Source organism: Manis pentadactyla, chromosome 1 (assembly GCF_030020395.1).
Source record: "Manis pentadactyla isolate mManPen7 chromosome 1, mManPen7.hap1, whole genome shotgun sequence".
NCBI lineage: Eukaryota > Metazoa > Chordata > Mammalia > Pholidota > Manidae > Manis > Manis pentadactyla.
In genome coordinates this window covers 128,930,579-129,002,667 of record NC_080019.1, presented here as the reverse complement: position 1 = coordinate 129,002,667, position 72,089 = coordinate 128,930,579, and positions in this window count along the sequence as shown.

Here is a 72,089-nt window from a genome sequence, read left to right as displayed (position 1 = left end):
TTCTGGTTATTTAGTTACCTATATACTTGCAAAGAACAGTCTTAAAATTGTAAATGTCTTAATATTATATTTGAATAATTAAACACAAATATAAGCATAAATCCTGAAGATCATTTTATAAAAAGTAATCTCAAAATACTATTACATGAAAGAGTCTTACCTTGAATATTTAATTTAATGTATATTAGATAAGTACTTCATAATGAAGAAAGCTCACATTAAGTGGCTGATGAATGAATAACTAAAGGAATGAAGAAGGAGCAGTATGTCAAAGCTTAAGAGTACTCTGTTCCTCTCTTAATGAGCTCCTATCCTATGCTCTTTAAAGAATGCAGAGAACATGGGGACACTGTAAACAGTAGGAATCCTAAGGTCCACTGTCCAAATTTTAAAAATGTCTGAGTCATTCTTGTATTCTGAGGAAGAATGAGGCTTAACAGGCCCTTCTAGTATGAATAACTAAAATGATGGGATCTCTGGCCATTCTCACACTGGAATTAGATAAAATAAAAATTCAGACTTTCTGTCTGGAATTTAATTTATTTAGGAAACTTTGGAAACTATTATAGTCCATGGTTATTCATGGCTCAAAAACAGAGAGAAACATTTATCACCTACTTCCTAGTCTTAATCTTGGCCAGTTTGACAGACCCATAGGAACTATAGGCTTATAGATATACACACAGGTTACTAGAATCCATTTGTTGTTAAAAGTGGGAGAACCAATGTAGGATCACAGCTGACATGTGAGGATAAGTTGCTTATGATCATAGTTTCTGTACAATAATATATGATCATAGTATAACTCCTATAATCCAGCTGTAATGAACATATTTTAAGAATGTCTTCCAGAACCCCTAATGTAGGAACTGCCTCCCTGTTCCCACTACATCCTGCAGCCCCTCGATCGCTATGGGAGCTGACATGTTCTTATGTGACTGAACAGAATCAGTTCTTTTCACACCTGACTCCAATCAGACCACTACTCCATTCACACAGTTAGTTCATCTAGAGATGAGTATCCAGTCCATGGAGAGCTAATCTGTTCCTTCTCTGTAACTTTTAATTTGGTATCAGAGAAATGTTTATAATGGTCTTTCTTTCATGGTATAACTGTGATCCCAAAACATGAGCACTATGGTTGATTAGCTGTATTACCTTATTGCCTGCCATGTAGAGGAAGCCGCTGTGTGCTGGTACATGGGGAATAAAATGTTCTCAGGGAAATAATGGCCAGATACTGAGAGATTTCTGACTCATACTTAGACAAATTATCACATCTTCATTTATTTAGTTATCTGCTCACCAGCTACATGATGTGAGCTCTCATCACCAGCGTGCCCAGCTGCCATTTCCAGGACTCATTTGCATCCCTCCCCTTCCTGTTACTTCACTGATAAATCCTTCCATGAATTCTAGATGCTAACACATTTCCTTTTTTGCTTGTCAGTTTTAGTAGATTTTATTTGCAAATAAAAGAGCCTAAGTAATATAACTTCTAGGTTAGATTATTTTCAATGTTCAACTCTAAGAAATTTAATCTTTTTGAAAATAACAGAAAAATCTGTATTTCCTGTTTCGATAAAACAATATAACCAAATCTTCCATGTTTTCCAGTCAAATCTACTTCAACCATTCACTTGACCTGAATTAATTAAGCATGTATCTTGTCCTTTGAAACATTTATTAGTCAAGGGCTCATGTTTTTCAACTTTCCTGAAGCAGCCTAAAGTCAGGGTGAAAGTGTTAGAGTAGTGTCCTGTTGTTTGAAATGTGGATAAGGGGAAACTTAAGAATGTTTCCTATTTAGGCTTACCTCAAGAAGTGAGTAGAAATATAAAATATTAAAAACATGAACAGGAAGAGGATGTGATAGACAACAACATTAAAAACATTACCTTAACCTAAAGTGAAGATTCCACTAAAATCTGTAGAGAAATTTCATCAAAGGTCGGAGACAGAGCTACAGAAGATTCCCAAGGGCCCTCTTAAGTATAGGTAGCCTTTCCTGGAGTGTTGTGGTTGGGTCTCTTTGGTATAGAAGGTATTTTAAAGAGAACCAGAGAAATAAGACTGGGGCTTCACATCAATTTCTATTTTTGTAGAGTTATGCTAATGATTAGAGCCATGTTCTCATATCTAATTCGTTTGTAAAGGCTTATCTTTCTCTTTATCCAAATATCAAAGTTGCCTGATAAAGAAGGGGATTATTAGGGTTCTTCTCATCGAGTCAATTTGGTTCAGGAGACTTCTGTTCTCCCAGGTGAGAGAGTGTTAAGGGGGACAATGTCACATCTGTACCCACCTCCTTACTGGGTTTCCCCAAGGGAGGAGAAGAGGCTAATATGACCAGATGGATACTAGAGTATTTATAGGGGGCATCCAAAACAAGGCAGGCTTACAGAGGCCTAAACAAAGAGAGCTAATCTGCACTCATCCTTTCTTGCTTTCTGTTTCTAAAAACATTAAGACCTCTTAAACTAATGCTGTCCACAGAACAAACAATTTTGGAAAGGCCTACTTTATTTCCCTGACTCTCTCCATTCTGTTTTACATATTTCAAATATGTATTCTAGGATATCTCCCCTATGCCTCCCCAACCTAAACTTTTAACAGAATATAACCCATTAGTCATACTGGTAAGGTGTGACTAGCCCCAATAGAATTGAGGTAAATTTGAGCTGACAGTACAATGGCCCCTTCCAGTTGAACTAGGAATGAAAGCTTTGGAAAGAAAATAATAGAGAAGGTGTATCTCAACTCCATAATTCTTATAGAGATCATTACAAATATCTCAGAGAGTTCAAAGGTTCTGGTCAAACATCTTTTGAAAAGATGTTCTGAGATTTACAAAATCTGTGAATGCAAAACTAAGTCATATATTTATGATTTTATGGTTGAACTGCACAGCATAGCAGATTACCAAACCAAACTCATATTGGGGTCTATGGATCACTACTGTGGTTATTTTCTGCCAGATGAGAAGTGGACTGCTTGGCCTAATAAGGACCACCCACTGTCTTATTTCCACGTGCAGGAGTAAAACAGAAAGCTGGCATGCCTCACTTTTCACCAGAAATGTAAATGTGCTCGTATGTACTTATATTTCCTACAAAATTAAATATTGAGGTTGCACATTAATTCAACTAAAAGCAATGTAATTTAAAGTGGGAGGCTGCACTGTACAGCATTCCTGTTATGTGTGTAGACATGTATTTTTCACTAACTGGTGTGAAATCAACCTTAAAAACTCTTGAAAACAATGTCAATTTATATTCTAACCTTACACGCAACAAAAATATTAATAGCATATAAATTAAAGAGTTAATCCTTAAAGAAAAAAGTCAAAGCTAAAATTATGAAAATATAAACTACTTCTCTAATTCTGAGATATTAACAGATGTTTGAAATTTAAATGCCCTAGGAAAAAAAGAGGAAAACTGACAAGCTCAGTGGTAAACTGGTATTTTTTCCATGTTTTCATTTTAGTGAAGAGAATTGATCATGAGAAACATGGACAAAACTCATATGGCTACTTGAGACAGAATTAAGATGAACACTTTAAGCAGTTCATTAAAACTGTTCCAGAAGCAATTCAATTTATCAGCAGGATAAGACCCAGCCTTCCAGACCAAAACTTCCTCATCAAAGCTGATCACATGGTAGAACCAGAGACATGAGCAGTGACCTAGATCAAATTGCAAATGCCCTGAATAAAGCATATTGGCTGACACTGCACCTAGAACCTTTATGACAGCTTTGCTATCCAGTGTCAGCTTCCTTATAAAAGTAATTAATTTTCCCATAGAGCAGGCACAAGTGGTGACAAAATCAATGCTATTAATTATGCAATGAGTGGTGCAGAGGTGAACTGCATAAGACCAGCAGGCCAGATATGGTTATCATCAGGCAACACTCATACTTTAGTTAATAATTGAATTTAATTCTATGAATATCACAGAATATTAAGCAGAGTAAAACATGAAAATGTCCTAACTTGACAACAAAAAGAGAACACCTAAGAGTCCATTCAATAGTTTTTGGAGCAAGGAGGAAAGGGGCTCATTTTTATGTTTTCCAAATATCTGAGGTCCCAAGTCAAACTCTCTGTAGAGCAACAATTTCTATATCTTAGTTCTGATGTTCTATCTCTTTTATGATGAATTTATTGTAGAGAGTCTCTAGAAGTATAATAATACCCACAATATTGGAACAGTAATGAATTTTCTATTCCTTTTACCTCAGACAAAGCCTTGTATCCTGTAGTCCTATGTATGTATGTACATATATACATATATATATAAACATATTTGCCTATATGTTTTACATATGTTTTGACCCTGATATTGTCCCTCTCTGTGTAGGCTTCACAGATTAATATTTCCTAACAATTTTATGCAAAGGCCATTGGTGGATGTAGTTAGGGACTTCTTACCTGTTCCTAGCCCATATGTGAGCCTGAGGCAATGTGCAGTCATGTCTTAGTGACATGGTAACTCTGGCTTTTTGAGATGTCTCTTAAATAACACTAAAGGCTTAAAACCTCTATTTCAATGTGAACACACTCAAAATACTTTCTCAGGTAGAAAACCCATTTCTATTGGCTTTTTTTAAAAGCTGATTGTTTTTAAATCTTAGTTTTTGTGACTATAATCATTTTCTTAGAATAATCACAGGCAGAGTTTCTTCTTCATAATTACAACCCCACTGAGTTAAATGAGTGTTGGAAGACATGCAGTTCTACATGTTCTCCTGACTGAACACTGTTAGGAGGTCCTCACAATAGAAACACCAAGTCTGGGGTGGAGCAGGCACCTTGCCAGCTACCTAGTAATGGAGAGAGACAGAGCCTTTCCTACAAAAACACATCTTCACATTCACAGATCACAAAAAATGGTGTGATTTGTCTTTAAATTTTAAAAATATACAGTAATTATGTTATTTGTGTGTGCATATGTGCCTAAATACAAGCTTGAAATCAATTCATTCTGAGACCCAAGCATGCTATGTGTATATTTCATGTTTGCTCAAAAGGACTATGAGTGTATATATCTATATCTATAGATATTTACTTGCATATATATATAAATACAGACCTAAAAACAAGAAAATGAGAGGGAGAGAGAGAGAGGTCAAAACATTTGTTCTCAAAAGAAAAGCAGCTGAGTACTACAATATGCTTCAAAGATAGAGACACAGCTTGAACTTGGGGAGTAATACTTAACATGGTGCTCATTGCTCAAGTTTCCTTAGCATTTACCACTGACACTAGTGCCTCAGCATTAAAGAAGTGTGTTTGTTCATTTAATGAACAAGAAACTTGAAAAAACAGATTTTATTATTATCATCATGGGACTGAGTAGATACATGGTGAGATGCACATCTCAGTCACTGACCCTAGTAGGACTGAGAACCGGGGATGCTTTTAGGGCCTCCAGAGAGACTGCCCTCAGCACAGACATTAGAGCAATTTCAGCCACCAGTGACATTGGCACAGTGGCAACCTGAGCAGCATTACCGAGTAGCTGACACCTTTACCAGGTAACAGTACCTTGGCAGTTCCTTCAGGGATAGAATACCCCAAGTAGAATAGATGAGAAAATTGACAATTACCTCAAAATACCCATAGAAACTAATGTATGAAGAAAATTTGAAATACTTCCTGGAATTTGCTAGATTATTTGAGATGCATTTGGTAGAGGCTATAATCCTTACAAAGCAAGTGGAAGCAGAGCCAAAGAAAAATGTTTATGTGCCTGTGTGTATAGTTTCATGTTTTCCCAGTAGTCATACCTTATTTTCTCCCTGTCTAAGTAGCTAAGATGCTACAACTGATATGGGAATCATTCTGTGTGTGTGTGTGTGTGTGTGTGTGTGTGTGTGTGTGTCTGTGGCATGCACACGTGTGTGTGTGCATGTGATTAACTATGATATATATAACTCTTATCACATATTATATATCTGTAAAAATCTTAGCACATTTTTGTATATGCATTCTGTCAATTTATTTTACAAAGACAATCCATTGGATTTAAAAACAGAATAGTAGCCACTGAGTTTATCATTAAGAAATGTTTTGTTTTCATTTTGGACTGATTGAAAAACAACCATCTATTAAAAATGCCTTGACTTTAAGGATAACATGTGGTATATTTCATAAGTTCCCCAAATTTCTCTGTTTATGGCTTATTCTAGTATCTTAATATTTTCTTTCAAGACCTTAGGACAAAGGACATACATAACAGTTTCATTTTTTAGCAGTTAAGCCCGGCAACTTAAAAAGTGCTTATTTCTTAGTATTTTAACACTTACTGACAGAACACTTTCTCTAACTTCTAAATAAAAATGGACCCTATCATGTTCATTTTCTATTCTACATTGTTTTCCTCATAGTACTTGCTTTTTTTCTTAGTCTTGGCTGAAAATCCAGTTTCACAATGTAAGACATTACAAAAATAAATGTATTGATCTTGTTTAAAGTACAAACTACTATGAGATAGTAGTTTTTGCAGTTTCTGATAGATGCCATTATGTTTCCCTTGAAATCTTGAAATTTTTTAATAACTCACTTAATACACCCTTTAAAAATTTGAAACAACTCTGTGGGTTCTCTGTGCTATCCCCAGTGGGCTTCGGTGTGTGATTTGGAAAAAGCAGATATATTTGAAAGAAAATGATAGATATTAGAGTAAAGATACAGTAGTTCTAAATGTATGTGCTAAAATGTTTACAAAGAAGGAAACATTGTTAACAATAATACTTGTCACTTGCAAATAAAAATTGATGCCATCAAAGTAAAATCGATTTTCAGTGAACAAAAACTTTATTATCCTATGTATAGTTCTAGACTAACATTTGCAAACCAATCCTAAATTTCAAAATTTTTTCCTATTCTCTGGAGACATTAATACATAATTTATATGTGTTTATACAGTAAAAATGAATAAAAACCAGATAAAGAAGAGTAGTTTCACTTTGGTATAAGAGAAACTGTTTGCCTAAGAATTATTCCTCTAGAGATTAAAACTAAGCCATACTAATGATTTTCTGTTTGAATGTAGCAATAAAAAAATTAATCAAAAACCCTAACAGCACTGGCAAAAACTGTTGTGTTATATACTTTTAAGCAGGTGAAATATCAAAATATAAATGAAAAACAGTATTTATATGCTGCCTGAATTATAATTTGCATATGCATTATTTCCTCATACCCTACTTTCTGTTTCTAAGGCATTCCCAAATATCATTAGAAATTTTATCTTTTTATTATAGTGCTTCTTTTTATATATCATGCTAAAATTAAGCTTGTATAAAATCATAAATACATAGAATGCATTATTGTAGTGCTAAAAGTGAATAGTAGCAGTGTGTGATGTATTTACGGGTACATATGTCCTTCTTCCTCTAGAATCATCCATCTCTCTCTGAACTTCCAATGTCCGTATCTTGCAGTACCAAATCTTAACCTTGTGTCTTGGGGCCCTTAACACTGAGAATTCTGCAGCTCTGTTCCCATCTTGGTAGGTGGCCTGGCCAAGGCTCAGCTGTCCCAGGTCCCTGCTCCCTCTAAAGTCCTGGGAAGAGCTCAGTGGTTGCACCAGCCTCTCAGTGATCATGGGGCTCCAGTTTAACTTATTCTAGATCCAGGACTTATGTTACACTTTTAGGTCAGGCTGAGAGAGCGTCATGGAGCTTCAAAGCAATTGATTTGAAGTATTGATTGAGCCTTTTGGTTTCTTCCTGGAGCCCAGGAGTCCTTATGCTCCAGAGCCAAGCACAATCATGCATTTCTACTCCAATCTGGATCCATGGTGATGTAGATCTTATTTTTGAACATGATTGGCTACTTTCTTTCTATTTAACCTAAGTTGGGCAACTGAAGGATTGAAAGATGGTGGTCTACCTATCATGTTAAATAGCAGCACTGACTCAGCTGGACGTTTACAGAGCAGGATTAAAAAACAACGATTTTCAAGCATAAACAGAATATGAAATGTAGTGTATTAAAAGCAATAAGCCTGAACTAATTTATTCCACTTTTTGGAAAAGGATAAACGAAGGCAAAAAACTGAGTCTAAAATGTGGAAAGGAAATGAAGAAAATAGAGGAATGTGATAAACATAGCTTAAATATCGAGGCATAAAAAAAGGAAATTTCTTATTAATAAATGACTCTCTTAAGATAAGGGATTTCAACAAAAAGCAAGTGCATATAAATTGAAAGCAGCTCAGTGAAAACTCAGGAAAACATTCTAAATCCAATTAGGAACTGCCTGTCTTTAAGTTTTATGTCAGGCCTGGGCAGAGACATGTGGGTCCCTGCAGCAAGCTAATGATTTGGTTATTTTTTAAACAGAAATAAAAAAATAGAATTTGGCAGAAGAGGGAATTTTTATTTTATAAACATTCATATTATAAGTTTGAAATGAGAGATTACTAGCCAATAGAGAATGTAACATGATAGTCTACTTTAATGGGTACTGCCTTATTTTTGAGGTTTTTTTACAACCAGACAATTAAATTGAAAGCATATTAAATTTTAGACAATTAGTGAAATCACACTTTTCCAATTATATAGCTCTCACTATGTCACTTGCTAACTCAATGACCTTTGTCAAGTTACTTAATGATGTGCCCTAAGGTGCATCATCTATAAAATGGGGTTGGTTAATCATCATCTCACAGCATTGTTGCAGCAGTTATGAAGTTAATATGTGCAAATATTTACAACAATACATGGCACATGTTAGTGATGAATGAATTTTTAAATTAATATTTTATTGCAAACTTTCTAACCATTTGCATTTGATGGTCTGGACCAAAGAAGCCCATCATCACTTGTGTGTAAACACTGTAAAAGTACTTAGGAGAAATAGCAAACTAAGATGACAAGTGATTTTATTTCTATTCTAAGGTTTTGTAGTCTGTTAAAAGAATGTGACCAGTTATAGTTCATTAGTTATATAGGGAGCCACAAAATGAATCCTGAGATTCCAAGCACTATAATTGAAAAACTTTTAAAAGACTTTACTTCTTTAAAGCAGTTTTATTTATACAATAAAATCAAGAGGAATGCCCAGGGATTTCCCATATACTCCCTGCTCCCACATATGCATAGAATTCCCCATTGTCAACATCATTCATTAGAATGGTGTTATTTCTTACCAAGCATGAAACTAAGTTGAAACATACCATAATCACCCAAAGTCCATGGTTTACCTTAGGGTTCACTCTTAGTGTTGCTTATTCTGTGGCTTTAGACAAATGCATAATGACATGTGTCCAACATTATAATATACGGAGTATTTTCACTACTCTAAATATCTTCTATGCCCTGCTTTTATGTCTGCCCACTCAACAACACTGTTAAAAACCAAAGATAAAGGGAAAAACTTAAAAAGCCACAGGTCAGGGCATGTAGAGAATAGGAAGTCACACTATTGCAGTTGGTGAGACTCCATAGAGCAAGAGAATAACATGATCAGAGTCAGGTTTATACACTGGAACATTCTAGTCCCCAGCAATGGCAGTAAGGAGAAAAGTGTTGGAGTTTTGTGGTCATGTTGCTGAGAAAGAAGAAAAAGAACAAATCTATTTGCATAAATATGCTGTTTTACCCACATCCACAGAGCTATACAATAGTACCCTGCTTTAATATACCACTGGGAAAAACAGACAATTTTAGAAGACAAGCATGAAAGGAAATCTTGAAGCATGATTTTCAAAGGTGGATATCGTTTTCTCATTTCACAGTGGGGTATTCCATGGATATGCTTATATCCTTGACCCAGTGATTAAATGATGAATACAATTACGGCAGTAGGAAACCTGACAAGACAATCAGAAACAATACTATTACAGTTATTACTTTCCTAGAGTAACACATTATTACCTCTGTAGAATGAAAAGATACCTTTGCAAAAATGTACTATATAGTATTAGAAAACCTAAATGAATTATTTTAATTAGAGAATCTATCTGTTTATATCAAAGAAATAAGGCCATTCTATTGTATATGCATAGATCCATAACTAAGGTGACTGGATAGCCCACTTTGCCCAGACGTATCCTTAGTTATGCCTATCATTCTGGCATAATTACCAATATCATCCCCTTTCACTCTCAAAATTGTGCCAGTTTGACAAGTTATATGGCCATTGAACTGGCAACTGAATTTATGTATCAGAGGGAATTTTAAATTGCTGGTTTAGCTATTCAGTGTCAAAACATAATCATTATCACATTAATCCCAATCAAGGTATGAGGAGCAAGAACCTAAAATTATAATGTGATATCATAAATTCCCAAAATTTATTTTTAATTTAAAAAATGCATGCATATGCCAAATTTCTTATGTTTATTTGTCATGTTTTTTTTAAGTATATGGGATTCTTGGGCACTTTTCTAAATGTTTCTTCTCTATGCTGTACTTTCATCCCTGCAGTTTTAATGATTTTAATAGTTACAAAGAGCACAAGATACATAGAGTAAGTTAGCAGCATGGACTTTCCCAAGTCATTTGAGTTCCAACTGAGTTACCTTGGCAAGTCTCTCAAAGTCTTCGATGGTTGCTTTATAATCTTTAAATTAAGGATCACTACTGTGCTTACCCCAAAGGGTTGCTGTAAGAATGAATAATAAAGTTTCATATATAAATTATATATATAGTACCTGTCATTTTGTAAGCATTATATGTTTAGGTAATGACCTGTAAAGAGAAAGAGAAAGATAATAAGGAAGAGGAATTTGTGTTTATTACAGACTTTTAGAATTTTCCTAGGAGAAATGATTGGTGACTGATTGGATTCCCAGCCACAACACTCTGAGAGGATGCACTTAAAGAATATGAACAAAAACCTTGACTAAGGACGAGATAATGTACCTACAACTCTTTTCAGGACTCAGCACAGCACAGGTCTAAGATAATGTTTTAAAAATGTGACGTGGGTACAGTTTCCAAGAGCTTTGATTACATTTCTTAAAAGAAATCAAAATTAAAGTAGGAACAAGAAAATATCAACTTTCTTTTCTCTTCTCTTTATCTCTTACTCCACATCTCATATTTAAGAAAATCCCATTGACATTGCCTTTAACGTATTTTGAAAATGTGCCCATAAGTGATCACACCCACCTGTACCAACTTGTTCCATGCCACCAACACTTTTATCTCAATTGCCTCCTAATTGGTCTCTCTGTTGTGCCCTTGCCTTCCATTCTGTGCATTCTCTCCCAATGCAAGAATTACACAGTTGAGGCAAAAGCCATACCTTGTCTATCAAAAGCATTCAATGGTTTCCCAACCAATCATGGTAACAATCAAAGCCCTTACTGTTGTGCACGAGGCCCAAATGATCTGATCCCCGTTACCTCTTTTTGAATTATACTCCCTAATATTGTTTCCCTTCCTTACTTTTGTAGATGTCAAAATAATTTCATGCTTTTACCTGACGGGCATATGTCTGCCTCACAGCTTTAGGCTTATTTTTCCCTGTACATGAAAACTCTCCTCCCACATAGCCATATTTTCTTCCTTTAGGTCTTGGTGAAGCTTTGTTCTTTCAGTAAACATATTATTGACTCTTGTGAGAGAAGGAATTTCTGCTGGCTTTGGTTCCTGCTACATGGCTAATATCTGGGATGGTGTCTGATATGTAATAAGTCTTCAATAAATATGAGGTGAATAAATAAGCGTTGCTTTTTCTTTTGAGAGAGAGCATCTCTCATATTTATTGATCAAATCGTTGTTAACAACAATAAAATTCTGTATAGGGGACTCAATGCACAATCATTAATCCACCCCAAGCCTAATTCTCAACAGTCTCCAATCTTCTGAAGCATAACGAACAATTTCTTACATGGTGAACAAGCTCTTACATAATGAATAAGTTCTTACATGGTGAACAGTGCAAGGGCAGTCATATCACAGAAACTTTCGGTTTTGACCACGCATCATGAACTATAAACAATCAGGTCAAATATGATTACTCGTTTGATTTTGATACTTGATTTATATGTGAATCCCACATTTCCCCCTTATTATTATTATTATTTACTTATTTTTTTTAATAAAATGCTGAAGTGGTAGGTAGATGCAAGATAAAGGTAGAAAACATAATTTAGTGCTGTGAGAGGGCAAATGTAGATGATCAGGTGTGTGCCTATAGACTAATTATTAATCCAAGCTAGACAAGGGCAACAAAACATCCATGTATGCAGAAGATTTCTCAGAAAACACGGGGGGGGGTGAGGTTCTAAGCCTCACCTCTGTTGATCCCCAATTTCTCACCTGATGGCACCCCTGTGACTCTGCCTGTCTTAGGTTGTTCCTCCCTTGAGGAATCTTACCCGTCTCTGGCTAACCAGTCATCTCCCGGGGCCATACAGGGAAATGTAAAGTTGGTGAGAGAGAAGCAATATTGTTTGAAAAGCTTAGCTTTTTACTTCTTTGCAGATTTATGCCCTGTGGCTTCTATGCCCAGCATTTGTCTTGAGGTATCTTTACCACTTGGAAGAATTTTGATACTCAGTAATTTCGATATGAGGCAGGAATTCTACTTAAGGGTTGTAATTAGGAAGGAAGAAGAAAAGCTATAGAAGTAGCAGACAGAAGAAAACATGGGAAGACTGATTATTTCTTTGACATATCTTCTTGTAGAGTAACATAAGCATGTATAGGTTTTAAACTACTAATTAAATTGTGTGCATACATTAACATAATAGGAATACAGCTACATAACAAAAGCAGACCTACAATTACCAGCCATTTCCAGTGAAACCAAAAAAACCAGTTAGGCACCCTAGGCATTTGTGAAAACGTATCAATGATATGATGGATATTGTCTAACTGAATTTGAATAGTTTGAAGAAAAATCAGACAAATTAAAACAACACATTTCTGGGAACTGTTCACATACCATATGTTCTTTTAACAGTAGATAGTCTATAGTCACACGATTTTGGAATGCTGCAACTTGCACTTCTCCTAATTCTTGGTTGAGTTCCAACAGTATAGATGCAGTCAAATTTGTTGTTTTACTGTATGCACAGGCCAGCTTAGATATCTCCTTCTTCATTCCCATGGCAAGTCCAGGAACCGGTGGGATGAATGCAGCTACAACTGCAACGGAGCCAGGTTCTTTGTTGAAGTTTTTTGATCATCATCTTCTGGAATGACTCTTCCAGAGGATGTTGATGTTGGAAGTTCTTCTTCATATCGTATCTTAATTCGTTTTCTGGGTAGCCAAATTAGGCTTTGATCCTCTGTATAAACACAAACAAACCCTTTGACCACACTTTGATATGCCCTTTATACCATTGTGAAGAACTTACTGGAGATAACCACACAGGAACTGCTTTTTTTTTTTTTTAAGAGAAAGGAATATTATCAGAAAAATGTACTTCCATAGCTGATCATCTGACACCCTTTAAAAGATCAAAATTAAGGATATGTAAAGCATACACTAATCGTTGATTTGCAGTTAGTTTTATCCTATCAGGGAGTAATGCCCCTTTTCTTTATCTTTTTTTGTTGTTGTTATAATTAATCTACAATTACATGAAGAATATTATGTTTACTAGGCTCTCCCCTATACCAGGTCCCCCCCACAAACCCCATTACACTCACTGTCCATCAGCAGAGTAAAATGTTGTAGAATCACCACTTGTCTTCTCTGTGTTGCACAGCCCTCCCCTTTCTCCCACCCCCCACATTATGCATGCTAATCATAATAAACCCTTTCTTCTCTCCCCCCACCTTATCCCTTCCTACCCACCCATCTTCCCCAGTCCCTTTCCCTTTGGTACCTGTTAGTCCATTCTTGGGTTCTGTGATTCTGCTGCTGTTTTGTTCCTTCAGTTTTTCCTTTGTTCTTATACTCCACAGACGAGTGAAATTATTTGGTATTTCTCTTTCTCTGCTTGGCTTATTTCACTGAGCATAATACCCTCTAGCTCCATCCATGTTGTTGCAAATGGTAGGATTTGTTTTTTCTTATGGCGGAATAGTATTCCATTGTGTATATGTACCACATCTTCTTTATCCATTCATCTATCGATGGACATTTAGGTTGCTTCCAATTCTTGGCTATTGTAAATAGTGCTGCAATAAACATAGGGGTACATCTGTCTTTTTCAAACTGGAGTGCTGCATTCTTAGGTAAATTCCTAGGAGTGGAATTCCTGGGTCAAATGGTAAGTCTATTTTGAGCATTTTGAGGAAACTCCATACTGCTTTCCACAATGGTTGAACTAATTTACATTCCATCAACAGTGTAGGAGGGTGCCCCTTTCTCCACAACCTCGCCAACATTTCTGGTTGTTTGTCTTTTGGATGGCAGCCATCCTTACTGGTGTGAGGTGATATCTCATTGTGGTTTTAATTTGCATTTCTCTGATAATTAGCGATGTGGAGCATCTTTTCATGTGTCTGTTGGCCATCTGAATTTCTTCTTTGGAGAACTGTCTGTTCAGTTCCTCTGCCCATTTTTTAATTGGATTATTTGTTTTTTCTTTGTTGAGGTGGGTGAGCTCTTTATATATTTTGGATGTCAAGCCTTTATCGGATCTGTCATTTACAAATATATTCTCCCATAGTGTAGGATACCTTTAGGTTCTATTGATGGTGTCTTTTGCTGTACAGAAGCTTTTCAGCTAGATATAGTCCCACTTGTTGATTTTTGCTTTTGTTTTCCTTGCCCGGGGAGATATGTTCAAGAAGAGGTCACTCATGTTTACGTCTAAGAGATTTTTGCCTATGTTTTTTTCTAAGAGTGTTATGGTTTCATGACTTAAATTCAGGTCTTTGATCCATTTCGAATTTACTTTTGTGTATGGGGTTAGACAATGGTCCAGTTTCATTCTCTAACATGTAGCTGTTCAATTTTGCCAGCACCATCTGTTGAAGAGACTGTCATTTCCCCATTGTATGTCCATGGCTCCTTTATCAAATACTAATTGACCATAATATGTTTGGGTTAATGTCTGGAGTCTCTAATCTGTTACACTGGTCTGTGGCTCTGCTCTTGTGCCAGTACCAAATTGTCTTGATTAGTATCACTTTGTAGTAGAGCTTGAAGTTGGGGAGTGAGATCTCCCCCACTTTATTCTTCTTTCTCAGGATTGTTTTGGCTATTCAGGGTCTTTGGTATTTCCATATGAACTTTTGAACTATTTGGTCCAGTTCATTGAAGAATGTTGCTGGTAATTTGATAAGGATTGCATCAAGTCTGTATATTGCTTTGGGCCAGATGGCCATTTTGACGATATTAATTCTTCCTAGCCACGAGCATGGGATGAGTTTCCATTTGTTAGTGTTCCCTATAATTTCTCTTAATAGTGACTTATAGTTTTCAGGGTATAGGTCTTTCACTTCTTTGGTTAGTTTTATTCCTAGGTATTTTATTCTTTTTGATGCAATTGTGAATGGAGTTGTTTTCCTGATTTCTCTTTCTATTGGTTCATTGTTAGTGTATAGGAAAGCCACAGATTTCTGTGTGTTAATTTTGTATCCTTCAACTTTGCTGTATTCCGATATCAGTTCTAGTAGTTTTGGAGTGGAGTCTTTAGGATTTTTTTTTTACAATATCATGTCATCTGCAAGTAGTGACAGTTTGACTTTTTCTTTACCAATCTGGATTCCTTGTATTTCTTTGTTTTGTCTGATGGCCGTGGCTAGCACCTCCAGTACTATGTTAAATAACAGTGGGGAGAGTGGGCATCCCTGTCTTGTTCCCAATCTCAGAGGAAAAGCTTTCAGCTTCATGCTGTTCAGTATGATGTTGGCTGTGGGTTTATCATATATGGCCTTTATTATGTTGAGGTACTTGCCCTCTATACCCATTTTACTGAGAGTTTTTATCATGAATGTTTGTTGAATTTTGTCGAATGCTTTTTCAGCATCTATGGAGATGATCATATGGTTTTTGCCCTTCTTTTTGTTGAAGTGGTGGATGATGTTGATGGATTTTCGAATGTTATACCATCCTTGCATCCCTGGGATGAATGCCATTTGGTCATGGTATATGATCCTTTTGATATATTTTTGAATTTGGTTTGCTAATATTTAATTGAGTATTTTTGCATCTACATTCATCAGGGATATTGGTCTGAATTTTCTTTTTTGGTGGGGTCTTTGCCTGGTTTTGGTATTAGGGTGATGAGTTTGGGAGTATTCCCTCCTCTTCTATTTTTTGGAGAACTTTAAAGAGAATGGGTAATATGTCTTCTCTGTGTGTCTGATAAAATTCTGAGGTAAATCTGTCTGGCCTGGAGGTTTTGTTCTAGGATAGTTTTTTGATTACCGTTTTAATTTCATTGCTCGAAATTGGTTTGTTTAACTTCTGTGTTTATTCCTTGGTCAGTCTTGGAAGGCTGCATTTTTCTAGGTATTTGTCCATTTCTTCTAGGTTTTCCAGCTTCTTAGCATATAGGTTTTCATAGTAGCCTTTAATAATTCTTTGTATTTCTGTGGAGTCTTCGTGATTTTTCCATTCTCATTTCTGATTCTGTTGATGTGTGTTGATTCTCTTTTTCTCTTAATAAGTCTGGCTAGAATCTTATCTATTTTGCTTATTTTCTCAAAGAACCAGCTCTTGGTTTCATTGATTTTTGCTATTGTTTTATTCTTCTCAATTTTGTTTATTTCTTCTCTGATCTTTATTATGTCCCTCCTTCTGCTGACTTTAGGCCTCATTTTTTCTTCTTTTTCCAGTTTTGTTAATTGTGATGTTAGACTATTCATTTGGGATTGTTCTTCCTTCTTTAAGTGTGCCTGGATCGCTATACAGTTTCCTCTTAAGACTGCTTTCACTGCATCCCCCAGAAGTTGGGGCTTTGTGTTGTTGTTGTCATTTGTTTCCATATATTCCTTGATCTCTATTTTAATTTGTTCGTTGATCCATTGATTATTTAGGAGCATGTTGTTAAGTCTCCATGTGTTTGTGAGCCTTTTTGTTTTCTTTGTAGAATTTATTTCTAGTTTTATGCCTTTGTGGTCTGAAAAGTTGGTTGGTAGAATTGAAATCTTTTGGAATTTACTGAGGCTCTTTTTGTAAGCTAGTATGTGGTCTATTCTGGAGAATGTTCCATGTGCCCTTGAGAAGAATGTGTATCCTGTTGCTTTTGGATGTAGAGTTCTATAGATGTCTATTAGGTCCATCTGTTCTAGTGTGTTGTTTGATGCCTCCGTGTCCTTACTTATTTTCTGCCCGGTGGATCTATCCTTTGGGGTGAGTGGCGTGTTGAAGTCTCCTAAAATGAATGCATTGCATTCTATTTCCCCCTTTAGTTCTGTTTCTATTTGTTTCACATATCCTGGTGCTCCTGTGTTGGGTACATATATATTTAGAATGGTTATATCCTCTTATTGGACTGAGCCCTTTATCATTATGTAATATCCTTCTTTATCTCTTGTTACTTTCTTTGTTTTGAAGTCTATTTGTCTGATACTAGTGCTGCAACCCCTGCTTTCTTCTCTCTGTTGTTTGCCTGAAATACGTTTTTCCATCCCTTGACTTTTAGTCTGTGCATGTCTTTGGGTTTGAGGTGAGTTTCTTGTAAGCAGCATAGATGGGTCTTGCTTTTTTATCCATTCTATTACTCTGTGTCTTTTGATTGGTGCATTCAGTCCATTTACATTTAGGGTGACTATTGAAAGATATGTCCTTATTGTCATTGCAGGCTTTAGATTCGTGGTTACCAAAGGTTCAAGGTTGGCCTCTTTAGTATCTTACTGCCTAACTTAGCTCGCTTATTGAGCTGTTATATACACTGTCTGGAGATTCTTTTCTTCTCTCCCTTCTTATTCCTCCTCCTCCAATCTTTATATGTTGGTTGTTTTATTCTGTGCTTTTTCGTGTTTCCTTTAACTGCTTTAGTCAGTAGTTGATTTTATTTTTTGCCTTTAGTTAGTATTTGGTTGTTCTACTTTCTTTGCTGTGATTTTATTTTCTCTGGTGACATCTGTTTAGTCTTAGGAGTGCTCCCGTCTGGAACAGTCCCTCTAAAATACCCTGTAGAGGTGGTTTGTGGGAGGCAAATTCGCTCCACTTTTGCTTGTCTGGGAATTGTTTAATCCCTCCTTCATATTTAAATGATAATTGTGCTGGATACAGTATCTTTGGTTCAAGGCCCTTCTGTTTCATTGCATTTAATATGTCATGTCATTCTCTTCTGGCTGTAAGGTTTCTGTTGAGAAATCTGATGATAGCCTGATGGGTTTTCCTTTATAGGTGACCTTTTTCTCTCTAGCTGCCTTTAAAACTCTTTCCTTGTCCTTGATCTTTGCCATTTTAATTATTATGTGTCTTGGTGTTGTCCTCCTTGGGTCCTTTCTGTTGGGAGTTCTGTGTATTTCCGTGGTCTTTTTGATTATTTCCTCCCCCAGTTTGGGGAAGTTTTCAGCAATTATTTCTTCAAAGACACTTTCTATCCCCTTTTCTCTCTCTTCTTCTTCTGGTACCCCTATAATACGGATATTGTTCTTTTTGGATTGGTCACACAGTTCTCTTAATATTGTTTCATTCCTGGAGATCCTTTTGTCTCTCTCTGTGTCAGCTTCTATGCGTTCCTGTTCTCTGGTTTCTATTCCATCAATGGCCTCTTGCATCTTATCCATTCTGCTTATAAATCCTTCCAGAGTTTGTTTCCCTTCTTTAATCTCCTTCCTGGCATCTGTGATCTCCCTCCAGACTTCATCCCTTAGCTCTTATATATTTCTCTGCATCTCCGTCAGCATGTTTATGATTCTTATTTTGAATTCTTTGTCAGGAAGACTGGTTAGGTCTGTCTCCTTCTCAGGTGTTGTCTCTGTTATCTTGGTCTGCCTGAAATTTTGCCTTTTCATGGCGATAGAGATAGTTTGCAGAGCTGGGAAGAGTGACGGCTGGAAGAACTTTCCTTCTTATTGGTTTGTGGCTTTCCTCTCCTGGGACAACAGCGACCTCTAGTGGCTTGTGCTGGGCAGCTGTGTGCAGACAGGGCTTCTGATTCCTGCTCGTCTGCTATGGAGTTTATCTCCGCTGTTGTTGTGGGCGTGGCCTGTCTCGGGCTGCTGCTCTGATATGGTGGAGTCGCATTGGAGGGGGAATGGCAGGGAGGCTATTTATCTCCATGAGGGGCCTCCGTGCTCCCTTCTTCCCAGGGGATTAGAGTGCCCAGAGTTCCCCAGATTTCCTTCTGCTGGACTAAGTGTCCCAGGACGCTTCTGTCCGGCGGTGGGGTCCCTGTCCCTTTAAGACTTCCAAAAAGCATTCGCTTTACTTTGTCCCCAGGGTGCCAGCCGCAGGGACCCACTCACAGGTCTTACTGTCGTGTTTCCCTAGTTTCCAGCACCCCACGCATGCACTGTACCTGCACTCTGTTACGGATGGCTAGGGGTGGGTGATTAGCAGTCCTGGGCTCCCTCTCCCTCCCTGCTCCAGCTCCTCTCCTCCTGCCCGGAGCTGGGGTGTGGTGCGCTCAGGTCCTGCCGGGCCGGGGCTTGTATCTTACCCCCTTTGCGACGCGCTGGGTTCTCGCAGGTGTGGATGTGGTCTGGATGTTGTCCTGTTTCTTCTGGTCTCTATTTTAGGAAGAGTTGCCTTTGTTGTATTTTCAAAAATATATGTGGTTTTAGGAGGAGATTTCTGCTTCTCTACTCACGCCGCCATCTTGGCTCCTACCATCAGCATTGCTTTTTTATTAGCTACCATTTGATAATTATGATAGCCATGTTAATTCAATATGTCAAGTATGATTTAGGTTATGTGTCAAGGCTTCATTTAAAATGTGATTCTATTACCAAGTTGATTTTTTGCCATATAACACATTCTACTAGAATATAATTGCAGAAACTGGAATAAATTTGATTAAAACACTAATATTATATTGGCATTTAATATATATTAGCAGCTTGAATGCTAATTAAAGAAAATGTTCTATCTATTTCACTAGTGTAATATAATACACTGGTAAAATGCTTTATTTGCTATTGTATTCAAGTGCTCAATTATAAAGCAATGGCTTTGGAGCTGCACATTTGATGCTTTTATTTCTGCAAGTGATTATTACTATCCCAGACCATGTAATGTCACTATGCATTCTCAATCAGTAAAGCCCCAAATGTATCCCCATTACTTTTATTGAGTAATAGATTGTTTATTAAGATAAGCAGTATATCCATTAACTATATATTTCTTTTTCAGCCCTTCAAAGGTAAGAACACCTTTGCTTACTAAGCACCCAATAGGGCAAGACCTTTTATTTTTCCCCATGTAGATTAACAGCATTTCAAGGCATGTGAAGTAAGTGTATGTTGCTAATATTGCTTTGAGGCTTCTTACCCTTATATTTTTTGTGACTAAAAAAATGTAAAACAGAGAAATTCTGAGGAATGAAGTTTTATAGAGCATATGATTCAATTTTCCAGTTTTCTAGACCTAACTTCATGTTTGGAGTTGGGAAAGAAGTGGACGTTTCCCATAGTTTAGAGATCTCTCTCTTCAAGTTCATTATCCTTCCTGACAGTTCTCTACAAAGACAGCCAACTTTCCTGAAGAATCACTTCTTCCTTTCCAAAAATGCCTCTTCTCAAGAACATTTGATTAGTGCCTGCTTAGTATATAGCAGATTGCAGATTGAATTCATAATCATACTGTGACAGAATGCACTGTCACCACACTTTGTTTTAGAAAATCAAACTTAGATTCATTATATCCAAAACAGAGAAAACAATAACATAATTAAAAAATTATATAGTTTTCCATAGAAAATCTTTCTGTACAAAATACAGTGAAAATTTTGACTAACTTCCTGAGGTGGTGATTGCTATATGATCATAATATGATTTCATAATTAATATAATCTGTGCATGCATTTCCTCAAAATATCATAAAATAATATTCCAAAATATATTTTCCAGAACAGATGGATCACAGATACTAACCTAAAATGTACTAAATAAAAGGAGAGATCTGTGTATATTCATTGTCATATTGGTTTTTATTGAATGAATGTATTTGAGGCTTTTTACTCATTTCAGTCTTGTCATGTTTCTCTGGCTACTTCCCCTTATAAAATGATCACTTACCACTCTCATATGCCATGTGTTGAATCTGAGATTAAGGGTTGCCAGAGAATAGAGAAATGGAATCAGATATTCTAGGAGGTCAGCCATCTCTTTAGTGATAGTTCCAAGCTTCAGTTACTTTGATATGAAATTTTCTGCATTTCCACAGGATGAAAAATAAAAAGAAAATACTTATGTTAATAACATAACTAACAACTGCTCTGGAACATTAGCTCATCTTATATAGGTGCATTTAAGGAACTCAGTGACTTACTTTGCTTTATTTTGGAAGATATAAAATGCTTATTGCAGCAAAACTTGCTCTGGTGAGAATGTACAAAACACAGCACAAAGTCAATTCACTGCATTCATCTTCTAGATTCATTACTAAAGTGTTTTTTTATTCTAACTTTCTTCATTTAAGAAACAAAGACCAATGCACTAAAGAAGCATTTTACTTCCCAATAGTAATACCCTGGAAAATTCTTATGTAGGATTTAATTAGGTAAAATGTCTTCAAGTGGGTAATTGTTTCACTCAACAGATGAGTTCTGAAATGTTTCTCTGAAAGCAGATCTATTATATTTTCACCTTCAGGTCCCAGGGGTAACATGTCTTATTAATGCCTCTGATGAAATGGTTCTGCTTCCACAGGCATAGAACCAAACAGACAGCTCATCGAATAGATTGGAGTCCTTTTTATTACTTGTTCAATGAAAGATTTTGCACATAGTTATGCATTTTCTAAAAACAAGTTTCTGGATATTTTATGGAGAAATTTGAATATAATGAATCATTTTGCTAGCTAGAAGAAACCAAATGTAAGCAGTTATTACTGCAGAAAATATCAGATATGATTATTTTATAGAAAACTACTGAACAAGTAGCTTCACATCACAGACATGAATTTCACATTATTTTCTTTATACGTCCCATGCTCTTTATGTAGTTAATGGAAATGCTGCTTATCTTAATAGTAAGATAATATAATTGGGAATTCAACTAACCTAACATGTATTTGTCAACATACAAACAGATCCATTCATTCTTATTCCAATTACTATAATTTAAAAATTGTAACACTAAGATGAACCTATTTTTTCTTAAATATCAGTGCCAAATTGAACTTAGTTATTTATGTTGTTAATGTTGTTACACCCATCCATATGCTGAAGACATTTATATGATATCTTCAAAAAATGGCAGAAGTGTGTATACCTGAGAAAATTATATGTCTGTACACCAGGAAAGAAAAGCAGTATGCTCAATTTATAGCATCCATAAAAAAGTTTACAAGTAGGATAAAGGCTCAAATACTCCATAGGTTTGATTTGGCAGTGAACCTGGAATACTGACAGACACATGGCCTTCTAGAAGAGGACGGATGAGTGTCTTGCAAACTGAGTAAGAGGATTTGAGGGAATCTATGGAAATCAAGGAAGAAAATGAAAATGGAGAAAAAGCTGTAAAGTCAACAGTGAGATAAATGATTTTCTACCATACTGTCTACCACTGAGGAGGAATTGGACAAGTGGTTGCAAACTGAGGGCCATAAAGCAGAATCAGAGCCTGGACAGTGTCCTGGTTTTGTTTGCTCTCCTCTGGAGGTCACCCGCTGGTCTACCGCATTGTAACAACTAATGCTAGTATCTGCCCAAAGTGGGCAGGAAATCTGGACACTTTTCAGATGCAGTTACAGAGATGCACACCTACACTGAACATAACGGAGGGAATTTAAGACTGCTGTGAGCAGAAACCAGGCAAATAGTCAAACTTTCACTGGTTCTCTTGGGAGAGGAGGGGCAGGGTGTGTGATGTTTAAAGAAAAAGTGGCATAGCTGGGACATCTTAGGCCTCAGACCCTCCTGCACTCCTCAGATTTAGAGGGAGCCCTAAAGGCTCTCAGAATTCCTGTGTGGCCAATCCTGACTGCCAACAGGGCACTTTGGCTCTCTTGGGGTGATTTCCCTGAAAGAGACAAATGCCAATGGGAAAACTATGGGTGAGGTATTGACTAATATTCAAGTTCTAATAACCTCTGAGTGGGTTTATAATGCCAGGGAGTGACAGTGACCCAGAAGAGAATTTGAAACAGAACTATCAGGACACACTTTTGTGTCCAATCTTGTCTGCCCTGGAAAACTCCAATAGAGCTTATGGAAACCTGGCAAGAATATAAGAGATGTTATCTTGGTCAACACATGCCCCAGATTAAGGTGGATTCATGTGAGACAAACCTGAGTCACCCACACGGAGCACATGACTTGGTTTTACCAAGCCAAAAAACAGTGGGGCTGTCATTGTTGAATCAGGACGTCTTCAAAACCTGAAATAGACAATGTCAGTACCGATGTCTTCACAGTCTGGTACGAGGTTTCTGGTAGGCACATAGAAGGCTGTTTGAATGAGGCATTGGGACCTGAAAGTAAATCCACCTGCTTACTGGCTGCAAGCCACCCTTTGCCACTGCATTAACCTTCTACCCCAACCTCAGATGCTTTAAGGAAAAAAAATGTTTAGCGGTTTTGACTAAATCTCACTGACTCCAAAGAGAACGGAAAGCAATCTGCACATATTCAGGTATTCAGGGTAATGTTTCCCTTGGAAATGGAAAACTGAAGGTAAGCTACCATACAGTGGACTTACACAAGGAATGATTTCAGTGAACTATGTGTGTGTGTGTATGCCGGGCACCAGAGATGATTTAGCACATTTTCCATGCTGGCCATGTTGAGTGTGAGTTCAAGTTATAGGAAGGGCAAGAACTCAAATCAGCTGAAGAAAGATCAGGTTTCAAGAGCTGGGGAGATAGTCTAGAAAAAAAGCAGTCAGCTGTTACAGGGGCTTAAGAAGGCAATGAGCCTATAAACAGAGGCAAAACAAAAAAACAAGTCTCTGAGCTCACCATGGCAGAAGCAGAAAATCAGAGAGAGATGAAGAGAGGGAATAAGGACATCAAAGCAGCCAGCAGCAGGACACAAGTGACAAGTAAATAGTGCTGCTGCAATGAAATAATGCCACAAAGCCAAGAGAAGGGCTTCTTTGGAGCCTTCGAAGCTCATTTATATCCCTATTGCCTTATAAACTCTTCCTCAGTCCCAATCTCTAAGCATCATTATGTCTTCCTCCTCCTTTATCGTGGCAATGGACAGTGCTCTTTCCAGGTGTGTGTCTATTTTATGTGCACTTTTCTAGTTTAAGCCCCTCCTTAGCTCATGTAGAATTTGTTCATGGCCTTTTTCTCTGTGCTCTATCCCTACTATTTAGTTCAAGTTTAATTAATCAAGTTGGCATATCATTGCCCACATAAAGGTACAAATAGTCTCCTGCTATCCCCTCACTCTTTTTCCATAGGAACAGTTCCTCTACTTGTCCCCCAAGGTAAAATCATCAAAATATGAGGAGCAGAAACAAAGTGTGACAGCACAAGTAAACCAAGTTAATGGAGAACATTTGACTCAGTCAATTTCACTTTACATGCCTTTTGTGAGGACATTTACCAACCTTGTTTGGACCAGAGTTTGGGCCAAAAATATAAGTACTTGGTTGAAATTATAGCTAAGGGGGAACTACATAGGATAATGTATAATACTAGGGTAAGGAAAAATGCAAGATGTTTGTTTTTATTATATTTAAAAACTCCAAATATAGACCTAAAAACTCCCAATTCACCTATCCCAAGAACAATTACTGAATTATGCATTTGTATAGCATCTGTTTCCATAGACTCTAAGTAATAAATGTTATATACAGAATATATAAATGCAGATTTTTGTACCCAAAACATCTTTTACAAATACTCTCCATTTAGATAATAGCCCCAAACTCAGCCAGATTTGCAATTGCATTTTGACTGAGGGTCTGTTTAACATAGAAAAACAGTGCTATTTCCCTGCTGTTCAAAATGTAATACACTTTTCTTTCCATTTAATACACAGAGCACTTCAGTTTTAATGAATAGTCTTCACTCTCCAATGCTTCATTATATCAATCAATGGGAATGATGTTTATTTCTTCAAGGAAAATACTTTTCACTCAGTTACATTTAATTTGCCCAGAACCAACCCCAGCAAAAAGAGAAAGAAAACCCGATAATATTTAGAAGTAGATAAACTTCACTTAAGTTATAGAAACCCCACTTAGTTTAACGTGACAGACAAAAATAAGGAACAAATTCTTGTCCATTGTCAGCTTGTTTGGACATATCTGCAATGAACATCAGAAATGAACATGTCAGGATTTAGTTTTGACTCAGCAATATGTTAGAGAGTACATCATTTTGTTGTAACTTCTCTAGTAAATCTTTGAGAAACTCAAAGGGCTGTTCTGTAGATTGGCTCTGAACAGAAAAGGAATTTTTAAAATTTGTAGTGTTCACTGAACTTCATTTTAAAATGCTGTACTAAGTGACTCCTTTTTACCAAGCCATTAAAGATAACATGAACAGGAAAATATAAGCAGAAAGCAGGCATTCATGACTTAAAAATTAAATAAAAAATAAATTATCTTCATTAAAAAAAAAACTGACATATGCAGAGAAACCTTGAAGACCAAGAGAGACATCTTCCTCATTTCTCTTAAGTCCAATGTCTTGAATTTCCTACATTTGTTTGATAGCATCCCAAAGGAATCTTTCTAAAATATCAAGCTGTTGCTAATGGTACTGAGTTGTTACACTAATTCTAAATGCTCTATAAAATAATTTGAGAATTTATTTCTTCTTTGATTCAAGTTGCTTTAAAAAGAAAGAAAACCCAATAAACTGAGAGGATTGAATTGAGGCACAGAGATTTCATACAACGCTAACTTTTTTTTACTAAAATCTCCAGCAGGTTTCTTTTTGCATGTGCCTAGGACAAGCCATTACCTCCATAGAAAAATGGGTACCTCACTGCTTGTCGTAGACAGAGGAAGGGTACTTACAACAAATGTAGGGACAAGTGTGATGCTTAAGGCAAAGTTGCTAAGACACTAGATCCGACATGTTCTCAACACAAGAAAAAAAGTGATAATTATGTGACATGATATAGGCATTAGCTAACACTAAAACGTTAATCATACTACAATATAGAAATGATTCAAATCAACAGGTTGTACACCTTAAACTTACACAATGTTATTTATCAATTATAGCTCAATTAAAAATGTAAACACATAGGACTCAATCTCCAAGTGCAATGTCATTACAGGATAATAATTATCAGAAACTTATCACCATGGGTTATATTAGGAAAAGATCTTGAGTGATTGCAAACAAAGTTCTCATAGACAAAGGCAATAATACTCCATTTATTGCCCTGTTTACCATCCTGCTTACCTTTCATAGTGGCATTGATTTGTCACAGTTTTTAGTATTCTCCTGTTTAATATATTTATTATATCTCTATCCACCATCACCACCAAGTCAAAAGTTCTATGAAATAAGGGTGCTTTTCCTCCTTCTTCACCGCTTTATTAACCATACCTGTAATCATGACTGATCCATGGTAAATAATCAATAAATACATATTGAATAAATTAACATTTGAGGAGGTTAAGCTAGTTTTTTAGAAGTAAGCATGAACCACTAATTTACCTACTAATGTTCTCTATAATTATACCTTAAAGTGTTCCTCTTTGTACTAAAAATAGTGATAGTCAAAACATTCTTGATTACCTAATATTAACTTCTTTAAAAATTAATCAATTTTAGCATTTAAAAAGTAATAACTTACAAGTGACAGTTCAAGATAGAGAATCTTATTCTCATATTTAAACCTCAATGCCTTTTTAATCAAAAGAAAGATAAAGTTAATAACAGGAACTATAGTTTTTGAATGTAAATTTTGTCATTAAAATTTCTACTCTTCTTTACACCTTTGACCAAATATAGAGTGATATCCTCACAGCAATATTTGTAGTTCCTTTCTATGTAAAATGAGATGGCTAATATATTTCCAGCAAATTGATAAAGGAACTAAATAGTAAGGGGATTAAATATATGAGAAAGCATCCTAGAATCTATTAGGTACTGGGCAAGTATAGTATATTTTCATTATTTTAAGAATACTAATACTACATAATTTTGATGAGTATTTGTTGGAAGGCACAAGTAAATTAAATTAGCATTTAAATGGTTTTCAATAACTCTCAAAACAATGCATCTTCAAATGTGTACATGACTTGTTTAGCATTCTTCAAATTTTACTGGATTTTTTACATTTTATTCCATCCTTTATTGTAATTTTTAATTTAGATGTATCAGAAAAAACAAAAACATATTAAATAACATATATTATGTATAACCTATATTTTTAATATCTGTAGTTATTAAAGAAATAAGGTTTGAATTACTTTGTAGAAATATTTGAACTTTCTAAGATATTTCCACATTACATATTTATAGAAACCACAGAAAATATTGGGTGGCATATTATTTTGTTTGCTTTAATATTAGTGGAAATTCTCAGACCTTTTTTAAAAAATATATGGTTAGGATTTATCATTCTGCTTGCAAATTCATTCATCATAATCAGCTCTTACTTTTCTATATCCTAGCATATGTTAAGGAAAATATTATTTTGCCAAAATAGCCTTAAACAAAACAGATATCAAGGAATGAAGACTAGAAACACAATAGTCTTCTTCAATCAGAAATACTAAAATTCTTTTGTAAAACTACACATAAATATTCATGGAATACCTAAGCACAAATGTATATTCTATTTATGTTTATGAGTAGCAAATTAGTAAAAGTATTATATTGTACAATTTTGTCTATTTAAAGTACATGATTTTTACATAATATCATTCAAATGAGTAATTCTTTTCATAGAAAACACTCTCTGTCACTTAGATGAACATTTAACTACCACAATACAAAATAAGTTTGCCCATGCCAAAAATTTAGGGCTAGGATCAAACAACATCTAATGGAAAAAAATGGGAAACAAGTTTTCTTTCCTGTGTTTTTCTCTATCCAGATTAATGACATATTTTATTCAACAATACTCCCTAGAAATAGTTGTTTTAGCCAAAAGTGAGGGCACAAAAAGAAGTTAAGAACAGCAGCACAGAAGAACTTCTATCTTTCTTAAAATATTTATAAAGGTTAATTACAATGTACAAAAACCAGGTAAATATCACTCAACTCCATGTAATGACTGGTCCCAGAGATCAATTCATTTATTTCTCTTCAGTAGCCATTAAAAAAAAAACATTCCGAATCTTGATATTTCTAAACCCACCCAACCTATAATACATTGTTATATACGTGAACTGTCTATAAAATAGGATACCTAAACTTGGGTACAGTATTAAAGAAAGCTGAACTGTATGTTTGCTGTCCCATTACCTTAATCACCTCGAAATGACCAACCTATCCAGGTCCCTTATTAATTGCATCTACCTCTATGGAGTACCCAACCAGAGCTCATCTTGAATCAGCTGCTAAATGCAGTATTTTTTTCCCTAAATGTTCATACAGTCTTACCTTAGGTAATGAGCATGTTTGTGTTCATGTGTGTGTTCATATATATATATATAAAATTACATTTCACTCTGTATTTATGGAGAGACAAACTTGCAAAAATCTGTGCTAGCTGTTGAGTGTAGTAGATCACACAGAAGAGAGATTACTACTCTCATAAGCACAAAATTAACAAGTTCTTCCTCTCACTGAATATGTTCGTACATTATGTATCAGATATATGTGATCTTTACTAACAGTACTCACCTATACCTATCAAAATTCTGACAATGCCACCTCTCTCCAACCTCAGGGTCTCTGCACAGGTAGTTCTGTAGGCCTATTTTAATACCATCTCCCTGTTCCACCCCACTTCCTTGATTCATTTATCCTTGACTCAACAGCCATGTTCTCAGGGGATCATCCCTATCTCCACAGGCAATAGAGAACCATAAACTATTTTATTTTTATCCTGTATCACATTTATCATTTCACATTTATTTTTCTAATGGATATGTAGAAATTATTTAAATTGTCAACCGTTCCAAGAATTATAATAATTAGCATTTAATTTAGGGTTTAAATGCAACATCTCGTTTAACCCTCACAAAGACACATTTGGAATTTCAGGGCCAGTGTGATCTGAGATAGTGTAAGTCCAGAAATCACAGTCCAGTGTTGCTGAAAAATTTCTCTATTCATCTTTTTTTTATTTAATGAGTACATTTGTTTACTTCACTATGATGCTATTGATGGGGTAAAAGAAGGAACTGATTATCTTTCAATACCATATGTGCTTGATATGATATATTGTGATTGGACTCACTTCCAGTCTCCATATTCTGTGTATCCATTGCTATGCCAATAACTGGCTGCTTCATGCATATACTTCCTCTGCTTTAAAAGCCTCCTTGCTGGCAAATCTCTTATTCTTCATGAGGATAATAGCCTGTGTCTTGTTTGCCCTGCATTACTACCTTTATCTATTACTCCATTCATGCTGGCTTCTTTGTGGCTTTTTTGTAAGAGAAGCTTCTAGTTTTCAATGACATCTTTGTTATAAAATACCAATGGTGTAATTAATTTTGGGAAAAAAATTCCTAAGATGTTCTTTTTCTTCCCTTTCACCTAAGTGAACTTATTTTTAAATATATTTTTCCAGTTTTATTGTGATATAATTGACATATAACATGTTTACAATGTGATGATTTGGTATATGTATACACTGTGAAATAATTCCTACAGTAAGGTCAGTTAACACATCCATCACCTCACATATTTACCTTTTTTCCTGTGGTAAGAATGCTTAAAATCTACTCTCTTAGCAGATTTCATATACACTATACAGTATTATCAATTATAGTCACCATGCTGTTACTTTAGATTCCCAAAACTTAATAATTTTAACAATTGGAAACTTGAGTCTTTTGATCCACCTCCCAGCCCTTGTCAACCACCAATTTACTGTTTCTATAAGTTTGACATTTTTAAATTCAATACATGAGATCATAGAGCATTTAACTTTCTCTGTTTTATTTCAGTTAGTATAATGCCCTCAAGACCCACCCATCCATGTTGTTGCAAGTGGCAAAAGTCTTTTTTGTGACTAATATTCCATTTTACATACACACAAAAAAATAATAAAACTCTGAGAACCTATCACAATGAAATGGAGATTTATGAACTGCCCAACGAAGAATTCAAAATAATTATCTTACATAAATCAATGAAATGAAATAGAACACAGATAAGACGCTTAAACAAAATCAGGAAAACAATGCATGAATACAATGAGACATTAAATAAAGAACAAAAATCACGAAAGGAAAGAACCAAACAGAAATTCTGGCATGGAAGAATGCAAAGATAAAACAGAAAAATTCAATGGAGAGCTTCAACAGCAGACCAAGAAAAGCAATCAGCAAACTCAAAGACAAGTCATTTTAAATTAGCCAGTTAAAGGAACTGAAAAGAAAAAAAAGAGTGAGAAAGCCTACATGAATTATGGGACACCATTAAGCGAATGACCATTTTTGTCACAGGAGTCCCAAAAAGAGGAGAAAGAGAAAGAAAAGAGCAAAAAGATTATTTGAAGAAATAACTGAAAATATCTTAAATCTTAGGAGAAATATGGAAATTAAGGTACAGAAAGCTCAAAAGATACCGAGCAAGAAAAACCCAAAGGCATTATCCCAGGGCACATCATAATCAAAATGTTAAAGGTGGAAGAGAAAGAGATAATTTTGAAAGCAGCACAGTAAAACAACACATCACAAACAAGGGGAGCCCCCAGAGATGCGGACAAGAGCACGTCCCACAGGATCCCCAGGTTGGCAAGAATGCAGTGTTCACAGACTGCAGCTGGGAGAGCCTGCGGTCCAGTTCCAGAGCCATTTCAGAATCTATAATCAGACCAGGCTGGGCAGGCTTACTTCTGGGGCTGTCAGACAATGGCTGAGAAGGGCTAGAGCTGAGTCATGGGCCACTTCAAGGTCCACGGCTGGGGCCAGGGTCTGGGTGTCAGTTATAGGAGGCATGAGTGGGTGTGACTCCTCCCAGGTCCCCTTGTGTATGGTGCTGGTGACAGGTTCAGCACTGTACCTGAGCCCTCAGGGTTATGAAGCTGTTTTCAGCTCTATAGCCAGGACCATGATCAGCAAGTCAGCTACCTGGGTGCAGGCCTACTTGTAAAGGGTTTTCCGAAGTCCTGGACTCCACTGGAGTTTTATAATCTCCTGTCTGAATCCCACAGCTCCCACAAAGTCACTTTTATCCATGGACAAATGCCAAACTATTGTGTCTAATAGGAATGTAAGTGGAAGACCACTTATTCCACCATCTTGTTGATGTGACTTTCTGTAAGTATTCTCATGACTCAGCTCTCAATCTTGATATGTGTCCATGTGTACATATGTAGAACAGGGCTATACTTAACAGACCAGCAGAAGCAACACAGAGAGAAACATCATTCCTGCTAATTTTACTTGTTGAATTACTAGAAGATAAAATTCATCCAATTCATGGTGCATTTGAGGAATCATTTCCTTTTTTTTCCACATAGCATTTTCTTGAGGAGTTGAAAACTTTTACAGCTTGCATCTTTAAAGCTTGCTTTATTGTAATAACAATATGCCAAGATATCCTACAGCATAGGAAAATATATTCATAAATGATTTATCCAATAAGGGGTTAACATCCAAAATACATAAAGAACTCAGATGGCTCAACACTCAAAAAAAAAAAAAAAATAGACCTGATCAAAAAATGGCAGAGGACCTAAGCAGAAACTTCTTCAAAGAAGAAATTCAGATGGCCAATGGACACATGAAAAATGCTCCACATCACTAATCATCAGAGAAATGCAAATTAAAACCACACTATCACCTCATAGCAGTTAGGATGGCTGCTATCCAAAGACAAAAAACAACAAATACTGGCAAGGATATGGAGAAAGGGGAACCCTCCTACACTGTTGGTGGGAATGTAAATTGGATCGACCATTGTGGAAAACAATATGGACGTTCCTCAAAAAACTAAAAATAGAAATACCATTTGACCCAGTAATTCCACTCTTAGGAAATTACTGGAAGAAAACAAGATCCCTGATTCAAAAAGACATATACACCACTATGTTTATTGCTGCACTATTTACAATAGCCGAGATGTGGAAGCAACCTAAGTGTCCATCAGTAGATGAATGGATAAAGAAGAGGTGGTACACACACACACAATGGAATACTATTCAGCCATAAAAAGAAAATAAATCCTGTCATTTGCAACAGCATGGGTGGAGCTAGAGGGTATTATACTCAGTGAAATAAACCAAGCAGAAAAAGACAAACACCAAATGATTTCACTCGTTTGTGGAGTATAAAAACAAAGCAAAACAGAAGGAACAAAATAGCAGTAGACTTGTAGACACTGAGAAGGGACTAGTGATTACCACAGGGGAGGGGTTGGGGAGGATGGATGGGAAGGGAGAAGGGAATTAAGGGGCACTACAATTCACAGTCTCAATATAGGTAGGTCATGGGGACAGTAGCACAGCACAGAGAATGCAATTAATAACTGTATAACATCTTACTACATTGTTAAACAGTGACCACAATGTAGGGGGTGAGGACTTGATAATATGGGTGAATGTTGAACTACTGTGGTGTCTATATGAAACCATAATAAGATTGTATATTGATGAGACTCTAATAAAAATAGCAAGAATATGCCAGTTAAAAATGTACTATTTCAATGTAGCATTTTCAGCTATTTCATACATCTAAAAACACTATTCAAACACAATTGAATAAGAAAATTCTTGATGTTGTTGGTAATATCATTATATTTTATTCATTAAACCATTTAAAAAATGTCCAAATGAAAGTAAAACCTAAGTCATTCATCAACACTCATTGAGCTAATTGAGTATACCAGCCACTCTCAAGGAATGAGGCACTCTGGAAGCAGGAGAATAAGACCCAGATTTTATCTTCATAGGGATTAGTTTAGTGGGAGTTGGCATTATATTAACAAAGGACTTACATAAAAGAATCAACAAATGCTTTTTGGAGGAGTTGTATTAGACTTCAATAATAAATCTAAAATACATTCTGCCTCCTAGGAAAAAAGGGGACTCCCATAATCTGAAGATTGAGTGGGAAAAGTGTTTTGAGCACCAAAAAAAACCAAGGTAAAGATATTGTCATCTCCAGTTATTAGATTCATATTCAGAATCATGTTCATCCTATCAATTGTCCATATGTAATCTTGGCAGTTAGAAGGCATATGGTAAAATTGCCATAATGTAACTACCTAAATCAATGGGGAATGATTTTAGAAATTTTGGACAAAAACATTGTCTACATAATCTGATTTAATTTAAAAATTGACTTATTCACAAAGTTCACAAAGAGCCCATTTATCTAAATCTCTGCTTTAGAATCTGTTAGGAGTGTCATCCTACAGTAGCACTTTGTGTCTGACCATCAAGAGCCTCAACCCGCGCCCCCCTCTTCAAAAGACATTAGATTCCATAGAAGACAAAACCAAATGGCAGCTCAATTGTAAACAAACAAAAATTACAAAACTTTTTTTTCCAAAACCTCTCACACATTTTGTTAGATATCCCATTGCTATCACTTTGTTAAGAATTAAATAGGCCAATAAATACTCAAGGAAGAATGCTGCAAATTCACATAAAAAATTCAATGTTTATGTGAACAATTAATCCTAGAGCTAGAAGTATTATAAATATTAAATAAGTAAAAAAATCACATCATCTGATGTTTATAATTACTGTACCATTCAAATAATATAAAGTATGTAATAAATGATTGTCAGAAATAGGAATGAGAAGTGAGACTGTCAACAGGTGAATTGTCCATTCCCAGATATAGTGCACTGACTCTCCTAAGCCCCAAGAGAATACCACAAATTTTAGGTAAATCTTTTACTACAATCTCTCACTGATCGCCTCATCTAACTCCGTGTGTGTTTGTGTGTGTGTGCATTTCTCTGGAAAAGGCCAAAAGAATAAGTCACAGCCCACCTATTGTTTTATACTTTATCTATAGCTGGTCTGTCAGAAGGATGCACAGACTCAATTTTATGGAAAGAAACATAATAATCTTAACTTTTGAAATAAATTGAAATTCTGGTGCCAGTTTGAAGCACAAGTGGAGCTACCTGTGGGAACAGTTCCCTGTTACTCTGGACTGCAATAACATACTATAATGCAAAGTGCTTTTTAAATAACTCACCAATGTTCTTAACATTTCTATTAGAGTCTTCAATTAGTGCAATATAGTTTCAAGTTGCAGTTATTCTAAAGTGTATGGGAAGAGAATGCTAATTGTGAACAGCCTTCTTTCTCTCCGTTCTTTAGGCAAAGCACTCTGTAACAAAAGTAGCAGTACTTCCTGAGATGTGGGATATGAGGGTTCCATCTATGGACAGTTGCATATTCAATTAAAACAAAGCAACATGCTTTACTTCTTTATGTATCTAATGACTGGAAGTATTTGTGTCCAGTTTAAAATAAATGAAATTTCATTTCAACCAAATGTTTGAGATTTCTCTTTTGAAAAAATCAGTTAATATAGAACTCTTTTTTTTTAACTGCTAAATGTAGAACTTATAATTGATTGTAATTTTATGCATGACCCTTATGTTTTAAAAAGGTAAATTTAAACCCTGAATGTTTTAATAGTTTTGTAATTATTCCATGTTTCACTACATGCAAAATACATTGTATGCAATTGGACAAAATGTGATCTAATAAACTATGGACATTGAAGGGATTATTTTCCCCTATTTTATAGGTTGTGGGTTTGTTAACATCTACTCTTACAAGATCTATTTTTTGGTATGCATTATCTAATATTTTTGGTCCTCAGGCAAAACTGAAACTAAAAGAGCTCTTTTTAAATATCTTATTACAATAGAGTATTGTTTTGAAAAACATGGTCATTTAAACATGTAGAGCATCACAATGTGTTCAATGAAGCTAATACAACTTGGATATCAGAATAAAGCAAGGCCAGCTCTAAAAATGAAAGTATGGGGAATATTACTTCCTTAACAAAATATTTGCAAATGGAATTTAACATTGTACTAAAAAGAATAATAAGCCATTATGGTTTGTCAAAGAAATGAATTGTGATTCCATATTAGAAAATCTATTATCTAACTCACTATATTAACAGATTCAAGAAGAAGGGATATATGAGCCAATAGAGGCTAAATAAATTAATAAATAAATGAAATTTGATGCACATTCTTGATAAAATTGCTTATGAATTAGAAATAGAAGAAAACTTCCTTATCTTCACATGCTTAAATGTAGCAATAAAACTCCTAGATTAAATGTAACTAATTTTGAAATATGCTAAATGATCAAATTAAGGACAGAGACAAGTATCAAAGCCCATTATCTCATCAACTATTTATCTTTTACTGGATCTTAACCAACACAATTCATAAAGTCAAAAAGTTAGAAGCATACATATTGAAAGAGAAAAACAAATCCTTCTTATTTTCAGAGAATAAGATTACAAGCAAAAAAAAATCCCATTAAATAAAAACAATAAAACTAATAGAGAGTATAGCAAGATGACCAACTAAATAATTAATTTCCAAAAAATACAGGCCTTACTATCTATCAGATGGCCTATTGGAAAAAGTTAATTAAAATTATTTAATTTGCAGTGGCATCATAATCAATAAATATCTCAGAATACATCTGTCTAAATATGAAAATATTATTTTAAATGATATAATAATAGTCACCAATTATTTATTCTGAGTGACCTAGAAATGGTGGTTGCCACTCAAAATAGGACTTTTGCCCCAACTGTTGGAAGTGCTATTGGCAGCCTTCAGCTATTAGCTGCCTCAACTGCACAGAAACAATTTGTCAAAAGTCATGCCTTTAGAGTGTCCCACCTCCAATTACTAATAAAGGCAGTCATATAAATTTATTTTGGACCAATACAGCTAATGTTTAACCCCAGAATTCCCAGTGCACTTTGTCAAAGCTGGTATGGCATCTCCCAATCCTTTCTCTCCCTACCCTTCCACATACTCAGATCGCAGAGGCACTATCTAATAAATATCCTGCACACCCGTCACCATGTCAGTGTCTTATCCTAGGGAATTCAGCCTACAGCTTTTGGTGCTGACAGTGGTCTGGGAAATAAGGCAGTGAGATGCATTTTGAGAACTGGATCATCTGCCGCCTGTCTGGCCATAAGGGCCCCATCCTTGCTGGCAGGTAGAACACAAATGATCTCTAGTAAACGGTGGGTTCCCAGTTCTTCAGATGGTGGTTTGAGTTGGTTTCTGTGGAAAGAAATGCACCAGGCTGGAGAAAATATTAGGTCTGAGAGAACTGAGAGGGGAGGAGATGATAATTATAAGATAATGAATTGGATGGCTATTGTTAATTTCCAGGGACTTCTCTGAAACAGTGGTTTTCAGAGTGCAAACTAAAGAATTTGTTAGAAATGCCCATAATCAGGCATCATCCCAGATACACTGAATAAAAAACTGTGCAATTGAGGGTGATGATCTTTGTTTGAAAAAGGCCCACAAGGTTATGCAGATACTCTGCTTTAGGAAGCAATTAACAGACAATTGAGTGCCAAGTGTGAATGCTAGAAGTATCCTAAATGAATCTATTACCTCTTATGGCAGAAGAACAAAAAAAGCAGATGACAGACTCAGGACTTACTGTCAGTAGCCCCAAGAAACATAAACTTCAGTCAAGAAAGCTCTGCTGTTACCAAGTCTGAATCTTTTCTGGGAGTGGGCCCTGAAAAAGTTGATGCCCTGCAAAAGTCCTTGCATTCCCTTGGAATCTCTGACCCGACAGAAGGGCAGGTCTCTGGTAAGAGCTAATACTGCCTTGTCTGGCAAACAAGACCAAGCCACGATCTGACAGATACAATAAAGGAATAAGGAATTTTTTTAAGTTCCAGCCACTATACTTTCTTACAAAGACAGTGAAAGAAGTATTCAAAGTGCTGATCGCCATGGTTCTTGTGCAGAATACATTGAAAAAAGGAGGCAAAATAAATTCAACATGGATGATAGGATGTAGTTCTGTGAAGTGCTCATTTTAGCCTGTAACCAAGTGGTTTCAGAGTTTCTATGTGTATCCCAAGGGGGCAGATAGAAATCCTCATACTTCATCACAAACTGGAAGGCAATAGGAATCATCCCATCACAATCTCTTTGGTAGATAGGGAAGCAAGTAAGAAAATGGCCTTGCAGCAGCTTCTCATAAGCCTCACATGCACTCAAGTTCCAGGAGGATCATGATGTATTCCACCACGGTTCAGATCCTCTGTGGTTCAAGCTTTGTCAGTGTGGCCTTGTTCACTCAACACTGTCATGGGGCCCTTTTCCTCTTCTCTCACTCTGCTCCTTGTTGGAGACAATGCAAAGACTAATCCCTGACAAGACAATATGTACCCCTGGGAGGAACCCACCTTCTGCCTGCCATTAGGCCTATAACGTGAAAAACCAAGTTGGGGACATGTTCCACACCCCCTTTCCACAAATATTGATCCCCAAAATATTCTGTACACTGCTTCATGGAGGCACAGTGTGACAATGAGCTAACTATAAATGATTTATACATTCTACCATATTTAATCCCTACACAACTCTTTGAAAGGTCAGAGATTTCAAGTAATGGATCCACAGTTTTAAAACTATTAAGTGGTAGAGAAATATAGATATGTTGAAGTGCCTGCTTTTAGCCACAATGCTATGGTACCTCGATACACAAGAGATCTGTAACAATACAAAGGGTGAATACTACTCAATACAAACTGGTCCTTAATAAAAAAAGGAATATAAATAAATAAATAAATGAAATGAAAGAAGTTCTTGGGAGGAAAACATGACATAAGAAAGGCAATGCCTTAATAATTACTGAGGCTGAATAATGGGCACAAGTGTTAATCATACCCTTTTGTCTGCTTTTGTGTCTGATTGAAATTTTCTGTAATGAAGAATTTCAAACTATATTATAATAAAATACAGCTTTCCCTTAGTATCTGAAAAAATACAAAACGAAGCCATATGGACAGAATTATAAAATTTATCCCCTTAAAATACTAAGCTATTCTATCAAAAGAAGGCATACATAAAAATTATGATAATTGATGGCTTGAGGAAAAATTTGCTTGATAAGTAAAATATGTTCACTATTTAGAACAAAGAATTTCTAAACACCAGTAAGGAAATGACGCTCACTAGAGGAATGTTTTAGAGGTTATACTTCCATTTATAGCATAGACTGTGGTGATGATTTCACAGATGTACATTTATCTCCAAACTCATCAAGTTGTTTAGAGTAAATACATGTAATTTTTATGTCAATCATGCCTCAATAAATTAGTTTACAAAAAAGAACATCACACCCAATTAGAAAATGGTCAATTAGTATTGAACACAAAATACCCATAATAATAATAACCTTTAAATTTGCATGTATGGAAAGGCATAGAAAAAGATCTATGAGATATACCAGAGCAATGGCAGTAGCTAGTTCTGGGAAGAAGACTACAATACAGCAGAGTCAAAGGTCATGGTCTTCACTGCAATTAAAAAATTTTTTTTCAAGAAAATGTAATATTAATCTAATTAAACAACTTAAGAAAAAAAATTAAAGAATAAGATATATACACAATTTCTTAGAACATTTAAAATTATGTATTTCAATGTACTAGTCAATGAAGATAATTTTTTTAAAACCAGTAAGAATCACCAATACTACATCTTTGTAAAATATAAATTATAGACATTGACTGTAGAAAACTTAAAGTAGAAAACCTAAAATATACTGAAAAACAAAAATGTAACAAAGAAAACTATCCATACAAAACAAAACAAGACCTATTCATACGGACAAAACAAAAGTAAAAGGAACGGCCCCACACCCATGCCCACGGCTTCAGGTCCAGATAACCTGTGTGAGTATTTAAAAGTTAATAAGGAAGGAAAAATATTCCTGATATTTAATGATTCTAGGATAAAAGGATACAATCCAATCTGCCCAATTTACTTTTCTAAACTAAACCCATACATTTTATCTGCACTTCCCATGGCAAAAAATGCATTTAATTTATATTTCTAAATTAAACCTACTCTAATAACATCTATTTATTATCACTAATTAATATAAACAAAATCTATTAAAATAATGTCATACTTTTTACTCCTTGATAATAAACTGTTATGGTCCTTAAAAATAAGTAAAATGAAGTAGACAAAATTTCTTAGGTATAAGAGCTATAGCTAATTCATCTTTAGATTTTTCTTGTAGAACTGCTTCCCATTATTCCAAGCCAATAAGGTTTTAAATGCCCTTAAATGGGCATTTAAAAGTGCTTATTATCAAATTCATGTGTGTACCATAGGTGACAGAGAGCATTTTCATTAAAATATTTTTTGACCATGTATCCATATCAATAAAAAATTAAAAAGAATTTAACATATCTTTTCTTATAAATTATACATATGTATATTTACCATGATATGCACTGTAAGATATGCCTAAATATCAGATTGAAAGTAATAAGATATTATTTTGATTTTCTTATGTAAAAAATTAAACTATTGATTTGAAATAATTTGCTACTTTTTGTTATTCTTTTATGATCCAGTTACCTGAAGTTCTGATTTTCAGTTCAGAATATTTCAAAACCTTGTTTTTATAGCTGTTGTAACTGGTGAAAACAAATGAACAAAAAATATACAAAGATACAAATGGAAGAACTGAATGCCTGTGCTTACTAAATCATCTTACTTTAATTCTCCAATTCTACTTATTGGCTCTACAAATGATTTCATCAGACTTAGGCAATTAAATACCAACATTCTTTAAAGTCAACCACACGCTATTTAAAAACAAAAGCAGAAATTATTTTTTAAGTATTTTATCACATTAGAAAGTTGCTCCATAATTGAAAATTTTAAGTTATGAGAGTTTTATAGCTAATCCACTGTAGTGTTCATGGCAACTAAATAATACAACTAGAAAAATATTGCCAAAGACCAACTCTAGAAAGTCAATTACCATATCATGAGCTTCTTTTAAGAATAGTTACATTCTTGTTTATTAAGATGTCAACTTAACCTTGAAGACTGTGTGTGTGTGTGTGTGTGTGTGTGTGTGTGTGTTCCTGAATGTCAGATGTGTGTATGTGTATTTTAATGTATGCAACGTAGCAAAATATTGATGGCCCTTTTTATTACAAAAATGGCCACAAAATTGGAACACCTGGTTTTTATTTTTTACAGTACTTTTAAAATATTACTTAACTTTTTGACAAAACAAAAAGTATTTTTGCCATAGGGTAATTGGTAAATGTGTGTGGCATAAAACATTTGTATACTCATCTTCTTACATTACATTTTATATATGTTATTTTAAAGGGTCTCCTATGCAAAAGTCTTATACTTAAAAAATATATATATATATAAACACATCCATTCTATTTTGCATTACTGAAAATGAAATGCATTCCAATATGGAGGAAACTAATTAACAATTGAGGTTGTCAATTATAACCCCTTGCATTGTGACTTTCCTCTAGTTTAAGGATCACTTAGACTTTGTACATGCCTGTGATTCTCATAAATGGCTCTGATTAAAAAAGTGAAGAAGGCCAAGGTCACATCACTGATTTCTTGTTGAATTGGAGATGGAGGTATAGAGAAAATACAGTGTGGTTGGCTAGATAAGTGGTACATATTTTTTAATGTCTTAAATTTGTTCATTTTTGAAATGTAATTGTTAAGTTGTTAAGTTATAGTCTGCAAGTCAACATCTAAGTATCTTTAAACTGTCATATAAAGCTTCTAGTTAATACATTTGTTTTTTGATCAAAAGAGTTAAAAAATTAGAGCAGGTAGTGAGAGCTATAACCACTCTATGAGTACTTTGCAAAGGAAAAAGATTTTCAGAAAGCTTAAGCAGGTCAGGTTGATTAAAAAAAATGTTCAGTGAAATATATTGATTAAATGTTGCTTAGCCATTTCTTTAAAAGAAGGCCTAAGGCTAATAATAGCAGAATTAAAGAAAGAAAACATCTATGTGTTTTTTGTTTTTTGTTTTGCAGAGCATTATAAGTAATGGCTACATAATCTTTCCTCCCTTTCCTTCTTCCTTTTCCTTTTTATTTTTTTTCTTCTTTTCTATTTTCCCATTGAACAGAAGAATCAAAAGATTATAGGTACAAAAAGAATCATTACCTAAATTAGTGGTTTAATGAGAAATGAGCATTACTCCACAGGAAAGTCTTCCTACAATCTGTGACTCTTAATTATGGAGACAAAAGTAACACCTAATTATGAAATAAGGCAAAACAAAACAAAAACCATAATTTGCAAAGTTAGTTTCATGCTAACACCAGGTATATATATAGTGGAATGCAAGCTCCTAAGAATGGCATCTCAGCCCTGGCAGGAAATGTGCCTGCTAATGTTTTGCGATACTAAGAAGTAGAAAAACAACCACCACTGGTTAACAATGTTTAACCGTACATGATGGCAGTGGTATTTAGCAACGTAAGAACTTACAGCAGTTTATACATTCATACCAAGGTATCTAAGGGACTATTTTTCTTTCAATCTCAACTATTATTGTATTTCTACCTTTAATCCCATAAAGAAGAGTAAATTACTATTTTAGTTTAAAAAATATTTCTATTCATAAAGTTTATTTAATATAATTTATAAAGATGCAGCAAATGCTTGCAGAAAAGTTTGCAAAGCATTCCATTCATTAGAAGCTACTTAAAGCAAAGGCATTATTTTAGTCTTCTTGATCTGTCATAAAAAAAAAATGCCATAAACTGTGGCTTAAACAAGAGAAATGAATATTACTCCACAGGGAAGAGCCTCCTGTCTTGGCTTGTAGGCAGGCACTGTCTTGCAGTGTTCTCATATGACCTTTGTGAGTTCTCAGGCTGAGAGAGAAAAAGAAAGCACTCTGGCCAATCTTCTTATAAGGACACCAAACCCATCATGTGGGCTCCCCCCCACCCCCGTGATCTCATCTAATTACTTTCCAAAAGCCCCATCTCCAAATACCATCACACTAGGGGTTAGCGCTTTGTGAAATCATAGCAAATATATATATAGGTCTCTGCCCCCAGTTCTTGCACAGAACTCCTAAACCCTTGCTATCTCCTAGATGAGAACACTAGGACTATCTTTTGTTCCAATATTTGGTCTTTGACCTCAGATCCTGACACAGAGCTCCTAAAACTTTTGGAATTTCCTGGGTGATAGCAGTGTCTTTTGTTCTAATGAGTAGAATTCTTTGTGGTCTTCTGGATGAGGGTTGGTCCTTAGAAAGACTAAGCCATAATTAGAATATTGGAATTTTCATCCCTGCCCCCACCCCCATTCTCCAGAGAGAGAAGAGGAGCTGGGAATGGAGGTAAATCAATAATGCCTGTGTGATGATGCCTCCACAAAAAATCCAAAAGAAAAGGTTTGGAGAGCTTCTGGATTGGTGAATACATGGAGGTGCTAGAAGAACATGGAAGCCCTGGGCCCATTCTCCATATTTAGTCCTATTCATCTCTTCCATCTGGATGCTCTTCTGTACCCTTTATCTTATCCTTTTATAATGAGCTGGTAAACAGTAAGTATTAAACTACCTTCGTGAATTTTATGAGTTACTCTAGTAAATTAACTGAACCTGAGAAGGGGGTTATTGGAAGCCTCCAATTTATAGCCAATGCATCAGAAGTACAGGTAACAACTTGGATTTGCAACGGGCATGTAAAGTAGTAGGTGGTGTAGGGAGACGAAGGTAGTCTTGTAGAACTGAGCTCTTACCTGTGTGATCTGATGCTATCTTCAGTAGATCATGTCAGAATTGAATTAAACTGTAGGACACCCAGTTGTAAAAAATAACTGCTTGGTGTGGGAAAAACACACACACATTTGGTGACTAGAAGTGTCAAAGTGAAGTGTCCGTGTAAGTAGTAAAGGAGAAATACATTGGAAGAAAAGTTAGTTTTTCCTGCACTGGCTTCAACATACATTTGGGGAGGGACACAAACTTTCAATCCATAACATGCACTGCCTTTATTAGAAGCTATTGAACCTCTAGAAGCACCTTTTCCAGGATTACAGCTGTTATAAAAATATCTATTTTAGGCATTTAAATAAAATGTTAACATCATTATTTTACTCTACTTAATTTTGTCTATCCCATAGTCAGAATATTTAGGTCTGGAAAAGAAAGGAGGATAGTAGGAGTAGCATCTTCCACTGTTACACTTTCTAAACACCTCATGAGTTAACTGGATGCATGTAAATCTAAGAAAACCAATTTCAAAGGCAAAGATTTAGAGATTTTACTGATGCAAATCAGTTGTAAAAAAATAGGATTAATATATCTTTCTGTGGTGAAAGGAAATATCTATCTGGATTTATGTAGGATTTATATCTTATCCTCAAATCTCTGGATCCAAAATAACTTTAGTTCCTTTAAAATATAAACCACGCCAGATAATGAATTATTTACAAAATATATCAACTAGCTTTAGATGGCAAAACTGTTCCATTTATAGATAAATATATTATTTTTAACAAGGGAGAAGTTCATCTCTCTCTCACACAACAGAAATCTCTGTTAGGCTGTTCATGCATCTCCACCTATTTCATCTGCTATTGTTTGAAACTTAGTACTTCATAACATGGTCCACACTGGCTGCTCTATCTCCAGCCATCACATTCACATTGCAACAACAGGAAAGGGTAAGAGATAGAAGAAATACGTGGCCTGTCCTTTTTCTGTATGTCTGATGTTTTAAAACTAAAATAAGTGATATGCAGAGAAGTGCACTGATTTAAGCATACATTAAATGATGATTTATCACAAAATAAACATATGTGTGTAACTATTTTAATAAAATATTAATGGAAATCAAGAAGCTTTATTCATGCCCCTTCCCAAATGTTAATCTCTTTCATTAAAAAAATCTCTGAATTTACTCTAAAAGCATCAATTAATTTTGTCTGTTTTATGTGAATGCATGATATAGTATATGTTTTTCAGTATATGGATAATTTTATGAAAAATAATATCTGTAAGATTCATACAAACTTTGCACATAGAAGCAGTATGTTCATTTAATGGATGTATTATCATGCAATATTATTAAATTGTAAAAATATATTCGTCATTTTACAGTCATTCTAATGTTGATGAATTGGATATCTGAAAGTTTTCAGATTTGAATAATCACACATAATGCCACTATGACTATTCTTGTACTCAACTTCTGTTCAAAGATGCTTTCATTTCTTTTGTGTTCACTTAAAAATCAAACAGCTGAATCATACGTTATGTGTACGTTTGATATAAATACATACAGTCGAAGAGTTTTTCAAAGGAGTTGTACTGATTTTCACTCCCTCCATGAAAGTAAGTTTCAGTTGCTCTATATTCCCAGAAATTAGTAGACAAGAACATTTTGGTATGCATTATAGTATACTCAAAGACTTAAAGTTAAATATGTTCATATTGAGTGAAGAATACATGCAGAATATCAGCAGATAAATAGAAACGATATGAAAGAACAAATGTAAATTCTATAATGAAAAAGCACAACACCTAAAGTTAAAAATTCACTGGATTGGTTAACACCAGGCTGGAGATGCCAGAAAAATAGTCTTAGAATTTGAAGATAGATCAATAGAAATCATCTAACTAGAACAGATAGAAAAAATGTATGTACATGTACATATATATGTTCATATATTATTTAGATACATGAGATAAATGAGCAGACACTCTGTAATCTGTGGGAAATATCGAAACATCTAACATATGCATAATTGAAATTCCATAAAGGGAAGAGACAGATTAGATATGGAAAAACTAAAGTAAGATTGGCTAAAAATTCTCTAAATTTCAAAACGTCAATTTACAGATTGAAGAAATCCAGTAAACCTCAAACAAAAACAAAAACAAAAACTAGAAACAAAACACCAAGGCCTTTGTAGTCAAACAGCTAAAAACCAAAATAAACAGAAAGTCTTAAAAACAGCGAAAGTCAAAATGATGGAAATAATTTCAACTGACTTATGAAAAATAATAGAACAACATATTTAAATTCTGGGCGTGGGGGTGCTGAATGCAGAGTTGTATATACAGTGAAAATATCCTTAAAAATGAAATAAATGAGTTTCAGATACATGTCAAATGAGAATTATCAGCAAAACTATTATAAAAAATGTTCAAGGAATGTCTTCAGATTGACAGAAAATGAAGAGAAACTCATATATTAGACTTACCAAGAATAATCATTTCAGAATCTTTCTTTGTGAAGCTTGTATATTTGCTCTATTAGGTATTGGAAGTGCTTGACATAAAACAAAAAAATATGTATAATAAATGCAGTTTATAAGGTCTAAGGGAATGTTAAATTACAAAGAGTGCAAACTGTTTAACAGAATCTAATTATTTCTAAATGCATTAATTTAATATTAATTAACCAGAAGAAGGATTAATTAATTAGATTAAGTAGAATGATAAATATATATTCTGCTTTTAATAGCCTCATGTAATCAAGGTAACTTACAACTTTAATCAAGTGAAGGCTAATTTTAAACAATTTTAAATAGACCTTTTCTTGCACAAACGGTACATCAAAAGCCTCACATTAGCTCTACTATTAAAAAGAACAGTTCTCAGAGAAATAAGCCATAATAGGCTATGTCTGTTTTCTCAAAGCACCCAGCATTTACTGTACAATGTGGCATACAGATACTGGTATAAAAGATCAGCAGAGCATCCTATAAAATCCATTATGAAAATGATCCATAAATTTGGTTCTCATTACTGCTCTATTCTTGTTACTACCTGCATATGACTGTTACTCATTTATGTGTGTTAAACGCATGAGCAAAAGCATTTAACCAGAATCTCAAGCACATTTCAGGTTTGTTGCCAGAGCATGTGGTGCTGGACAACAAGGGATATGTCTTCAGGGGCTAAACAAAAAGAACGTTGGCCAGACTGGGTCCAAGGGGTGATCCTGCCATTTTACTCTTCGGATCATTTATGGTACTTTTGAAGTTACAGTGAGATGGTTATATATTTATTTCTTTCTACTCTGTTTGAAAGTTTCAAGAACTGACAGTGGTGTATGGACAAATCTATGCTCTCAAGAGACATCATCCTTACACAGATGATGCTTTTCCTTGAGAAATGTTTGAGGCAATTTTCTATCTGCTCTCCTACTTCAGTGCCCCATTTCTGCTCAACCACCTTTGCTTTCTTTTACTAATCTACCATTTATGTCTACAGCACTCTTTCCTTTTATATAAACATATTCACATAGATTCCTACCCTTATGTATTTCAGGAGATGGTAACACATTCTCTAGCTTTGAATACCAGTTTCAGTGATAACCAGGGTCATATTTTACATTCCCACTTATTATGTGTATATCAAACAGGAGCTACAGTGATTCAACCCAAACATTCCATAAATGCATGTGGCAGCCTAATTGTTGAGCATTCTTTAAATAACCATGCATAAGCACTGGAAAACATTCATGACTGTAAGGTCAGCTGTGAATAAGCCTGATTAGAGAGAAGATTGCAGGAAACAAGCAGAAAAAGTCACTGCCATCTCATTAATTTTATATAGCATGTTTGTTGATATTACCATGGATAGAGAAACTTAAGAATCTTTCTAAAAAACAAGTTGGTCTATTTGATAAGTTAAATTAAATACTGAACATGAGATTATCACACAAACAGCTCAGCTTATTTATAAAATATTTTATCATAATAATACACATGAAAAATCTAAGGGCCTGAACTTACATTTTAGCATGTGTCATGATAATTTGAATCCACACAACCAAAGTGCATAAAAAATTACAAAGATTGAATTTGTAATTTGAAGTTCATAGACAGTAGGAACTCCATATGATATTTGCTATCAAATATCAGGGATGCCAAAGAAGACACACTTTTTAAAGATTAAAATAGATTTACATAGATATTTTTTTAATATTATGAATTTTAACGCAAGTGACTATTTTTGATGTTCCTAAAGTGAAATCTTTTTGCTGGTAACTGTATTGGTTATCTATCATTGTTTAACAACTTATCCCAACACATCACATTGTAAAACAATATTAATTCATTATTTGTCATAGTTTCTGCAAGTCAAGAAATTGGGAGCCACTGAGCAGGGAGTTTCTGGCTGGGAGTTTCATGAGATCTCCTATGCTACAATCAAAGTGCAGCTGGTCATCTCAAAAACTTCTTCAGTCATATGTTTGGTGCTTGGTCCAGAGAGACTTAAACAGCTGGAGGCTGGAGCAGCCAGAGTTCTTTGGGCATCTTTGTTTCTATGTAGTCTCTTCCCATGTTCCCTACAATATGGCTGTAGAATATGAACTACTTAAATGGAAGCTTAAAGGCATGAGAGAAGATAAAAGTGGTGTTGTCTCTTCTGATTTAGCCTCAGAAAGAATGCAGCAGGACTTCTGGTTCATTCTTCCAAAGCAAAGAGTTGTAAAGCTCTTCCCATATTCAAAGAGAAGTGACAGAAGCACAGTCTCTCAAAGGCAAAGAGTTAACATTACCTAGTAAGAAAGCATGCAGAATAGGATATGTATCATCAGAATGGTCGTCACTTGAAAACACATTCTTCCCATTGTAGCCAGTAATGTATTCAACTTCCCAGCACAACATTGCCAAAGTTTTTTTAGGGGGTGAAATGTTTAATGTGTGAAGAAATAATGTTACTAAAGAAAGATTGAATGGATATTGTTATTGGGGCTAGAAAATATTTAGGTCATCAAAAAGACATGCATAATTTGTGTAGAGAGATGATGTCAGGAGGAAGGTGAGTTCTATTTCCACTTATGTAAGAACCCAAAGAATATCAGAAGAACTGTGGATATTAAGCCCTGTAAATAATGTGAAAACTATTCTATCCAATATGGCCTATTGTGTGCCCATTAGGCATGCAGAGTTTCTTTGGAAGTCAAAGAAATCATGAGTGAGAATTGCAACTCTATAGGATCAGAATTAATACTATAGGAAGTTCCTATACTCTTATGGAGGATTATAGTTGATGTCTAAAGTTTTTTGTCATGGTTTCTTATTCTGCTATTCTTTCTAAGGTAAATGAGATCTTGAGTCTTCCACACATTCACCACTAAAGAATCTTCTCTTTAAACGTGTAAGAAACAGCCCTGAATTCAATACTTGAGGACACACACACACACACACACACACACACACACACACAGATATATATAAATTTAATCCATATTAAGAATTAGGAACTAGATAGTAACTGAACTTAAAACCCTACTGTATGGATAAAAAACTAATGGTATTTTTAGATTATGGTGTGAATATAGATACATATACATATATGTGTATATTATGTGTGTGTGATATGTATGGATATCTACTACAGAAAAGAGAAAGTAAGCTGTGATTGGCAAGTATTGGATCTTTCCACCCACAGATCTGAGTAACAGCCCGATCTAAGATTACTGCTGATTTCCATTGATGAATGCTTTCCAGGCCAAAGAAATCAGTATGTATAGTTAGATAAAACTTAAAAAGAGTATATGTTTACAAATGTATATTTACAGACTAAAATCCACTGCATAAAGCAAAAGTGTGGTCCTTTCACATCTGGGCTCTGTGAAGCTCAGTGATCCAGCCCATCCCTTGGCTTCAGCTTCAGCACAATGACTTCTGAGTTCCAGTTCCCTTCCTGTTACACCCTCATCCTCTAGGAGTCATTGTTTCCAAGTGGCTGAATAGTTTGGCTGGAGAAAAATATGGCTGCCACAATGTCACCTTTTAGTTCAAAATGGTATAAATGTAAAACCTGTCAGGATAGGAATAACACAGTCAATCCAAAAAAGTAGTGGGCATTTCATCAAATATTAAAAGGTCAAATAGTGTGTCATTCCTATACTAGGAAAATTATCTAAGAAAATTCATCTACTGAGAGTTCATCTTTGAAATGTTATAAATGTCACAGAACAAATTATTTAAAAACATTGCAAAAGTATCAGTTGTTGAAAACCCACTAATATTTTGGAGCTGTTTATCTTTGCTGCCTTCTCCTTTTTACCATATAGTCACTCCTCTATGTCAGTATCTCTCTCCCACTTCAATGAAATCACATTTCAAAAATAACTGATAGCATATTAACTGAGAATAAAAACCTCTTCAATTTCTCATCCAGCTCAGTCTCTTTGCAGTACTTGAGACTATTTCCTATCACTTTTCTCTTTGAAGATCTTACATCCTTGGTTTTTTATTATCTTAAAGATCTCTGAAATGTATGTGAATTTATTCACTGCAGCTTCTAAATTCAGTTCCTGAAATTCCTGGTGTGTACTCTATGATCTAGTCACACGAAATGTCTTTTTGCCCTGCCCCCCAATAAATCTGAATGCTGATTTCCCTGAAGTATACTCTCCTTCTTTCCATCTTTATAGACTTTTGATGAGCTTTTTGACCAGTAAAATTCCTTGTCATTATTCAAGATCTAGATGATAATTTCCTTCTCTATGCTATCATTCAATCTGAATATATGCAGAATTCTACATCTGTAGAATTCTGTAAAGCCTTGTTCTCAAGACACAAGAGGGTCTCTGGTAAATAAGAGACATTCAGTTTATGCAGTAGATGAAACAAGAGCTTAGATTCAGAAGTCCTATATTTAAATTTTAGCTCTCTCATGAATTTGAAATTAAATAAATAAATCCTTCTCTGGAAGCCTTTGATGCTTCATAGGAAATTGAATTTATAATTTTCTTGTTAAGAGTTACATAAGATAATGTAGGGAAATCACCTAGGATAAAGTTTGGAATTTGGCACTTAAGAGAAGTTCTATAACAAATCCCTACTACTACCAACATTGTTACTATTTCTCTGTTCTTCCAGCATTAACTGTAATTAATTGTTGAATAGATTGAAATATTAAAATGTCCTTTCTTTTTAAGTTATATTATGAATCAAGATAACCACTTTTTTATCTAGAGACACATGAGCTTCACACATGGGTATGATACATTTTCTAAAATTTATTAAGAATTTATTTCTCTCCTGTTGGAGGAGGTCATTGAGAGAAAGTGACCTAGGGTTGACCCTGAAGCTCGACCTACACCATGGGAAGTTCTTCATCCCCCACCACCCTGCTTCATCTTTGGAATATATATTCTGCCCACCATTCCCAAGTGGGAGTCATTCTCAAGGATGCAGCCTTGAGACAGTAGTGTACAGTTGGGACCATCTGGATTGTATACATAACTGAACCCAGTTAAGGCCTCCACATAAAGATTCTGGAATGCAGGACAGAGATCTGTTTATCTTGCTGCCACTCAATACAAGCTCCTGTGTAAGTCCCCTTGCTTAGTAAGCCTGCCACCTACCAATCTGGAGTGGTCTGCATCTTTCTTCAGTCTCTCCTTGTCCTCCATGTATGGGGCCTGGTTTCAGATCTCACCAAGGAAATTCCCAAGTTTGCAAACCAACACAACCTCCATATATTTAGTTTATCTGCTTATTGAGTCCTTATCAAGTCAGAAACAATGAAAATACAATAGCTTCTCCTTAGATCATATTGGTCTATTCTTCCTCTATTAAACTACCTTCTCCCACTCATCCACAAAGAGATCTATCTGAAGCAACATGATGATCTATTTACTAAAATAACCAAAATCATTATTGTGGTAAGTAGTAGAAGAATGTTGATATTTGGTTACAGATGTGTCAGTCACCTATTCTCCTTTCTTCTTATTCCTATCTTTGGGAGTTTGAGGCATTTGATTATGCATAAGAAAGTCAATTGCATTGCTAAAATCCAGGCATTTTTACCAGTCCCTACTCCAGCCATTTAGTAGGACTCTTAAAGTTAGCATGACTTTTCTTCCTTAGTGACCAGGCAAAAAGAAATTACATATTACAATAAATATGTTTAACTTCTAGGATGAGTACATATCCTTGATAATAAATGTTGGCTAAAACTATGTAAAAGGCAAGATGGGATATCGGAGAGTATATTCTACTGCAAAGGGCCTAGTTAGAGAAGCAAAAGAATGAGAGACAAAGTAAGGGGAGAACAAAATAATAAGAAAAGACTATCAAACAGGGTTCGGAAGAAAGTAAGACTGTCTCTGACTCAAAGAGAGAGAAGCCAGCATATGCAAGAGTCTTCTGCCTTTCACAATAGCCACACCTTATCTGATTGGAATAATAATCTTCTGAGCTAACTATAGTCTTTTTCAATATTGTCAGTCTGTAATGCTGCTTCTGCAGAACAATCGTTCAATTTCTGTCCTTTTTTTGTCTAATGAACATGTTTAATCCTTGGATATCTAAATATGCTATAGCCCTGGATCAAATGCCTGAGAAAACTAGAGGGTACCTTAGCAATTTGTATAATTTCCCAGATGACTAACATTAACAAATACAAAAGTGTAATGTTCTACTCTTCAAAGATTTGCTAACACTATATTAATTATCAACATCTAATACACTAACACCAATATTATGAGAACCACAGATTTATGAAGAAATCTTAGTATCTTGATGAATAACTAAGGTTTAGTAGTTACCAGGAATTTTACCTACGGATAATACTAAGTGATTTTGCAAGGTTAATGAATTTTAATTTGGATGTCATTATGTTACTCTCTCTGATTTGTTCCTATCTACTGCACAGTAAAAGACAATCTATTTAAAGCTCAGTGTGGGGCAAAGCCACAGTGCCCTGCTGGTCAACAGTGCTGCCCAAGAGTTGGTCCAGAATCTGGCCTGGTTGATCTGGCATGGAAACTGACTGCCATGCCACAAGAGTTATTGTAGAATATGAATCAGAATTTGAATAACAGTAGTCACCCGAGTGATAAAACTGTGAGGTTATGTTTACCCAAATGATAGCAGCATGATAATAGAACCATCCACAGCATTCATCTCAGGCTTAATTAGCTTAGACTTCCAAAGCCACTTAGCAAAGATTGCAAATATTTGGAGAAATCAATTAAGCCATAATAAAGGATCCCATGTGGATCAGTTTAGCCATATACTATAAACTACAGCCTCCCAAGTCTTCTCCCTTTATGTATATTCACCTAATCTAAGATTGAATCCTGGCCAGAATAGAAAAAGATATTTGGGGGACAATAGACAAAATTTTTAAAAGCTTTATGTATGGGATGTTTGGAAGTAGTAAGATATCAGCAAATGGTCATCTGGGTGAAGAAACTATGAGAATAGTTTGTATTTTCCTTGCAATTTGCATATATTTTTGAAATTATTTAAAAATAAATTATTGAAAAACATTTAGATCCCAAAGAATAAAAAATTCAAGTATATGGAGTAAAATAATGATAAAAATAAAAATAATAACAGTAATAACAAATAGTTCAGCAACCAAACTTCCCATAATAAATTTATTTTCAATCAAATCAACCTTAAAATCAAAGATAAATATGAGCTGGATGGTATCTTTCTGTTTATTATTGACCAAGTAACTCTCAATGAATGTAATACTTCATGAATACACAGTAACAGAAAAAGGAATAATACATTTAGGATATTTAAAAGGCAGGTCTTGGTATAACTGTATTTAAAAATGAATCTAAATGTCATATTATGGTGTCATGCACCACCAAGAGATTGCATGACACACAGTATTTTTCTCTACTTTAATATTGCTTTCACAGCTCCCCGTAATCAAGAAAAATGTGTACCAGGCATCTTTTAAGGTAAATCATGCATGTTAGGTGTGAAGAGGTGCCATCTTTGGTGCTGTTTGCAGCCTGGCTGTGAGCTCATGTGCCATCCTGTCTCTGAGCACACTAAAAACAGGCGGGGATGTCTTCTTGACATTGGGTCCTTTCTTCTCTAATCATCTTCCACAGTCAGACTACTCATTAGAGAAAGAAACTAGGAAAACAGATATTCAGTTGACAGGAAAGAATAGACAACAGACCCAATCAATGAATTACCATGGATATTTAAGAAACCAAATTAGTTATTTTTGCTGTTATATTACCCCATTTTGATAAAAATATTATCACTTTCTCATATCACTAGTATTTCCTTGAAGAGTTCTCTTTCACACAGATACACATTTGTGAAGAAATATGAGGTTCCTATAATTCAAAAGCATTCTACATTTTCAAGGTTCAGTTCTTTAAAGAAAATAAAATACTTAAGTTACATGATTTTGATCTCTCCCATTCATGAAATGTTTTATTAATTAGTCTAACAACAATGCCCATAGATTTTATTTAATTTGCCCTATATTCCCCACTTCATTTCATCTAGGCAGCATTTTAGTATGTTCTCAAAATCCAGCTCAAACCCTAATATTCCATAAAGTTTATAAGAGCTTCAAAAAGTGATCATTCTTCTTTTGAAAACAGCATGGCCTCCAAAAGATTGTTCCATAGAACATTCTGATCCTCGAGATAATTTTTTAAACTGATTTTATTTTTAATTAAGTTTGGGAAGTACTGTATATTACATCCCCTCTTTTAAAGATTAAAAATGCAAGGTAGTTATTAAAAGTTCTGAAATTTCCCAAATAAACCTCATTAGCTTGACTAAATCCAAGTATCTCTAAATGTATTTGATAATGTAAGCTTTCCACCATCCTCTAAGATTTATTAACAGCTATCTTAACTGTATTTCATGTATCTCAATTTAAGAATTGGTGTATTATGGAAAGTTGATACTGTTTATTGATAATTAATTTATATATTACTTTAAAACATTTGTATTGCATTGAAATTGGTTGTTTTTTTTCTTTACCTTTTTACAGATTTATGAGTGCATTGCTTTTTTTCTTAGTTCTCCTAAAATACTGTACAAAGGACAAAATAAATATAATGAATAACTAAGTATATATATATATACACACACACAAATATATATGCTTACATATATATCTATAATATTGAAGATACAAAAAAGCTACAAATAAATAGTGTCATATTTAATTCATTGAAATGATATTGGAATATTTAAGACATAAAAATGGTATCAAGAATAGTATAAGGAATTGTATGTACATACCACTTACCTTGAAAAATAAAATTTTGAAGTAAAGGTCAAAGAGCCCTGTATATCCGCTCCCTGGTAGCATTTCATACTCTCTGTCTAAAGAAAACCACTATCCTGAAGTTTTCTTCCTTAGTTTTGAGACTTTTTAAATAGTTTATTACAAACCCTGTATCCTTAAATAGTAGTCTCAATTTATGTATTTTTTTAATTTACATAAATTACAAACTGCATATATTTTCATTAATTCTCTCAATCAAAATTATATTTCTGATACTTAGCTCTACTGGAAATACTTGTAAATTTCATGCATATGTAATGAATAGAATTACATAAATACAATATATGTATTTGATCTTCAGTTACTGTCTATTTACAAATTCCAGTTTGTTGGTACTTGAAACAGTACTTCTGTGAATATTCTTGAACACAGCTTCATCAGCACTGTTGAATGCATTTCATTATTGTTGTGGTATTAGAATTTCTGTATCATATGTATGCATACCATTAGCTGTAGTTGTATACCTGTTGCTTATTGGGTACCAAATAACCTCCAAAACATTGTAGTTTAAAACAACAACCACTTGTATTGAGTCATAAAATGGTGGACTGGCTGGAATGACTGGCTTCGTGCTAAAATGGCTCAGATGCTGAGATGCCTGGATCTTGTGGCTGATGGCCTCTTATATTCTAGTCCAGGAGTCAACAAATGACAGATGGCAAACCAGATCTGGTCTGTGGTCTGTTTTTATATGGCCCATGAGCTATGAGGGTTTTTACACTTTTTCAAGGGTTAAGAAAATGAAAGGAAACAAAAATAGAAAAACATAGTCCTTAGGTAGTCTTCAGAGTCTAAGTAATTACAGAAAACAAAACAAAACAAAAAAACCTTGCTAAGTGAAAATACTATTTTGTAAAGTCAAAAACAGACATTAAAAATTTTCAACACTACTTTCATATCCCCACATTATCTCTCTTTAGATAGAACTTCCATTTTACATAGCTTTTCATAGTCAGCTAGTGGGGGCCACCTCAAATGGCAGTGTCAACTTTCTCTTCATCAAGGGTGAGGGCAAGCGTCAAAGATGGCTTTGCAAGGCTCTGTTCATGTTAGGATTCCAACATCTCAGTGGTGAAAGCATTCTCTTAGCCAGCTCCAACAGAGACCCAAGAAGTGTGGCACCGAGTCATTACTACAATATCCTTCCAAAAGTGGACATTGTCAGTCTGTTCTCCAAATTTGTTGTAAGATATCTTTCCCTGTAAGTAGCAAATAAGACTTCTTCTATTGTTCCTCGCTCTCTCCACTACTTGATATTTTCAGACCGAAAATTTTTTTCTTAACTGGTATGCATAAAATTGTATCTCTTTGGGATTTTCTTTTCCATTTCCCTAAATAGTAGGTAATTAGATATATTTTCAAATGTTTTCATAATTTGCATTGTCTATTTTGTGAAGCCTTTTTCATATTTTTTTAAATTTTATGTTTATCTTTTAAGAATGCTAGCTTTTATCTAATTGGTTTGTAAACAATTTTTACATATTTTTGAATATTAATTGTTATGTATGCTCCAAATAACTTATTTTTTATTTTTTCTTGTCTTTTCATGTTTAACAGTGTATTTTGACATAAATAAGTTTATAATTATTATGAAGACAAATGCATTAATCTTGTGTTTTCTTTAAGAAATTATTTCCCTTTTTTCATGTAGTTATTTCTAATATATTTAAAGTTTTCCTTTCACATTTAGATCTTAATTATAATGAGAATGCATTTTTTGTAAAGCAGACTTATAGAATCTGTTGCAATTGGGAACCGCGAAACTGAGAAACAGAGTCAGAATGACCTTTTATGCAGAGGGCTTAGACTTCCTTGGAGACTAAGCACCGAGTCAGTGTTCCCCTGCTCTTTTATTAGGTTACAGCAAGCAAAAAGACAGGTATCGATTAACGATTATAGAATGAGTTTTTTCATCAAGCTAAACAATTGCAGGCTAATTATTTCTTAAAGGTTCTCTTACGTTTTGTCAAGTCATCCGACCATGTGAGTCCCACGGTGTGTTCTGTATCTGGGTTTGCCTCGAGAAGGATCACAAGAACTGCTCATGACTTCCACCAGATTCCAAGACACAACACATTGTTCAATTCTCTAAGATTAATTTCGGCTGCAAATCATATTGTTCTTTCTCTTAGATTAGTTTCAACTGTAGATTAAGCTTAAGCAGGAACTAAATTACAGTAAAGTTAACTGCTGGGACATCTACAAGGTTAACTACTGGCATCTACAGGAATCCTGTTTTTTACCAAACATTAATTGAAATTTTGAATGGGCAATTAGGTAGTCTGATTTTAGTCTGTGAAAAATTTCAGAGACCTTTGTTAAGGATGTTTCTTCGCATATGATTTTCTTTTATTTCATTTGTTATTATATACCTTAAAATTCTACTCTCAATCAGGAAACACTTTATTGTCAGCTTGGATTTTCCTGACATGCTGGGAGATCAAAGTCTAAATATTTATAAGATCTATGAATTTTAATAGGCAGGAGAATATATATATATATATATATATATGAATGTGCATTCAGTGTGTCATATATGTGCATTTCTTTTACATTTCATAATTCAGTATGTATATTCAGAACAAAAAATGCTTCATATTGCTATAGGCAACTTTAATTTACTATTTGTGTGAATATTTATGAAAATCATGTACTATCTTAGAAAAGGCAGAGCTTGCTTTGTAGAGGACAGTACTTTGATAATTTATGACTGACCATGACATGCAAAGGCAAATCAATATAAATAAACACAATTTTGCCCCACTTCCAATAATATAACTTTATTTATATTGAACTGAGTTAACAGTAAGATAGAAAATATATATGGTGTTTAATTAAATATTTTTTTAAACTAGTTCTCCTAGTTTAAGTAAAATTAGAAGAAAATTAATTATTTTATATATATTTTCACATTTTAGGATGTAATATGTTCATATATATATTACAACCATGTGTAATTTGTTTTTAATAAATGCTCAAAGATAAATAAATGAAAGAACTTTCATCAGAAAGCTGTTTGTGTATACTGGCTTTAAACTTCAATTTTAAATGATAAACAAAATCAGACAAGTTTCCAAATCTAATTTTAATAACATATTAAAATATACTAGGTTTGCATAGTTAAGTCAAAAGCTGCCTAAGTGAAAATACTACTTTGTAAAGTCAAAAACAGACATTAAAAATTTTCAACACTACTTTCATATCCCCACATTATCTCTCTTTAGATAGAACTTCCATTTTTACATGGATAGGTAAAATAATAAATTTGTGGAGCATTTGCAAAGCAATAATAATCATGCAAGTATTAGCACTTCATGAAATTTCATTTAAAGTATGCATAGTTACAAAAAATAATTTAAATACATGTATTTTATCTGCATATTTTTTTAAATGTTGTGTTCCAGTACTTTTTCAATATAAACTGATTTAGCCTATGCTCCAAGCCCTTGTTCCATCATTCAAAATATATTCTTCATATTTTTTTCTTGGCTATATTAATTCCCAGGTACTCGCGTAGTGATATGATTCCATAATATTTTGGTCCCAAAACCACACAAATTTCAAAATTCACTAAGATGCTTTAACTTCTTATTACTCAACCGATGCACCATTGGCATATGAACATGGCTTACAGCAATTTGTATGCAGGCTAACAACACAGAGAATAAGGCAATTATCCCAGTTAATTATCTACATTGATTAAATTCACCTTCAAGTTGCTCTCTTCTCCAAGTCCTTTGAACGTACACAGGTAAAGGATCCAGTTAAAATTGTAATTCCCTCCATTCACCAGGTAATACCTTTCTTCCTTCATAGAAAGAGAACTCATGGGAAAGTTTATGATTGGAAATGAGTAAAAGGCTGTCATTGACACAGAGGATTGACTCTCAACCGCAGTGTGCATCCGAGCTATTTAAAGAGCTTGTTAAAAGACTGCTGCACCTCATTCCTGGAATTCCTCATTCAGTTGATTTAGGGTAAGGCCTGAGAATTTCTGTTTCTAACAAAAATAAATAAATAAATAAATACACTTCCCCCAAATCTAAACATTTCTTCCCTACACAGTCTTTTACTTTCAAACATCTTCAGTAAGATTTATGAACCGCTGACTAAATGCCAGTCTGTCACTACCACAAACCCCACTAGCCTATTTTATTAAATGAATTTCTAGAGAAAAAAAACCTTTCCTTAATTTATGCAATGTCTATGGCTACTGTAAAGCTAAGTAGTTGTCATAGTGATCTTCAGGCCAGCAAAGCCTAGACAGCTACCATCTGTCCCTTACAGTGTCAGAGAAAAAAACTTTTCCTCTACTCACTTAAGTTAAATACCAGGGGGCATGTAAATTAAGCTAACTGAAGATGAAAAAGCATACAATTTTTACTAATATTTACATGCACAGGAGTTCATAAAAAAGTATTGAAACTCAGGAGAAGTTGGACCTCAGGGCTTATATATCCTAACAGAAGAAAGAGGTTTTGAGCTTCAAAGAATGATGAATTGTGGGGAAGTGATTAGGAAATTTATCAAGGAACTGGAAGACATAAAATGGAAAATATAATGGAAAATAAGGACTATTTTAGTAAGGTCTGTTTATGCAAACTCATCTTGATAACTATTTGCTCTTTGCTGTTTACTTTTTTTGCTGGGGGGAGTAGGTGTGGGGAGAGGTGTACCTTCCTTAAAGGGAAATTTATGTCCTGCTTTTAAGCAGATAAGGGTATGGAAAAAAATTCTTCCTGCATCTACTGATTTTCAGTTTTCTTCAGCTTAAATAGTCCTTATGTTGAGGAGGAATATTTGGAAGTGGCATACTCTGGACCCCTTCAACAAAAGAGAGTTTGCTGATACCTGCTTTTAAAACACAAAAGCCCTTTATTAGAGGAACACAGAAAATATTTTTAAGTCTTTAGAGTCAAGATATTTTTTTCTCCTGGTGGCACATAGTTTAATTTATTAGTATCCTCTTAAATCAACTTTGGCTACTTTCAAGTTTAGCAATGTTCTTTTAAATGCTTTTTATCATGAGATTGAGTCCAATATATGGCACTATAATATTTCTACTGGCATATTTTTAAATAGTTTAAATATGCTATTTTCACTTAGAGGTTGTCTTTGCCCAGGTTTCCTACAAAACTGATTCTCATGGAAAAAAAAAAACAACACAGTGTACTATGTACTTACTGCTAATGCCTTACAGGAATGCAAGCACAGGGAAGCAGGAAAGAGAGGGAAAGGAAGAAGCAGGATAGAGTGCAAAAGGAAAACAAGGCAGACATGGGGAAAATAAAAGAAGCGGCATCACCCACACAGTCGTGACTTTGTAAGAGTGGCTGCTTGCTCTGTCTCCCAACCTACCTTCAGAAAAGATGTGTGAACCTTGGAGTAGGGGTAGGAAAGGGAAGGAGGTGAAGACCATCTCCTGTTGGACCCAGTTCCACCATATGTCATCAACTCTCATGCACTCCAACTCTACCAACGGGCTTTCAAGGCCACCACACAAATGTTAAATCTCAGGACAGCAGGGTGGCCTCTACAGCGCAGCAATGGATTGTATGTTTCAGGCAAATGAATAAGAACATGGACGAATTTCTTAGATGTAATGTTATTATATGTAATGTTAATATTATTTTCCTAAACAGTCAAATAATTAAAGTTATATCTCTTAAAGCTAAAAATATCTCAGAATACAGAACAGTGAGCAAAGCTTTCACAACTACCCCTCTCTGCCTTCCCTGAGAATGTTATATCACAGTGTCTTGAAGATGAGAATTGCATGTAGATCTGAAAATGTGCTTCTTACAAAAAATCCAAGTATACAAAGAGTCAGATGGAAGGAAAGCAAATCAAACTGATCCCTAGCTTCAAATAAGTTCTCAGATACCCCTGTATACTAAATTGCATTAACTATTTCATTTCAGTCACTTTGGGAGGACTTATTTTTTAATGAATATATTAATACTTTCCTTTGAGTTTAGGGATTTTTAAATTAAATCATCAAATGCTGTAGAACCTTCATCTGCAAATAAGTAAAAAAAAAATGTTACATGGGGTTTTTTACTTTCTTGGCAGAGTAAGTTTTGTCCCATAAACATTGAGACACAGATTTTATCAAGTACTAAAGCCAAAGAATACTATCTTCAGTCCATTTCTTTTGGAAGCTAGAGTTCATGGAGCACCGTGATCACCATTTTTCTGATAGAAGACAGGTAAATGATCAATAATTATCTATTTAGGCATTAAAAGATAAAGCTAGTCCCATGGAAACCTGACAATGTATAATTAGGAAAAAAGACTGACTCCAGAAATTGTCGATGTAATATGTAACTGCAACAATTATTTTAATTTCATAAGTTACTAACCATTTTAGGGCTAATAATTATACAGCATAGAATTCTTACATATTGTTTATGTAATTCTGGATTTTGTTTTTTGAAGGACGTGCTAAATTCTAGTCTTAGACATTTGATATTTTTAAATTACTATTGATGGCAGAGTAAGATGTTCTATTCTCAACTTCAGAAAAGCAGAAAGATAACACTAACTTATATTTTGAATTAAAAATTTGAAAATTTTCAACTTTAAGAATTTGTCTTCCATAACCCAAAGTTAGCTGTAATTGGAAGATTATTAATATAGTGTTCTGTAGAAATGCTTTGAATATGCACAAACCCTGAATATGTATTCTAATTCTAATAAAGGCTTCTTTTTCAGTCTATAAGCTTGGGCAAAAGTACTGGGGAAAGCTTACAGATTTTAACAATTCATCTCATGAAGACATAAGCAGATCAAATTAAGTATTATTCTACAGATTTGGTATTTCAGGCAAAAAATATAATGATGTGTCAGAATGCAGACAGATAGCACATTGGCTCTACTAGGTAAATAATGGGTAGGAAAATCATTACATTTTCCCTTAATTTTTCTTCATGAGAAAACATAGTCTATAATATCATATTTAAAAAATCAAGTTTTTCTTTAAAAATCAACAAAATATCTTTAAAACTTTGATAGGATTACTTATCACAAATTGATTTGATCCTTATAATTTCTGATATTAACTAAGCCAGGAACACCTCTCTTGTCTACTTCTCTTGACAGTTACTTTGATGATAAGGTCATAAAGGACTCAATCACATTTCTTTTGCCCCAAATACTTAGACAGAAACTTGCTCAGTTTAAAAACTTAAAGAAAATGTTCTGCCGTTTTTCAGGCTTGTTGGATGCTTCCCAAATATCACATAGCAAACACTCAGAAATTATTAGTTTCTGTGAGTATTTAATTATGTATACTCTTGCTCATTGGATAAGGAAAATTTTTACCTTAAATGCTAAATGATATACGCTTGAGTCTAACAGCTTTAGAATTTTTAAGCCATCTGCAAAATTGCTTTAGTTTTTTAAGAAACATGTTTAGGGGTTTCTTTGTCCTAGTCACTCTGCTGGGTACAGGGGATCTGGTGATGACAATGATAAACATAATCTCCTTTCCTTGGGGCTTCTGTTTACTATTTTTATATATGTTATGAAAGAAACAAAAAAGGAATTGAGCTAAAGAATGATGTGGATGTGCCTACTGTAGGCAAGTGATTAGAGAAGGCCTCTCCATGGAGATAAAGTTGAAAAGGCAATTTAAAAATCAGGAAGAGATAGTCGTAGGAACCAGGGGGAAGAGCAGTCCAGAAAAGTGGTGTAGCTGACAGGAGTAATTTAATAGTAATCCAGTTTAGATGGATAATAGACATTGTGGTAGGAAGCCAAGGAGACAAAGTTTCTGTTGAGGCTTCACGAATGTACAGGAATCACAGGCTGCTTGAAGTTGAAACAATGTAACAGTGAACACCTCCCTCCCCGCCCCCGCCCAGCACCGCCACCGGGGACCCAGTGGTATGGAACAGCTTGTTGATCGCAGTCATGGAAGTGCACTAGTTTACAGGTACAGGAGGGTATCCTGGTAACCTTCATAGAGGTAGGTTACAATACAACTAGCTTCCTGGCTACACCTACAGTGACCTAATAGCTCCCACTGCAATGTTTCCTGGATGCTGACCACCACCACCCACCCCACCCCACCCCGACCTTGTAGTAAATGTATAAAAGGCATGGCCCTGCTGCCCTCGGGGCTCAGCCTTTGGTTAGGAATCCGCTGAGCCAGTGCCAGCATTAATGAACTCTGTTCTCGCCAAGGTCTCTGTGTCCTGACTCCTTATTCGCAGTTCCCACGGTTCCTGCAACAACATCATTGGATCATGTTGAAGATGTAGACATAAGTTTGTACTTTATTTCAAGTAGAATAAGGGAACACTGGCAGTTTTGTAAGCATGAAACATAAATTATGTGATTTACATTTTTAGAGAGTCACTTGAGTTGCTGTGCTGATACTGGAGATCTACAATAGGATTGGAGAAACACTTTGTAAGGCTGTTACAACAGGATGGGGAGAGCCAGCAGTGGGTTTGACTGGGATAAAAGGGAAGAAGTTTATGATATTTAATCAATAGAAGCCACTGCAATGGTAATAATAATACTTTATAGTGGTTGAGGATATTTGGAAAAGTTATCGTAATGTTACATACAGAATCTAGTTACACAAAGAAGAAAATGATGTCAAATTATACCTAAATCATCATGAAAATATTGCGAGGATAACAGCTTGACTGTTCCAATGAAATGGAGTGACTGTGGCAGTAATGTTCTTGAGAAGGTAAGATGGAAGCTAGGATGTTGTGATGGGGAAGCAAACCTCTTGAAATAAAATTTCAAAGGTGACCCAAAAGCTGGAGATAACAAAACTAGAGTGGCCATGGCAGCAGATAGTTGAACTGTTGGGGAAGGAAAAGCAACTGATGATGAAAGAGACTGGGAGACCCGCGTGTTAGGTAGTTAATCCCTGTGGAGGTTGAATTTACAGAGGCTAATGAAGGTATATGGAGAGAGGAAGACAAAGCCTCCTCCATGAAGTTACCATGAAGTTAAAGTATAGGGTTATTGGGCTTTTAAATAGCATCATTCAGCTTTAAAAGCAATCTAGAAGTTGAGGTTGTAAACAAAGCTACAATTGCTCATTGAAGCACTATAAAACAAAGCAATCTCCTCATCTCTAATGCAGCAATAATTATGTTTGATTTGAAATTATATAAACTGCAGCATAATTATTTCAACCTTAGCATGATAAAGCTATTTGAAAGCCTTAGAAGAAAGTGCTGAAAATATACAATTACCTTTGTAAGAATAAGCTTGATCCCAAAATCTCTACCTGGAATGCATTTTATTCTTTTAGTTTTGTTTTTATGAACAAATTGTACCACAACATACATTCCATTTAAATAGATATATAGCATTTAATGTGATTTCAGAATTGTTCACTATGCTTTATTGATCTAAGAGACAAAAATCAATGTTTCCCTGAACAAAACAATAGAGTTATGCACAAAGGAAAAGATTGTTTCAGCTTGGATTCCTTGCCAAGCCAGGTAATTCAAACATACAAACAAATTGCTAAATATTTTTCATGGGACATAAATACCAGTATGGAAGACAAACATCTTTGGATAGGCTGTCATATATCAAGAATTGGACCAAAAGAGATGCTACTTAGTGTCTTTAGTTTGATATATAAGTAACCAGTGATCGAATTTATCACAGAAAAATTCATTAGCATAGGACTTTTAGAGAGTTCAAATTATGGTGACCATAAAGCAGGAACCTCACTTGTGAATCTGGGATGTTTATGTGCTTCTTTTAAGGGAGCAGCTTCCAGATTCAAAACTTTCCATTTATGGTGTGTGCATGTTTGCCCTGTTCATTCTGACAGTTTCCATCAGTCCAGGACAAGCCATCATCTGCTTAAAAGACAAAAAATGGATGAAGAAATCAGGTACAACTCTAAGATGAATGAGTGAACAAAGTTCACTGTAACTTAAAATACTGTTCATTTTCTTTGGATCTCTTCCTAAATATTGGCTAGTATTAGTTAGCATTATAAAATGAAACATTTCATTAAAACTATGGTTTCATTGTTTGCTATCCATTCTTGGAATTCTCAGCTGAAAAACAGTTATTTTTTATATTTGAATGAACTACTACTAGTAAACATTTATAGATCCAGGAAAGTGATTTTGATCCAGTTTTATTTTCATAGATTTATGTTGCCACTAGAAAAATTAGTTATTTCTTGACGTGGTAAAATAATTTAGCTTTGAATTCTTTTTTTCTCTTCCACTTGAGGTGGATAAATTTCAGTGTAGCAGAACTGACTTCTCCCACTCCTTATTCTTTGGATTACAGATAAAATTTAACTGAGAAATTTATCAAAGAAAAGGAAATACATTGTGCAAATATACTTAGGAAGGCTTTGGTTGAAACTTTGATTAAAATAGGGTTGACATCATATAACTCTAATAACAATGCTAGATTAGAAGCTATTTATCTGATAACATAGTTGCTTTAATTCATAATTATAAGTTTGAGGGAGAGCTAACATATGTGCATCTGTCAATCTTAATGCTGTATGATTGCTACAAACATGTAATTTAGTGAAGAACTGTTAGTCTCCTTTTGTGTTTAGTAGATAGATTATAAAAATTAAATAATATGGGATTGATCTGACAGAGTCTAGAAAAGAATGCCATAGTTGTTAAGAGCTTAGGTTCTGAATCAAATAAAATAAGACACCTAATGGCTTGTATGTGGAAACTTCAATAAATTATATATACATAAGTAGTATATACATTCATATATGTATTTATATGCATATTTATAAATACATTCATATGACCAGATAGATAGGTTTCGCTCAGAGAATTTACATTGCCAACTATATTATTCTACTAAATAGCTTATTTCATTAAAAAAATACATGCAAAACTCAAGTTGAGGGTAGTATTTCTTAAAAAGCATACGTATACACAGGAAAATCATCATCTACTTTTGATTCTACCTTATAATTTTCAACAAATGAGTTCAAATTAAGTTGGAAAAAGAAATTTAATTTTCTAGGTTAAGTGGTGAATCTAATCTTACTTTTTTTGTAACTACTTTGCTGTGCATTTTTCATATTATACATTTATATGTCCCTGGGTCACTATGAAATATATAACTGTCTGCTCAGCTACATGAAATTACTCTCAGTATAGTTTTAAAACAAGCTGTAATACCGCCTTGATCAGACCGCCTCAGTAACCACAGCAGCTCACTGTACAGCTGTTGGATAAAAGGAATTTTACTCAATTGTCTCAAAGTTTAGTTGATTTGAGAATTGTGAATTCTAAGTCACTGATAACTTTCTAAAAATGATGTCTGCAAATTTACAGGTTCATAGACTCACCATGCCTGCAAGTTACTTATGTTTGAGTTCTCTAAATCTAATTAAAATAAATAGCTTATTTCCTCAATAAGCAACTGTATAAAGAAATAACTATAATATTAATGCAGATCTGTATAGGAATTATTTAATGTCACTATGAACTTTTAAATCTTTTCATAGAGAACAGATGCAAACCTTAAACAGTGAACCAAATAAACAAACCCCTCTACCACCTCATTCCCATAATAAAATTAGACACACATGACATTTTTTATTATCTGGAAGAGAAATTAGTTTGCTTTTAATATGTTTTTAGAATAATTTCTAAATAATCATTTCCATATTTTATATTTTCCTTCTGTGTGAGCATTAGTCATTTCCAACTCTGGTAAGGAGATGTCCTACTTGACTGATAACCAGCAAAGTATAAATTGAAAGAAGAATATGCCACCACAATTTAAGAATATCAAGTGTCCATGATAATGTATTGATATAGGAAATTTAATACTTTCCCCTTATTATTTTTCTGAGATTTTTTCATGGGCAAAATTCTCAAGTCTCTAAGCACTGGGATCCCATCCTGTATTGGGTACAAGAAAAAATAAGCTGGACTAAGAAGCTTAAACTTACAATATTAAAAAGAAAAGTGTAAAGAGAATTATGTTAACAGAACGTGTTAAATAATAGAATTATTTAACAGAAAACATTATTTTAGCAGAATATAATGCCCTTTATTGCCTTGTGCAGACTCTCTTAAATGATTTATTAAAGTGTATTAATAGATAGGTATTCATCTCTCATTCTTCAATTTTCATGTTCTTTCTAAATTCATAGAAACCATTACTTCTTTATTTTCCAAGTAAGAATATTCGTGATGCACCCTCTTATGGCTACAAACTATGCAGCATTTTCTAGGCATCCACAAAGATGAACATGATACACTTTGTATATGTTTTTATACTTAATTTCTTTAAAATGCCATCAGCCCATAAAAATATAGTCCAGACTCAGTCTGGTATAATTTGGAGACTTCTTTTTGGGGATTGGACTTAAAACTGTGGATAAGATCCAATTTGTCACAAATGCATATGATAAATTCTTGCTAATAAACTAACATTCTTTTTGCTCATTAAAATGAAATACACTTATGCAAATATGTAAAACAGTTCTAAAGTCATCACTCCAATGATCTCATCATTAACTTGCCTTATTATTACTGACTTGTTTTAAAATGTTAATTAGGACCTTGTTTTCTTTGGCACAGCCAGAATCCTAAGTAATGGAACCACTGAGGTTCTTCAGGTCCTGGATGTATGGACCTTTCCCAAAGGGAAAGTCAAGAAATAATTCATGGCTGCGGTGCCATAATTCATAATCTAAGAGTTAGACAAATTGCCTGGAAATCATAGATAAACCCAGATTCTACAAATAAAAAAATAAACCTTTGGATTGTATCATAATTTACATATAATGCATAATTATATCCTGCAAAGTTTGAACTTTTAGTTCAGTTTAGTTTTTGTTTATGAACCTGGTTTTCCAGAAACATGGTAAAATCTTGGTGTAGTAAAATATCCAGGAACAGAGATTGTTAAAGGAAAGGCATCTTTACCAATGAGTGTGAAATAGGAAGTTACCACGTTTTTGCAAACTAGAGCTAGTTAATACTGATATTAATACTGATTTCTCCACAGTACAGTTTGGTAATAAGAGCAAAAGTAACATTTAGAGCATTTAATTTTTATCTGTGCATTCATAACACAGGGAAATAATGAATTAACATTATAGCTTCGTGCTTTTTTAGGCAATATTACAGTAACAATAACTAACAATGTCAATCAATTTCAGTGGGGTATTCTTAACTATTAGTAATTCGAAACCACTAGTCCAAGACAGAAATTTCAGCTCACACAACAGCAACTAGCATTTCCCAAGATGCTGTTTGCTGTCATGACTATTGATGGTGGTCATTAGGCTGGTTTTCTTCAGTTAAGGAGAGAGGATTAGCAATCTTGCTCAGTCCCCCACTGTTTTGAGTAAGGAGACTTTTATCATGAGAAAGTCAGTTTTGTGCTGTAACTAGTAAATGAGGTAAATAAGACCTCAATCTAGTGTATGTGAGAAGGGGTGAGAGAAAAAGGAGAAAGAAAAGAAACGGTGGTCTCCAAGGGACAAACAGCAGGAGTGTATCCTGTTGGAGACTTTGCTAACCACACAGTACAGGACTCATTTATAGCATGTCTGAATAGTGAGGGAATGAACTGTAGCACAGAGTTTAATTTTATTGGTCAGAAGCAAAAGGTTAAATTAGAAGGTCTACCAGCTGCTGCCCCATGTTGTTGTCAATCATCACATGAGTGAAATTCAAGTGAGAAGTAGATTGCTCGTCATATTTCTAAGGAGAAAAAGAGAAATTAATAGTATGAAGTTGCTTAATGGGTGCAGCTGACATTTTCTAATATTTGGAGACATGGATCTAAGATAGTAGGTCTTGGCACAGCCCATTATTAGACAGCAAAGCATTATAAGCCTCTTCCATTAAAGTTCTAGTGATGTTTTCAGCTGAAAGTCCTTGTTGCGAACCCAGTTACCAGACATTTACCTTGACACTCTTTGTCCAAGTCAACTTGTGAAAGGAATTCTGTTGACTCACTATGATAATTTGGAAAAATAGAGCACAAAATCACATAGCAGCCATGTACCCCACACCTTTTCCTGTAACCATACACAGAGCAAGTGATAATATCTCTCTGGCACACTGGGGTTGCCAGGGAATGCTGCCCAGGACTAAGCCGAGGGTTAAATGCTCTAAGGAGCCTGGGGCTCTGCCTGGCCATTCTGTGATGGCTGCTCTATACAGGCCTTGTCATGCTTGTCGGGGATATCTGCTCTGATCTACCAAACGAATGGTCCAGTCCATGCATTAACACTTTATACGCATTAAAGAGAATCCAAAACTTTTTTTTTCTCAGCTGCCATGTTTATGAAGGCCATAACCAGAACATCTGGCCACTTAAAGACATTTTCTATGTAGAATTTAAACATTTCTTTTGGAATTGCTGATTTGACCAGTTCACATGCTCTGGGAAGTGACAGTGTTAATGAATCCAAGGGAGAATATAATTTTCTGTACCATCGGACCTGAAAATTGTGTGTCCGTCTGGTGACCAAGAAGAATTTGTGCCTCAAATCAAAACACTTCAGAGGAACGTTGACAGTGTTCACTGTGTCAGTTTTTGCTCATGTTTATGCTTTACCTATTCTGAGTATCATAAACACTCTCAAGATTTTTCAGGTGAATAATGAACCCTGCATATATTTGCAAATAGTATCCAAAGGGTGCAAGGAAGGGAAATGAGCCACTTTGTCTTGAGAGTCCACCCTCCAACACACAATTTTTGTAACTGAAAATTAAACATTCCTACATTATTACCGAGTCGTGCTGGAGAAACTTTGGGACATATAGACCATAATAAATTCTCTTTGTAGCATCTGTTGGTGCAAACATTGCACTCCGGAAAGGAGGAGTGAACACTTTGATATTCTGAGCAACTACATGAGGAGCAGCAAAGATGATCAGTGGTAAAAAGAAGATAACATCTTCAAAATTTCTTTGTCTTTCTTTTTCCCTTCTTTGTATTTGCTTTTATTTAATTAGAGAAGAGCAGTATCTGACAGAGCTACCAAGGGAGAGTGCACTATGGGTGCAGCAGAATGTGAGAGTAGTCTGAGAATAAGGAATGACTACTGCCTGGGCTGAGTTATTAGGCAGAAAACATTATTTTTTATAGCCTGACTAGAAGGTAACATAAGTATCATTAACAATTTAGCTTCTCCAGAAGTTAAAAAACCCCTCGTCACTTTCACAATTTTTCTCAGCCAAGAAGTACCCAAGGGCATCATGAAAGGAGCAATAACTGATGGTTTTTAATATGTGAGGGTACACTCTCCAGGAGAGCTGCCGGGTCTGCCACCTGCACAGAAAATGCAGAGACAACAAGGACAGAACACAGACTACAGACCAGAGACCAGTTTCATTTATTCTCTGACCTACCAGTTTTTTACCTTCTTTTTCTATTATAAGTAGGATTTGCTAACTTTGATACATTGATTTATACTCATGTATAGTCATGCAGAAACAGTTAAATAATATTATTTATAGATCTAAAACAGTGCCAAGCATATCAGAAGTCCATAAAATGTCCATTAGTTTACTATTTTGGGTATCATGAAAAATTGCAAGAAAATATAGATACATAAATAAATATGTGGAGATTGACTTTTATTTTATTTCTTTGGAACTTTAATTCCCTCAGAAGGCTCTTTATACATAACCATTATCAACACTTTACCTCAAGTATTAACAAATATCTTGTTATATCTGTACAAACTCACAAAGCAAATAGAGGTTTAAATATATATTTACATAAATGTAAAAGTACAGAATATTCATTGAAATATACATTGAAATCCCTGGTTTATTATTAATTAATAATAATGTATTATTATTAATAAAATATTAATTTATATAATATATACCCATTTAATGTCAGTAATCCATTTCTGAAAACAGACATTCTACATGACAGTGTAAATAAAAAGGACAATAATTACAATGTATTTCCATGTCAACCCTCATCAATTTCTTAACTGTGACCCAATCACAAAATCATACTTTTATGTAAGTTGTAAATTATCATACCAAAGTATAAAATGTTTAACACAGTACTGCCTGATCACCAAAAATTCAGCTGCTACTCACCAGCTGTAGTTCCCTAGCAATAAACGCTCAAAGCCAGCAACGTGAGACACAGGACCCCTTGGCTGAGTTTTAGGGTTCAAGCCATCCAAATGTGATTATGCCATTCCTCCAGTTGTATTTCAAGTAGAACTTACAGGCATTTCCCAGTGGAGACATTTGTCTTCTAAAGCATTAATGACAAGTTTTCCCATATAATGATTAACCTAAAACTTGTTATTTAGAGTTAGATACATGCCATGCAGTTTGCATCTTAAAAATTGAAAGGCAATCTACCAAGTAAATATTTCATGGTGAAAATTAAACTATTTGAAAAAGTCTTTTTCACTTACTTATTATGCTGCCACCACCTTCCTACTCTAAAAGTACACCCACACATATGCTCTTACTCACTTAAAAATGTCAGCTCTTGACTCTTTTCCTGTTGCTGTGTGATTCTCAGACAGCCTCTATATACAAGGTGGTGAAAATCATCCCTGGCATCCATAGGCTTCCATGGTCCAAACCACCAGGAAGACAGATAATCTCATAAGAAGACAGTATTTCTCAGTGCACACACACCCAATGCTGAAAAGGAGATCACTGTGGCCACACTGGTGCCGTCCATGCCTCCATGGGTGAATTAACATACAGAAGGCAGTGGGGTAACATAAGTGGACAGTTTGCATAAGAGAATTCATTCCTGGACATACGTGGAATTAGGAGATCACCAGGAGGATTTCTGGAAAAGCAACATTTTAGATGGAAAAAAGTGAAAATAACAAATTTCCATCAAACTCTATATTCAGGGCAGCACCCACCCAAATTTCCCTGGTAGGTATGCCGAGGAGAGAGTGCTGAATCCTCATCCCTCTGCTTTCCTTCTGGGACTGATAAAAAAGAGAGATCTGAAAACAAAATGTCTTTCTCAGATGGTTTGGATTGTTGGAGTATTAGATGTCATGGGAGACTGTAGTTCCTAAAATTGAGTAATTCTTTAGCAGGAAAAAATTTGAAGATATTTATATGCTTTCCCAAATTTTCCTGCCATATTCATGTACATTTCAACCATCTCAAATCAAGATGGGTGACTATGCCATGTTTGGACCACAGTGAGAGATTCACTTGTAGGTACTCTTTTTGTTCTTGCCATTGTAGCTATCAATGCCCCCAGGACAAGGGAAGACATTACAAAACAAACAGAGATAAAAGGAAGATGTTACAAAAAATAAATCCCTCCTCATTATCATTTACTTGTGTTGTGATATTTAAGGATTTTATACCAAGAAATAATAACAATAATAGCTAAGAAGATAATAATACCATTTTTAACTGATAAACAGTTTTTTCCATAATTGAAGTCATTTTCCATCTCTAAAAAGAGGCATATCCATAAAGTCAGGCAATCAAATACCAATTCGATTTTTCATTGATATTTTATTGGAAGGTACATAAAGTAGGACTAAGAAGATGGAGTAATAAAGGATGAATGGTGACATATTAAGTTCTATTGGAAATTGAGAAATAAAATAACCATTTTGGTTAGCAAAATATAACCAATGGTGATATCAAAATGACCTTTGTGAGAGAAAAGAAATTGAAGAACTCAAATTTTCAGTGCCTGGGAAGTATCCTGAGGCTTCATACAGGATACTAAGATGCAAGTATCAGGTATAGAAGAGTGCAATTTCAGGGGCAGAATTCACAGTGGCTCTGATATATGGTGACCAGTCATTCAAAGGGACTAATTTATAAAACCTCCTATCAAGAAATTATTCACAAGACAGGTTTAGTATCTCTTTATATCTGTATTGAAATCCTAAAATTTTGTCACAGATTGTCATTTTCTGTAATTTTTTTTTTTGATAAGTAAGCTTCTTTATCTTAGCTCTGATTTTGTAAT